This window comes from Marmota flaviventris, chromosome 8 (assembly GCF_047511675.1).
Source record: "Marmota flaviventris isolate mMarFla1 chromosome 8, mMarFla1.hap1, whole genome shotgun sequence".
Taxonomy (NCBI): domain Eukaryota; kingdom Metazoa; phylum Chordata; class Mammalia; order Rodentia; family Sciuridae; genus Marmota; species Marmota flaviventris.
In genome coordinates, this window is record NC_092505.1 from 66,077,501 (window position 1) to 66,149,589 (window position 72,089).

The 72,089-nt window shown below is 39.8% G+C and overlaps 2 protein-coding genes and 1 non-coding gene across 4 annotated transcripts in view; 1 reads left to right on the top strand and 2 right to left on the bottom strand.

Annotated features, from left to right (window-relative positions):
* Positions 1–4,736: 4,736 nt before the first annotated feature.
* Positions 4,737–39,014, bottom strand: Tmprss7 (transmembrane serine protease 7). Of its 2 annotated transcripts, XM_027936108.2 has the most exons (18): positions 38,967–39,014; positions 36,942–37,149; positions 32,878–33,008; positions 30,733–30,800; positions 29,453–29,646; positions 28,706–28,744; positions 27,726–27,954; positions 26,246–26,376; positions 25,461–25,573; positions 22,517–22,623; positions 19,136–19,272; positions 17,170–17,277; positions 14,551–14,661; positions 13,400–13,516; positions 12,323–12,494; positions 10,645–10,913; positions 8,989–9,125; positions 4,737–5,947 (listed from the first exon to the last, which is right to left on the bottom strand). In XM_027936108.2, exons 1-18 carry the CDS (start codon positions 39,012–39,014, stop codon positions 5,777–5,779), a joined length of 2,490 nt encoding a protein of 829 aa, XP_027791909.2. In that variant the 3' UTR covers positions 4,737–5,776. The 2 variants fall into 2 exon arrangements, with proteins under 2 accessions (XP_027791909.2, XP_027791910.2); XM_027936109.2 differs by lacking the exons at positions 28,706–28,744; positions 36,942–37,149; positions 38,967–39,014 and having other exon boundaries at positions 29,453–29,643; positions 32,878–32,970.
* LOC114093418 (U6 spliceosomal RNA) lies at positions 6,105–6,211 on the top strand. The gene has a single exon (XR_003582900.2). It is a non-coding gene; the product is annotated as a U6 spliceosomal RNA (small nuclear RNA).
* Positions 39,015–62,337: 23,323 nt separating the features above from the next.
* The window catches only part of Tagln3 (transgelin 3), a 13,466-nt gene continuing 3,714 nt past the window's right edge, over positions 62,338–72,089 (bottom strand). Inside the window, exons 3-4 of the mRNA XM_027936089.2 lie at positions 64,225–64,327; positions 62,338–62,765 (exon numbers count right to left, since the gene is read on the bottom strand). Coding sequence (XP_027791890.1) covers positions 62,624–62,765; positions 64,225–64,327 — 245 coding nt within the window. The 3' untranslated portion in view covers positions 62,338–62,623. The remainder of the gene's footprint in view (positions 62,766–64,224; positions 64,328–72,089) is intronic.

Genomic DNA, 72,089 nt, shown 5'->3' on the forward strand with positions numbered 1-72,089 from the left:
ATAGGTTTGAGAGGAGTACAGGTCTATATATATATATATATATATATATATATATATATATATATATATATAATCTCTCCATTATTAACATCTTTTTAAAAGTTTGTTCTAATTAGTTATTCTAATGACATTAGAATGCATTTTGACACATCATACCTTAATGGAGTATAACTTCTCATTCTTTTGGTTGTACATGATGTAGAACCAGTCGTGTAATCATATATGCACATAGGATAATAGTGTCCAATTCATTATACTATCCTTCCTACCTTCATGCCCCATCCCCTTCTTTTACTCCCCTCAGTCTAATTCAAAGTACCTCTATTCTTCCTTAGTCCCCTCTCTTTATTGTGAATTAATATCTGCATATCAGAGAAAACATTTGGCCTTTGATTCTTTGGCATTGGCTTCTTTCACTTAGCATGATATTCTCTAGCTCCATCCATTTACTAGCAAATGCCATAATTTCATTCTTCATTCTTATTTAAGGTTGAGTAATATTTCCTTTTATATATATATACCACATTTTCTTTATTCATTCATCTGTTGAAGGGCACCCAGGTTAGTTTCATAGTTATGAATTGAGCTGCTATGAGCATTAATGTGGCTGCATCACTATAGTATAGTATGCTGACTTTAAGTCCTTTGGTGATTGGGTGAAGTCTGCATGTTCAGCCAGGTTTTTTTTCTTTTTTTAAATTTATTCTAGTTTGTTATATAAGACAGCAGAATGCATTTCAATTCATATTACACATATATAGTACAATTTTTCATATCTCTATTTGTACACAATGTAAAGTCACACCATTCGTGTCTTCATACACATACTTAGAGTAATAATGTCCATCTCATACCACTGCCTTTCCTACCCCCATGCCCCCTCCCTTCCCTTTCCTCCCCTTTCCCCTTTCTAGAGTTTGTCTATTCCTCTCAGGCTTCTCCCCATCCCCATTATGCATCAGCATCCTTATATCAGAGAAAACATTCGGCCTTTGGTGTTTTGGGATTGGCTTACTTCACTTAGCATTATATTCTCCAACTCCATCTATTTACCTGCAAATGCCATGATTTTATTCTCTTTTAATGCTGAGTAATACTCCATTGTTGGTTCCACAGTTTAGCTATTGTGAATTGAGCTGCTATGCACATTGATGTGGCTGCATCACTGTAGTATGCTGACAAGTCCTTTGGGTATAGACCAAGGAGTAGAATAGCTGGGTCAAATAGTGGTTCCATTCCAAGTTTTCTAAGGAGTCTCAATACTGCTTTCCATATTGGCTGTACCAATTTGGAGTCCCACCAGCAATGTGTGAGTGTACCTTTTCCCCCACATCCTCACCAACAATTATTGTTGTTTGTATTCTTAATAGCTGCCATTCTGACTGGATTAAGACAAAATCTTAGAGTAGTTTTGATTTGCATTTCTCTAATTGCTAGATTGTTGAACATTTTTTCATATATTTGTTGATAGATTGTATCTTCTTCTGAGAAGTGTTTGATCAGTTCCTTGGCCCATTTATTGATTTTTTTTTTTTTTTTTTGTGGGGGGAGAAGCTATTTAGTTAGAATCCATCCCATTTATTGATTCTTGATTTTAATTTTAGGAGTCTTATTAAGGAAGTAGGGGCCTAATCTGACATGATCGAGAATTGGGCCCACTTTTTCTTCTATTAGGCACAGATTCTCTGGTTAAATTCTTAGGTCCTTGATCCACTCTGAGTTGAGTTTTGTGCATGGTGAGAAATAGGGGTTTAATTTCATTTTGTTGCATATGGATTTCCAGTTTCCCCAGCACCGTTTGTTGAAGAGGCTATCTTTTCTCCAATATATGTTTTTGGCGCCTTTGTCTAATATAAGATAACTGTAATTATGTGGATTTGTCTCTGTGTCCTCTATTCTATACCATTGGTCTACAAGTCTATTTTGGTGCCAATACCATGCTGTTTTTTTTTTTTACTTTAAGTATAGTATATAGTTTAAGGTCTGGTATAGTGATGCCACCTGCTTGACTCTTCTTGCTAAGAATCACTTTAGCTATTCTGGGTCTCTTATTTTTCCAGATGAATTTCATGACTGCTTTTGATATTTCTATGAGGAATGTCACTGGGATTTTGATTGTCATTGCATTAAATCTGTATAGTTCAGTCAGGGTTTTTGAATAGGCTTTTTAGATGGAAAAGTTAAGTGGGAAACTGAGGTACCCAGGGACTAACAATAGTAGAATATATCTTTGGGTATAAACCAAGGAGTGGGATAACTGGGTCAAATGGTGGTTGATTCCATTCCAAGTTTCTGAGGAATCTCCATACTACGTTTTATAGTGGTTGCACCAATTTGCAAACCCCTGGCAATGTATGTGTGTACCTTTTTCTCCACATCTTCGCCAACATTTATTGTTGCTTGTATTCTGGGGTACAGGTTTTGAAGGCAAGCAAAACAAGGTTCAAATTACACTTCCACTATCTATGTGTACTTGGGCAGGTTGTTTAGTATCTATCAGCATCTTTCCTTATTGTAAAATGATCCTTACCTAGTGGAGTTTAGATGATTAAGTGAAATTATTAAAGTAAAGCATTTATTCTTGCACCTAAAAATAGCAGTCTCTATAAATTCTCTCTTACTTTTCATGACTTTAAGTATTTTTTAATTAATAATACCCACTAACAGCCAATCCTTAGCACCCAGCACTAACCCTTGATTCAATATATTTTCTTTCAATATTGATTTATCATCCTGTCCTGGATATTTTCCTGTCACCTAACACTTGCTGACACCTCCCAATATTACATGAACTACTTAAGCTATTATTTGAAACCAGATCCTGTTTCTGGTAAATGCCAATTTCTTAATCTCAGACAACTGACCTACAATGCAGATGAGTGTTACAACTCTCCCTAAGGATTTTTTTCCATCCTGCCAGCTTGACTCCAACTAAAGATTCAGAATGAGCTAGAAAGAAGATACAACTGGGTTTAGATTAAAGAATTCTTGGTGAAAGTTAAGCATTTGTTAATGAAGAACCAAGATTGTTTTCGCAATTTTTCCAGAATTTATTTCTATGGGCCAGATTTTTAAAATGTATTGTTACTTCACAAATATTTATCTTTAATATAGTTTGCAATTAATGTTGATTTAATTGCTTTAGGTATTCAAGTTTCAAATTTAAATGAAATTAAAAAGCATACTTGTCAAGATTTGATGACCAATGTAAGATTTTCAGTTTTGTTTTTCTTGTCATAGTACTCTGCCTTCTTTCTTTATCTCCTTTTGGAAGGAATAATTTCCCAGATAGTTAATATATATAACAAAAAATAAAATAACATCAAAATAATAATATCAATGCTCCAAGGCATCTCATTTCTTTTAAATAGATCTATACCTCCTGCAAACACAATAATCCACACCCATATATTGAAGATGGCAAATAGTATTACTCTGAACATGGACAATTGGATCAATCACTCAGACCAATCAAGCCAAAGACAACTGAGAAATAACTGGTTGTTTTATGATGGTGCATTTTATAATTTTCAAGGCACTGGAAAGGAGGGCTTTGGTACCTACATATTCTCCCCTATAATATGGCACAAAATGTTCCTGTCTTTGTTTATGGGGGCCATTCCACTCTGCAAACAAAATCAGTCTTGAGTTCTGCCTCAGTCCACATCTTTGCAAGAATGAAGTGGATAGTCCCATATCTTTCAGGTTCTAATGACACTTATTTTGGCATGAACTATTCAAGTAAATTAGGTTAGTGTTTCTCAACCTTCCCACCAACACACACACACACACACACACACACTGTGAGGAACACATACACTTACATTGCACCAGTAAGTGCCCATATTAGTAGTGCATATCCCTGATTTGAAAAACTCCCCTGATGAATCTGATAGATTATGATAGATCATGCTGGCCCTCCTCCACACCCTGATCGAGATCACAGATTTAGACAAGTTTTTGATTATTTTGTGAATAGCAATTCTGTACCTTAGAAATGATCATAAAGTAAAAAGTACAACTTGCCTTATGTGCAGGTAACAGCCATACCAGGAAAAATAAAACTACGGTATGGGAAATGTAAGCTTAATTGCTATCTATGCAGTGGATTCAATAGCTAAGTCCCCCACTGTGGATTCAGTGGCACACTTGAGCCTAGGAATTGCACTATCCCATAGCCAGTTTACTGAAGCCTTAGGGACTTATTCAGAGAGGTACCATTAAGATGCTTTATCCATAATCTCAGTAAAATAGTTCTTTGACAAATAAAAATATGTTATGTGAACTGGGAAATATTCATTGTTTCAGAGAAATCATACTCATATTTCAGTCTTTTACCTGATTTGGGGATGACACATTTTGCTCTCTCTCCTTTAGCTGTTGCATTAAGATTTTCTGAGGTTCTCAAACTCCCTTTCACTGTAGGATTGTTATTCCTCCTTTGAACTTATCCCAGGATAAACAAATCATATCATTCTTCTTTTTTTCTGCTGTTTCATCTGTTTGGTGCTACTATTAACTCTGGTCTCTATTAGTGGAAAGATTATTATGAGATAAAATATGGAACACTCTAGATCAAAATAAATCAAATCAAGAATGTATTGAGAGTGTACTATAGACTTAAGACTATACAAGGTATTATAAGGCTTTGAAAGTAAAAGAAAGAAAGTCTTTTTTATTGGTTATTCAAAACATTACAAAGCTCTTGACATATCATATTTCATACATTAGATTCAAGTTGGTTATGAACTCCCAATTTTACCCCAAATACAGATTGCAGAATCACATCGGTTACACATCCACATTTTTACATAATGCCATATTAGTAACTGTTGTATTCTGCTACCTTTCCTATCCTCTACTATCCCCCCTCCCCTCCCCTCCCATCTTCTCTCTCTACCCCATCTACTGTAATTCATTTCTCTCCTTGTTTATTTTCCCATTCCCCTCACAACCTCTTATATGTAATTTTGTATAACAATGAGGGTCTTGACCATTGAGTTTTATGAAATAACCACAAGCCAGATGATGATACTTTTGAAAACTTCCACATGTACAACCAACATCCAAAAATCCCTTTGGCTTTTCACTATTGACCAACATTCCCACAATCTCTTTGAATCTCATATAAGTACTTTCAACCCAACTACCACAATACTTTATTCCGTCATTTTGTAAAGTTTTCTAACCATCAGTTTTGTTTGTACACAACAATGCCATGTGCCATGGCTGGAATAGGTCTGTTATGATATGGTTAGACAAAACTGAATTGGATAGCAATAATATAGGTACTTATTCTGTCAATAACAGCTTTGTTTATATTTGTATTTATAAAGGATATATTTTTCTGTGCATTTATTTCATGGGATTGCTAATGATCAAGTGTGGAGTTTTTTACAGGAATTCCTTATTTCAGCAAATCATGTTTACCTCAATACTTGTAAACATTTGTACTTGAACAGGAACATAAAATAAAGTATAGACACCTAAAGATCTCCCTCATTTCTTACTTTATTTTAGAGACTTCGTATGTGACAATACTTTAGATTTCTCTCATCCTTGAATCAATGATGTCTTGATGCCTTAGGATGAATATTTTATATGCTTGGGGTAATTTTTATGGAACACATACTATATATCTCTCTTTCAGTAAATATCAGATGTGTGCAATCTAACATTTTCGGTTGAAAAATTGCATGACATTTTATTGATAATTATTTCATTGTTTTAAAAGAATCTATCACATAAATCACAGATAAAAATACAACTAGTACAATTATAAAAGAGAAGGGACATATTTATGAATCCAGGGAACAAAGTTCGACACTCTTGTATAAACTCCAGGAAAGTTTGCTCTTCCACATCCATGACCCCAGCTAACAATGCCAGTCAAAATCCATTTTCCATCACTTTGTCTTCGACAAGATAAAGGTCCACCGGAGTCTCCCTAAGTCAAAAATAATGTTAAGTATGAAGACATTTGTCTCATAATCATCAAGTTCATTGTTACTGTGTCTAATAGATTGTGTTCAGAAGTCCCATTCTGATACGTTTTGTTTGGCTAGTCACTATGCAGCCTAGGAACCATCAAGAAATAATGTGTAGTGCTCGCTTCAGCAGCACATACACTAAAACTGGAGTGATACAGAGAAGATTATTATGGCCCCTGCACAAGGATGACATGCAAATTAGTAAAGCGTTCCATATTTTGGGCTAAGGAGCTGAACAGACACTTCTCAGAGGGAGATATACAATCAACAAATATATGAAAAAATGCTCAACATCTCTAGTAATGAGAGAAATGAAATGAAAACTACTCTAAGATTTCATTACACCAGTCAGAATGACAGTTATCAAGAATACAAGCAACAATAGGTGTTGGCAAGGATGTGGGGGAAAAGGCACACTCATACATTGCTGGTGGGACTGCAAGTTGGTGCAACCAATCTGGAAAGCAGTATGGATATTCCTTAGAAAACCTGGAATGGAACCACCATTTGACCCAGCTATCCCACTCCTTGGTCTATACCTAAAGGACTTAAAATCAGCATACTACAGTGATGCAGTCACATCCATGTTTATAGCAGCTCAATTCACAGTAGCTAAACTGTGGAAACAACCTAGATGCCCTTCAACAGATGAATGGATAAAGAAACTGTGATTTATCACACAATGGAATATTACTCAGCATTAAAAGGGAATAAAATTATGGCATTTCAGGTAAATGGATGGAGTTGGAAAATATCATGCTAAGCGAAGTAAGCCAATCCCCCCAAACCAAAGGCTGAATGTTCTCCCTAATAAGTGGATGCTGATGCATAATGGGGGAGGGGGAGGGGGGAAATGTAGGTACTGTGATTAGGCAAAAGGAAGGGAGGGGAAGGGAGGGAGTATAAGAGTAGGAAAGGGAGTGGAATGAGATGGACATCATTATCCTAGGTACATGTATGACTGTGCATATGTTGGGATGGTACATCATGTACAACCAGAGAAATGAAAAATTATGTTGCAATTGTATACAATAAATCAAAATACATTCTGCTATCATATATACCTAATTAGAATAATTTTTTTTCTTTCTTTATTTTACATACATGACAATAGTGGAATGCATTACACTCATTATTACCCATTTACAGCACAATTTTACAGCACAGTAAAGTATGTTCACACCAAATTATGCCATTGTACATGTACTCTCTCTTTTTTGTGCATTATAATTCTTAATACACATATATACCACAATTTATCATATCTCTGTTTGTATATAATATATGTTGACACCTGAAACTGCTAATGTCATTGAATAAGTTTAGATATCTTCTTATAATAAAAAAAACACTACATTCATTTTTAAAAAACTTAATTTTAAATCTGAGAATAACATTAGAAGATTCTTGCACATGTCCCATACAAAGAATAGGTGGCAGTAGCATTAAGGGCTAACATTTATTTAGTGTTCTCTATATGCCAGGCACTGTTTTGGGTCATTTAATCCTCACAACCACCTTATGGTTATCTTGGAAGGGTGACTTCTATCTCTGGGCCATGCGACTTCAGCAGTTGGATCATGGCCACAGAAGAAACACAAAGCATGTTTTGTTCGGCAGATCCAATGCAGCAACCCTAAGAGCCACTGTCAGACAGTTTTCATAGACAAAATACGTCCTTTTGAGAGTCCCTTCTGATATCTCAACTTTATAAAGTCAGGACTCAAATAATTAAAGATTTAAAAGTAATTCCTACAGTATAATTCCTTTAGTATAATGTCTGAGTTTTATTTTTCTATTTTAGGGAGGGTTGGAAAGTTACAACTTGCTTAGATAGCAATCTAAATGTGCCCCTACATCCCACCTCCACAATTTTACACCTGATTAGGTAAATTCTGACAGGTTAAGAAACTGGGATCTTTATTTTAATTGATGCAAAACCAGATCTACTAATACAAATTTAGTGCATAAGCTTGATGACTGTGTGGAACAGGACTTTGTAACTGACCAGCTACAGGAAACCCTAAAACAGCAACTTTAGCATTAGAGAGCCATGGGTTCAAATCCCAGCCCAGATATCTGTACTTGCTAGCTATATGACCTTGGGTCATCTATTTATCCTCTCTATCTCCAGTTTCCTCCTCTGTAAAATGGAAATAAAAGAATGAATTGAATGAATTGAAGTAAAAGATGTACCATGGTTGCTTGTCACAAAGTAGAATCTCAAAAGATAGAAGTCAGTATTATAATGAATTTTGTGGCATCATGGCTGAAGTTGTGGAAAGATATGGGAACGGATCCTGCTGTCATCCTTACTCTCTTAATCGTCTTTGGTGATCATGGACATAGATTTGAAATCATAGGCTCAGAGAAATATCCCCTCCCTTGAAAGATGACTTCCAGCTGAACCACTGCTAGAGACAGCTACCCGGAGGGCTGCATATGAGTGTTCTTGTCACCTCTCCTATTCCTCTTCTCTTCTCACCGCCATCTGCCTATGCTTTAGATGAAATCGAAAGAAAGAAAGAGAGAGAGAGAGAGAGAGAGAGAGAGAGAGAGAGAGAGAGAGAGAGAAAGGAAGGAAGGAAGGAAGGAAGGAAGGAAGGAAGGAAGGAAGGAAGGAAGGAAGGAAGAAAGTTTGTTTCAGAAGTTGAACAGCTCCTGCTCCTAAGGAAATAGGTAGCAATTCTGAAACATAGTCTGCATGTGTGTGTCATTTTTTGCTTTGCTTTTTAGTTATAAGGAAATTGTGGCAGACATATGAAGGCTGACCTCACCAAGTGAATGCTGGAAGAAGATATGCAGGGATTACAAACTGATTCTATAAAACCAGTTCTTTCGGCACCTTTCCCTGATCTTAGGCAACAAGGTCATAATTAATACCTCAGATGAGGTAAGGGGAATATCTGCCCTAGTTATTCCCCAGGGTTGCATGGATTAAATGTGAAAGCATTTATGGAAAACACATGCTGGGCAAGAGAAAGGTAGGAGGACTTACTTTGCAGGCATCTCTTTTGCCAGACATCACTCCTGCACAGAGCATCCGCGAAGTGATGATCCCGTAGGTGGAAACACAGAGGGTTTGATCAATGAGCTCTACCTCTGCTTGCTGCAAAACAGGGGAGCCTTTACTATCTGGAAAACACATTGGAGTTGGAAATCACGGTAATGGTAATGACTACATCTCTTCAAGGTTTCATTTGAATGATAACTCAGATTATCTCCTTTAACCCTCAGAGCTATTCTTGGAGATGAACTCTATTATTATCCCTATTTTGCTGATGAGGAAAAGGAATCTAGGGAGATAAAAGGACTTGCCCAGTGGCATATAGCTAGCAAATACCAACAGGATTTAGACCCAAGATCTGCCTCCCCCACCTAAACCACCGTCCCATACTCCTTCATCTCATACCTCCTGCATTTAGAATGACCGTGAGTCAACAAAGCTTAGTACCAATATTTACTGTTCAAGAGAGCTCCTTAAGTAAAGGAGCACAACTGACATATAGAAGTCTCTGAAGATCCATAAAAACAACTGTTTCTATATAGCTCTTTCACTTCCCTTTAAACCTGTTTGGCTAAGATGATTCACACACACACACACACACACACACAAGCACACGTTTATAAAATAATGGGTAGACAATTCCCTTTGTGATATTGAAACTAAAGCATGGAGCACAGTAGCCTATCAGAGTTGTAAGTGTTCGAACACCTAGCTGCCTTCTCTCTCAGGACTCTGAGACCTCAGCAAATAAAACGAAGGTGAATCTTACTACTTCAATAACTAACTGAGGACAGTGAGCATTTGAGAAGCTGCTCACAGTGAATCTTTAGATAGTGTCAAAGCAAGCATTCAGGGAAAGTTCAGGAATCACAGACACTGTCCTAAACCCTTGGATAGGCTGCAAGGGAATCCCAGATGACTGGGAGGTCAAAGGAAAGTTCTAGCAGTAACCTCTGGGGACATGTACATGAAGCTTTGTATTTTTCTCCTCATAATATATTCAGAATCAACCATGAATCCTAGTTCATGGAAAAATCATGGCAGGATGAACATACAGCCTTCCCTAGCATACTCCCTGATTTGGGTACATATTGGAAAATGATGCTTTTTTTCTGGGTGGAGAGGCAAAAAAAGGTATCCCCTCTGAGTGGACCAATTATAGGTTGGTGTAATGCCCAAGCCTGGATTAGCTAAGGGAAGCTTAGCTTGGCCAAGAATCCTGGTGCAGGACATACCTGCATAATCTTCTACATAGCTGTCGGAGTTGACAGTGGAGTGTGCATACATAAAAGTTCTCTCCTTTATAAAAATGAATCACATCTTGGAATAAAAGAGAAGCCAAGGAGGAACTATTCTTGTCTAGTGGAAATCCCAGCACCTCTTCAGAGTTTGAAAAGAGCCCATGCTATCTAGTCAATTCTGCTTTTGTTTAAAGGTTCCCTCCGTCTCCCTGCTTCTTCTGGAGCAGATGGAAAGAATCATAAGACAGGGATGAAAATAGTCTCCTCCAATCCAAACTTTCAGAGTTGTCAGGAGGCCCAAAGAAGATGATATATACAAATCCTCTCTGGGAACCCCAAAGCACAGCATCAGCACAAGTTACTCTCATCCATGTGGAAGGCCAAGCCCATTCATTCACACACAGACCTGCCTCATGCCTTCGCCCCCAGCCGGTAACCCAGCACTTCTCCCCACTGCGCACTTTCTGGCCAACAGGAGGAATACAGATTGGCTGAATGAGCTGTTTCAGGGTCTCAGGCCAGGCGACACTGAGCTGTAGCAAAGCAATATCATAGTCGAAGGTCTGACTGTTGTAGTACTCGTGGACCACGATCCTTCTCAATGGGGAAATAAACTTGGCATTCCCCTGCACATACATCCCAAGGTGAGCTGTCCACGGTGTGGGGTCTGACAACCTGGTAGAGAAGGAATGAACAACCAAGTTAGCAGTCTGAAGAGTCCTACACAGTTTAGAAACAAGCACTCTACAGAGAGATGAGGCTGAGGAAAGGAGGTCCTGAAGGAAATTTTCTTGCCACTAGTATTTCACAAGTCACACACAGGTCAAGAACATTTATAACTAGAGTTAATTGGTTAAATTCTTCCTATTCATGCTAACAATGGCATCTGATGGAGACAAACAGGGCCAGTAAATATGGTGATCTGGGGACCCTTCTACCAATTCAAATAATATTAATTCCAAGGCAGATTAGAAAATGAAGTGTTTACCAGTGTAACTCCATATCATGTACAACGAGAAGAATGGGAAGTTATATTCCATGTATGTATAATATATCAAACTACAGTCTACTGTCATTTATAACTAAAAAGAACAAATAAAAAGTCAATGTAAAAAATTGTTTTAAGCAGAAATTTAATGAAATTCCTTCTTGCTGCAAGCTACCAAAAGCCTCATAGCTGCTGTAGCTGCTTAAGTATGACAGTCAAAGGGATACCAAACTCCACCATGATCAGTCCTTCCAGAATTCTAATGTTGACCCTGCCCCCCCACCCTGCACAGAGTCACAAAGGGGACTGTATCTCCATGTGTGGCTTTGATCTCACCCTGAGGCAGCCAAAGAGAAGTTCAAAGTGAAAAGAATATGAAAACTCTTGGAAAAAAATAAGGACACAGCAGTTTCACAGCATTTAAGATTAATGATCAGAGGTGAAGCTATTTCAGTAATTAACATGATTCCTGTAATTTATTGGAAGAGTAAATACTCAAATTGTATAACTTAGTTGAAATCTCTTAAAATTCAGTATATGAAATTAGTTTTGAACCTAAGGTCTAGTAGATTTAAATAAGTTTAAATTTCAAGTTAGATCACATTTTAAGCTTCTCTTTCACCCTTAGCTGGAAGATCTTCTGTCTCATAATAATCCCACTGGCAAAGGTAGACAGAGCCCCTCCAATGCCAACCCTAACAGACCTTCCCAGGATCACCCCCAATGCAAACAGGGATCCCCATACTCCAGCCACTCCTCCACATTCTCCACACAGCCTATTAGGTCTGCCCATCTGACTTGAAAGCCCTCTCTTTATTTCCTCAGTCTAGTAAAAACTATTCATTCTTGATGTTTCCTTTGTGTTCTTTCTTTATCTCAATGATACCTAAAATAAATAAAAACTATTTGACACATAACCAGTGCCCCCATCCCACCAAAACAAACAAAAAGGTAGCCTGATTGAATTGATTGTTTTTTTTTTGTTTGTTTGTTTTGTTTTGTTTTCCCCTGTAGGGGCTTCTTCTCACAATTCAGGGCAGATGTATGATTTGTTGTCAGAATGTGCCACTCAAGAGTAAGGTTTGGGATACCCTACCTGTTTCCATGGAAACAGTGGGCCGCAGAGAGAAGCCACTCCCTGGAGATGACAGAGGCACCACAGTAGGCAGATCCAACAAAGTGGAGGCTGACCTGCCATGGCCAAGCCCCCTCCTGGGAGTCAGTGCCCCCGACGACTCGGTGGACAGTGGACGAACGCCTGCTACAGCCTTTGGTAGAGAGGAAGGGTCATGTGATTTAAGGCAGACTTGAAGAAAAACTGGAAATTAGGTCAGGTTCAGTGCTGGGTTGGGAACTGAGTCACCAAGTAAGCAATTTAAAATCACCTGCTTATCTAGAAAGGAATTTTATGGGTCTGTCTGAAACCAGCACCAGCCGACTACTCCTTCCTTCCAGAAAACAAGCCCTAACAGGAAGTCTCCATACAGTAATGCATGCGGAGGCAGAGGGATCCATAGTAACAGCTGTACTGATACAAACAACAGCCCTGGTGTTAGGTGGCTAGATGGAGACGAAAAAGGTAAGTTCTGATATAACAGAATTGATAATGTGTTTGAAGCTGTGCTAATCTAAAAGAAAAATTTGTAAAACAAAGATAAATTAAAGCCTAAGACAAACTAGTTATCAGAGCAATTACTTTTAGTGTAATTTACTTTTTGTGTAAATAGTATCGATAATGATATATAATTAACCTGTTGCCACATGGCCAATTAGAAGCCACATGACTAAAAAGAACATATGGCACGGAAAAGTTAGTAGGTTTTGAATAAACAAAGAACCAACAATTGATATTGTTCACAAAGTAAGATATAAGCAAAAATCCTCCAGAAGCCCACTTTTTCATTTGTCATAGGCTATTTTACTTAAGACCTTCTTCCTTCATTAGTGTTACTAGAAATTGAAAGCTCTCTTTGGAAACATCTAGTATATTGATGCTTAGTATCAAGAAAGAAGATGGAGAAATAATTTCAGACTCAGCTCACCAAGATTTACTATTATTTCCTGGTCTGTGGTAACATCTGCCAGGGGAATTCCATGAGGAAGAGAATAAAAATGGAAAATGGGCAAACCAGGTGGGAAGATAGGAATCAAAAGGAACAGCTTTTCTACTCACTGCAACCGACTTCATCACTTCCATCTGAACAATCCACGATCCCATCACATTTTGCATTCTGTTTCCTAAAGCAAATATTATTGCCACACTTAAAAGTTCTGTTGGTGCACGGAATGCCTAAAAACGAATGAAAGAAAAAGCAGTTTTTTTCTAGCCAGAAACATCTGAGTAAATGACACTGATCTTTGCAAAGGATGGATTAGCCACAAAATCGCTATTTGCTGCTCTGGGAAAAACTAGCAGAGAAATGGAACAAACCCACAGTGACCTTTCAGAGCCACTGAAGAAGGCAGGCAGGCAAGCACTTCAGCTGAGAGTCAATCCAATTACCTGGCCTTCTTCCCCTGTAGGTGAGTGAGATGCAAAGGAGTTGGCCATATAAGTGGCTTTTTTAGGCCACAGCCTCTTTGTTATTGTGTCTTATTCTCCAAGGAAAGTCTTTGGGCATAAATCACTACCACACTCGTCTTTTTATGTCATCCAGGAAAAGAAAAATAGACAGATGGTGTGAATTCCCACACATTTGTTCACAACTCAGGAGGTTTGCATTTCTGTAGTAATTACAATTTGCATTTCTGTCCCTTCATGGTCTCTGGCAAGTTCCTCTACATCAGATCCTCGGTATCCTGCAACTTAAGTAGCATTAAAAGCAAGGAAGTAACTGAGTACAGTGGTGTGCACCTGTAATCCCAGTGGTTTGGTAGGCTGAGGCAGGAGGATCACAAGTTTAAAGCCAGACTTAGCAACTTAGTGAGGCCCTAAGCAACTTAGTGAGACCCTGCCTCAAAATAAAAATATTTTTAAAAAAGAGCTGGAGATGTGGCTGGTTGGTTAAGCGTCTCTAGGTTCAATCACTGGTACCAAAAAAAAAAAAAAAAAAAAATCAGGTAAGCAATGAAAATCTGCCAGTATTCACACAGTAACACACACACACACACACACACACACACACAGCACAAGTCCACTCCTGTTAAAGTCACCAACTTTAGTCACTCATTTTTTTCTAGGACTGAGGAGCTTCCCCAGACAAGGGATTTTCAGTGCCAAATCTGGGAAAGTTTGGGGGACACTGGGACTAGATCGCCCTGACTCAGCAAAGGCATTTTGGTTCTGATTTAGGAAGCACAACAGAGCACGGGGACCCTTCTCACTCCGAGTGCAGTTCTGCTCATCCTGGCCATTCTCACAGTCCTTGAAGCCATCGCAGACCAGAGGGCCGTGCTGCCTGGAGGAGCTGGTGTTGCAGGCAGGTTTAACAGGCACTGGAATAAGAAAAGACACAAGGCTTATGAGCCTGGGACATCATCTGCCTTCTCCCATGACCAGGAGTGCCCTTCTACAGGGACAAAATATTAAGATGACAAACTAGAGAGTGATTTTTCCTCAACAGCAGCACCTTCATGAGGAAAAGCTGATGTTTAAACTTTGGAGCAAATCCTAGCACTTGAGTTTGTCAGATCTGATTTTTGCAATTGTGTAGATGTGTTGAACTCTGATGGTTTGTTTATTTAATTACAATTAAATGTATCTGAAGTAATCTATTTTCAGAAAAATGAATATTGGAAGCTGTTATCTAAATTGAACTTGTCTCCCCTCCTAATGGAAGTGGAAGTGTACTGAGATTATCTTATTCATATCTGTACCCCAGGCCCCTGATCACATAGGAGGAGTTCAATGAGGTTTTGTTGAATGAATTCATGAATGTGAGATCTTAGAGAAAAATAGACTTGTGGTCTGTGTGTAAGGAAAATCTTCTTAAGATGATTTTTATCCTTAGAGATCAATTTCCTCAATTAGGAAATGCAGAAAAAAATCTGAAAATAGGAAAAAAAATATTTTCCCTTTTTGGAATATTTTCTTTAGATCGAAGGCAGGCATGGTATATTAGCAAGCACTTTCAGAAATTGTGGTTCCTTAGACATTTCTGACTATAGACCACACATCTCCCCTTGAGTTGTGGAAGAAGCCCTGCTGGGAAAAGTCATTCCTTTTAATCGGGCTTCTGTTTGATTGTATGTTTAAGGGACGGGGCACCAGTTATGTATCAAATACTTTTTTAAACATATTATTGATTCTAAAAAGAAAGAATATAAAGGCAACCTCAAGAATGAATAGCTTTTAGAAGACACAGGAAATAAAGAAAAGGTAAACCTAAGGATCTGTATGGAGAACGTGGAGGGGGGCATTGGAGAGTTAGGGTGGTTGGAGTATGGGGATCCCTATTTGGATCGGGGAGAGCCTAGGAAGGTCTATCAGGATTGGCATTGGAGGGTTTGCCTGTCTTTGCCAATGGAATTATTATGGGACAGATTACCCTCCCTTAGTTATTACCAATGTAATATCAATAGAAACTGTGTAGGTTAAAGACAACAACAACAAAAAAACTATCATTCATAAACAAACCCTGTGCTCCATAAAGAGGAATTCTGAGTTTACTTTTTTGCAGATTCTGAGCTGCTCTCAAGATAAAAGATCTGTGACTTCAAACAGGATTGTTGTATGAAGAAGAAGAAGAAGATGGAGAAGGAGAAGGAGAAGGAGATGGAGAAGAAGAATAAGAAGAAGTTGTTTGAGAGTTTTAGGTAACCCTAAATTCTACCTAAAATTAAACTGAATAAATGATTCCAGAAAAATAGATTTGGAAGAGATTCTGAATAATTTTGTTTTGAAATCTTTCAGAGGAGTTTTCATGATTGTTTGGTAGTAGTTTAGTCTCTACTGCTGAAATTATGTTTACTGGATTTATTGAACCAGTTTCCTCTAATGCACTTTCACAGAAAATGTTGTTTTCTAAGACTTTAAGGTTAACCTTGAAAATGTATTGTCTAAATGCAGAATAAAAATCCTAATAATTTACCTTTCCATATACCATAACAGACATTCAAATATTTTTGGAGTCATTTTTATATACTAAGAATTATGTAATTTGTTTTATAAAAATTCAGAATGTATCAGGTGCTATTAACTGTCAAGTACCAGTGGAAAATAACGTTTTTTTTTTTTTAAATAATGTACAAAACAAACAAACAAAAAACGATTGTGGTGAATTAAGCTATTAATCACAGATCTTTACTCCCTGTGGTCATATTAATGCAAATCCATCCTTGCCATGACCCCAAAATGTGCACAGGAAATTCCGTGAGCCTTGACTTTGATCTCAGCTATGTGACCGGATTTGAGCCATGAACTATGATACTAGTGATGGGGTGCCAATCCCAAGGCCAAGCCTTCAGAGAAACTATATGTTTCTGCTTGCTCCTTCTTTGCTTTTGTCACTATCAATGCTATCCATGGCTCAATGAAAGAAAGAGTCAGAAAGAACAGACCTGATCCTGACCTGTGAAGAACCAAGCTCAGGATGACCCAGTGCTTGAAGCAAAGCCACCCAACTGAGCTCAGCCTAGATCAGGCATATCCAAGACAACATATGGGTATATGATGAGGAATACATGATGGGGGCTGGGGATGTGGCTCAGTGGTAGAATCTTGCCCAGCTTGCATGAGGCCCTGGATTTGATCCCCAACACTGTAAAATGGGGGGCAAAAAGAAAAAGAAAACAACAGAAAAGAAGAAGGAGGAGGAGGTGAAGGAAAAAAAGAAGGAGGAGGACAAGGAATTACTGTTTTAAGTCACTGAGTTTTGGCATAGTTTGTTAGGTAGTGATAGATAACACTATCTACACTACAAAGACTGTAGGTGGACACTAGCAGCAACAATGGCCCTGACAAGCTACGTCTAAGAAAGTCATATTCAAAGCCTGAATACCCACCACAGAAAAGTTCATCACTTTCATCAAAGCAGTCATTTACTCCATCACAGCGCTGGGCCTGAGGGACACACAAACCAGAGGAGCATCTAAAAGATCCAACAGGACAAGCTATAAGCAATAAAAAAAAAAAAAAAAGAAAGAAAAAAGAAAATGTCATGTGGGTCCTGAAAAACACCCAGACCACATTAGCAAAGAAACATGAAGCTTTAAGTGATTAGGGATTTGACAAGGTAGCAGGAGCAATTATATAATATGTCCATCTAAATAAGGATGTGGGTAATGACAAGCTAAAAAGCAGAACCCAAGTGAACAAAAAAAGAAAATTAATTAAACAGGAGGTCTGAGTAACCACTGCATCCAAGTCACCTTCAAAATCAAACCTCGGGCTGGGGAGATAGCTCAGTCTTTTTCCTTGCATGCAAAAAGGCCTGGGTTCAATCTCCAGCACCACAAAACAAAACAAAACAAAAAAAAACCCTTTGCCTTGACTCAGCTCCACAGCATTAATACAGACTTGAAGCATGGGAAAGCTGGAAGACATATTAGAGGCCAGCATTCTTAATGTGCAGGCTTTAGACTTTCTGGGGGATTACAAATGGGATGCTGCTTTCTCCAAATTGTCTGTGATCAAAAGCATTATTCTGCCTCTTTAATTGCATTTTCAGGTGATCTCTGTTCCAAAATACAAGAGTAACCACTGATCTACTCAAGTTGACCTAGAGAGATTAGTGCCAGGCCTCAAAGCCAAGACTCCTGCCTCCTACTTCACTATCCACTATTCTTTCCTTTTCAATCAGGCTGCTCATCAAAGATCCACTCCCTCTGTTGGCTTAAATCACATCCTTAGCTAATATATGAATATTGCTGAAATAATAAATCCTTCCTCCTTTGTGCAAAAGAACAGTGGGAGAGTGTATTATAGGTCCACCTATGTCTCAATGGCATGTGGTGGAGCGGGTGAGTCAGGGGGAATAGTCATGGTTTGAAAAGACAGTTAGAAATGAAATGACTGGCTCTTCTTGAGACCCTGCTGGAGATTGTAGTATTCTGAGCATAATATTCCAAATGCAAAAGCAGGATATTGGGGATTGTCAGAGAACAACAAGGTCTAAGTTCCTTTCGCTTATGTCATATCTTCATAAGTTCCTCAAAGAATAACTTTTATACTTCCCCATTTTAAATGGGTCTAGAATTTCTTGAACATGTCCTTATCTACACTCCAGCTCCAATACTTCTCTCGAATGTTTTCTTTTCTATTAGCCACTTCCTGATCACTGTTCCAGCAGTTCTACCTTCTGAGTGCTGTTATTTGAATCCTTTCAATCAAACAGCTACCCTTGTGCACCATAGACCAAACTGAATCAAAACTGCTGGTCTCAGATCCTCTATATGTTGATATGAACACAAAAATCAGAAAAATAACAAGCCAAAAAAGGACTTGTCCTATATTTCAGGAATAATGTAAGAAGTTATATTTCAGCTATAAATCAGTAATGTCAAAAATATTAAATGATTTCTCTACAACTTAAAATAAAGGCAGTAAAACATAATTTATGTGTGTATATATATATATATGTATATATATACATATAATTTGTTTTTTAAAATACATATATAAAAGGAAATAACAAAAAGAAGCTATACTCATTCCTGAAATATTTGAGGTTATAAGTTATAAAGCATTTGTGACCATACAATAACTTTTTTCCCCTTTTTTTATTTGGGTACTGGGGATTGAACCCAGGGGCACTTACCCACTGAGCCACATCCAGCCCTTTTATTTGAGACAGGGTCTCACTGAGCTCCTTAGGACCTCTCTGATTACTGAAGCTGGACTTGAACTTATAATCCTCCTGCCTTAGCCTCGTAAGTTGCTGGAATCACAGGCATGTGCCACCATGCCCACAGCTCACCATGTGATGACTTATTGAGGTTTTCTAAGGATCTTGTTGATAACCAGGCTTACGTTGACTGATGTTGTAACTGCCGTATTCTACCAACAGTGGCTTGTCCGAAAGCCTTGAACTGCACTGGAACTGAATGTGAACCAGAGGGCTGGACACTCGGAAAATCGTGTGGTGATCCATGTAGGTGCCACAGTACCTGAGGAGACAGGAGTTGGAGAGGACACACAGCTTGAGGTTTCATCAACTGCCTTCCTGTTGACAGTAAATTCATCTGTACTGTGGTCATTTGGATTTTGTAAGCAGAAATGCACTAATGGTAGCATCGAATCCATCCTATGCTATGTGGCCACAATCTAGTAACTTCTCCCCAATTTTATCTTCTGCTAAATAGAGCAGTAAGAGTACTACCAATCTGTTCCTTTCCTCACCAACACTCACAAACAAACTATGGATTTAATTCTTCTAGGCCCATCTCCTTTCAGTGAAAAACAAAAATAAAGCATGAAACAGGAAGGTCTTGCCCACAGACCTCTGGACAGAGCAGAGTAGAATCTCTGAGTTCAGGCTGAAAATATGCAATGAACTTCATCAACACTTGAAGCAAACGACTATGTTATTTCCATCTAAATCAAAATGTGATATGCACCTCTGGGTTTGTCCTTGGTAGAATTTCCAAGAAGTAATGTCTCTACACAATATTTCCCTCACTTGATTTTTTTCTTACCTCTCATTACTTAATGCCACCAGGGTTCCCAAAATTCTTTTGGGAAAATATCCCTCTGGTTAGTAATTCTTGCTGCATGAGCTCTGTGAGCAATGGAGTAGGAGCATTATTATACAGAAGGCCTGTGAGAAGTCCACTGCCCTGTTCGGGCAAGGCTTTTTCCAGTGTGAAACCTCTAGGGTCTCCATGGGAGACAGGGAGCAGCCTCAAGATTTGGAGGTGGCACTGTCCCCTGGAACTTGTGAATGCCAATCACTCTAGGCCCTCAAATCACTTGGGAACCTCGAAAGCTCTTTGAATCAGACACTGGCATTCTAAAGCACAGATAATCTGTGATTTTAGGGAGGAAAGCATTCTCATGTCATTCAGGAAGAGCCTCTTGCAGTTGGCTGAAGTTCAGGAACCGATGGACCGATAAGCCAGTTCCTGTTACATAAGGAAGAGATAGCAGGTGAGGTGGCCACCTGGTCAAGTAGGAGCCAGGTCTGAGAGGTTCCTGAAAGCCAAGCCAAGCTTTGGGGACCAGAATCTACTCTAATTGATCATCTTGAGATTGGCACACTCTAAATGTCTAAAGACATGATGTGTTTTGTGTGTGTTCTCCACTAACATCTAGGGTTTTCTTCCAAAGATGAGTCCTACTCAGGCATCTTAAAAGGGAATTAAGATGAAGGATGTTGGCCTCAATATTTGGGCTAGAGCTTAAAGGGAGATCCTATGCAATGGATCATGATGAAGGCTTAGAGACTTAGAGCTCAAAAAGTGAGAGATTGGAGAAACCCAACAAGAGTCAATTTATGTATCCAGACATATAACAAGTCAGGAACAGACATAAGTGAAATAATTTGTTAAAGTTCAAAAGCAAGTAAGTAGAACCAGGATTTGAACACAGTTGGCCTGAGGTTATACTCTGGCACTTTCTAGAACATCCAGTGGCCTTCTCCTTGGGCTTAGCTCTGCTTTTCCTCTCTAATGGCATCCAACTTGTAGGGTGACCATTATTTCTTTGAGGTTAGGTTCTCTGAACTATTTGAGGAAATCCTTAGTCTTTCCCCATTCCTTATAGCTCTTTCCACCTTTCTCTTTACAGCCCCAATTCCCTTAGGCTAACTTCTCAGCAAGGGGTCTCATTAGTTCAATTAGAGCCTTCCCTTTCCAGTGAGAAGAAAGGATAAGGAAAGGGCTGGCATTTTAAATCCTGAGGGTACAACTAACATGAAATGAATCTGATAGGATTTCAGCCAGCCTACAGACTACAGGAAGAACTGGCCTTTCAGGAGAAGCATTGGGGCAGAGTGCTTTCCTGGTATTGCTTGGGAGAAGACCCTGCTCCTACCTGCAGTCACACATCCTGGACTGTTTCTGCTGTGACTTGGGAGAAAAAAAAAAATAATATTTCTTATGCAAAGCACAGTTTAGTCACAGGTTTATCATACAAAAGATGTGTAAAGATTTCTATATTTATTAAGCACCAAAAAGCAGTACCTGTGAAGCCTTGGGGCACATTCTATAGTGCTTATTCATTAACATAATTTCCAAAGAAATCTCGTTATTTATATTAACATAAATCATATTTTTGGTCTGTTGTATGCAGTATGTCCTTGAATGCTTGCCCAAACACAAACCCTTATTGAGAATTATCATCTTATTTACAAACTGAAAATCAAAGATGTTAAGTAATTTGCCCTACTTAATATAGCTACTAAATGACAGGGCTGGAATTTGAAGCCAGGTCTCCTGTCTTCTACAGAACAAACCCTTGATTCAGTTACACTCCCAAAAAGAATACTGGCTACATTTTAAGAATGGATACAAGAACAATTTTTAATCTGCTAAGGCCTACTCCTCTGAAGACAGGATAGATGACTATTTCACAGTTTGTCTAAAGGAAATGAAAGAAGGTTATTAAGGAAAGGCACTTAGGGAAGGTTTCATTTATGAAATAATAATGAGCAAAAAAATAGCAGGCAAAGCCTTCAACCTCACAGGATGCTTCTCTGAAAAGTGAAATGAGAAGCCTTTCTACTGCCAAAGCAGGGTGTCCTGTATTTTGAATGCTAATTCAATTAAATGGCTATTAAATACCTATTATAGTTTCAGAAGCAAATAAACAACACTAACAAGCAAGGAATAAATCAGAGCGAGAGTAAGGAGCCAGGCATGTACCTCAGGGAGAGCATCTGCTTAGCTTGAACAGGCCCTGGGTTCAATCTCCAGCCCAAGGGAAGGGGACAGTGACAGTGGGGACTACTAGGTTGGTTCAGGAAGCCAAACCACTTACATTTCTCTGAGATTTTTTTCTGGTTAGCCTCAACCCATTTGCTAGCCTTCAGACCAAGCCAGGTCAATCAGGCCTCTATGAACAAAAGGAATTGGCTAACTTTTGTACCACCAGAACCCCTATTTATTATTTTCCCCAGTAGCTCTAGAATTTGAATATTTTATCTGCCAAATACTTTTGTCAAGCATGCACTATACACATGGAAAATCCACAGAGTGGAGGTGAGGCAGAAGCCATGTCTTTAGATCAACTTTGCCCTGTATCCTGATTCAGTCACTCAGGAATGAGAGTCCTTATGCAAGTTTCTTGATTTCTCTGTCTCTCAGTTGCCCTCTGTCAACAGTAAAGTGGAAACTCTTTAGAGACAGACAAATCCTCTCTAGGACAGAGGCCACCAAGGATTCATCAGATTCCTCACATACGAAAATCACTTACATGTGCTCGTTGATTTCCCACCATCCATGCTCGCAGCCTTTCATACTCTTCTTGGTGATTGAATAGTTATGGAATCTCAGGGCTATGCCGAGAGTTGACAGAGGGGTCTGTGAAAAACAACATCAAGTCAAAAAATGCTTTAGGCAAAGGACGAAATCTCAGGCTAACATTTCCTTGCTGGCTCGGTACTTATTGTTTCAGGGGTGTTCTATTCCTGTGCCCTGTGGCCCCTGGTGTGGTACACCAGCTCCCCTGAACAACCAGGATGGGAAGAAGTGCAGGTGGAGAACAAAGAGGATAGCCACCAGGTGCTCAAGACTCAGCTTCTAGGCCCATGAGGTGGGACACCATAGGCAGTGTCTCTGGGTTTCAGCCTGCTCCAGTTGGATGAGCTTAATTTTGCAGACATTCACCAGTTACTGAGTTTAAAGAATGTCCTCTGTTGATGAAAACAATGACGTGGCTTATTTAAAGTTTCATTCAGATCCTGTAGATAAAAGAGAGATGAATCAGCTTCCTCTTCATATTACCTGGGTATTCCTAAAGACTGTCACTGAATCATCTGGGTATTTTCTGAAAAAGTCAAGGGAGCCAGACAGCCTGCTTGTGAGCAAACATGCACATACTGTGCCACGACACAACTGGCCTTTTTATTGTACTGTGTGGTGTACATCCACCTTATGTCTGATATGCCAACGTTTTAGTTTTCACTTTCACTTTGACCCAGGAATTATGGAAGAGAGGATTTTTATATTTCTAGAGAGTTGAATTTTGGCTTACCCATTTTCAAGTTTTCTAATTCCATCTTAATTAGAAGAAAGATTACGGTTTATACTGTTTTTAAAATTTTTTAAAATTTCTTAAGGATTTGATTGTGATCAAATTATGAATGTTCCGTGGTCCCTCTGCTTATTTTTATTTCCAAACTCACTGGTATGACTTAATAGCCTTCCTGGCCCTGTTTACTGTTGTACACTATGTCTGAATCATGCAAGGAAAGTGAATTAAAATCTCTTACTTAAGCCTTGCCCACTTCTCTTTGTCTTTCCTATTCTTCTTGGCTTGTGTGTATTAATGCTATATCATTCACTGCATAAATAATCATCATAATTAGATTTTGTGGATCACCTTTTTATCTTATAAGTTGCCCTTCTCCTTACTTGCAAACCAGGAAATGTTGTGGCCCTGGTTTCAGTGTTGCCAGGTACTGAGAATGAAAACTGTTTTCTTTTTACTTATGCATACCTGGTACAATCTTGCCCATCCTTTCTGATCAGCTTTTTTGAGTCATTTTTTTTTTTTTAATCTTTTGAAAATGATGAAGTTAAGTTTTTAGGTAGTACTTTGCAATTCAATCCTACTGTCTTTTTCTTTACCCATTGACATTTATTACCGTGACAGAGTTTTTAGTCATGCCATTATTTTGTGTTGCTCTTTCATGTGTGTGTATGCATGTCTGTGCATGTGCATGTGTGTCTCTTTGTTTCTGAAGTACATTTAAATGCAGGAAGCCGCCCTTCACCTCCCACATTTGAGAGGGAGTGAATCAGGCACTTTGTTGATCTCAATTGAACACCACAACGACTCTGTTAGGCAAAGAAGGTTGATTTCCATTTTAAAGAAAAAGAAAAAATAAATAAACCGACATAACTAATCAAAGATAAGTAATTTTCCCAAGGTGAGAAAAAGCAGACCAGAGATCCAAACTAGCCCAGCATTCTTTGAGGGTCACTCTATTCACAGTCTCTCAAGCTCTAGGAAACCAATGTGGGGGACACACAAGGAATAGGACTGTCTCATGTTCACCAAAAGCCCAGGGCTCATGAGAACACAACTCAAATTTTTTTCCAGCCTTATCATTTGTTTGTTTATTCACACACATAAAAATGCAAATTGACAGGTAATAAGCATTTTAAGTAACAGGTATAGTATCTGCATATAACCTAGCCAAATCCTCCAATGTACTTTAAATCATCTCCAGATTACTTATAATATCTAATACTATGTAAACACTATATAAATAACTATTATACTATTCTATAATAGTAGAGAATAATGACAAAGATAAAGTCTGTCCATGGTCAATAAAGATGTGGATTCTCTCTGCCGCTGGTTGAATCCACAGATCTGAACCCAGACATGGCTGCTCACCGTGTATATGACTAGTTTGTTGTTTACCTATCTTCCCTAACTGAAAGGTAGTTTCCATAAGAGCAGAACTTTTTAAAAATTTTTTATCCAGTTTCATAGGTCCTCAAAGTTTAAAGTAGCCTGAGAACTTGACCCAGAGAAGTCATTCAATAATATATTGACAAATGCAAACCACATATATTTACCACTTACATCTAATTGCTGTGCTATATAATAATGATTTTATATACACTGACTGAGCAAAGGTAACAACACTTTGCCCTGTCTCCATGATACTACAAAAATAAAAAAGAAAAATAGTTTTTTTTTAAGATTTAAAAAATATTGTGGGGGTGGGGGGAAGAAATGCCCCACCTAGCACAAGAGGGGAGTTATATATACTTCATATAAATTTGCTGTTTGTTTTGCTTACACAAGTGAACTATATATTGCCTAATCTAATTTTTTATTTTTATTAATTACTATTCTGATGAAGTAATTAATAATTGCTCCACAATCTCTGTTGTAATAAAATAATTGTTTGATTCTACAAGCAGGTCTGTACATTTTTAATGAAAATAAAAACAAAATAAATTGGAAAAATAGCCCACATTTGTTAATAGTATGTACTTTGTATAAAAAGTGGGCTGAAATTACAGGAAAATTTAGTTTTCTAGATAATATATTTCAGTGCAGTTAAATTTTATAAAATTAAGTGATATTATTCTGTAATTTAAAAAGAAAATAAAGGAAATGAAATTCTACTAAAAATAGGATAGGGATATTTTTATAATATACAGGCAAACTAGGATACCTGAAATTTCCAGGTACACTTGCATTTTGGAGGATAGTAGCTCGGGTAGTATGGACTTGAAATTTTCCCTTCAAAGCCAGTGGTTTCTCTGACCAACACTGTGTTTTCACACTCTGAAAAAGATGTCCACACACAGTGATTTGCAGCTGTGAGACAATGGGAAAACATACTACATTAATTTATCTAATTACAAATGCACAATTCTTTGATTAAAACTATGGTATATTTTTTGAACTTTTTTTTTTTTTTAAAGAAATAGCACCCCACAGATTTAGTTAAAACACTTGTTGTCAAATTCCAAATTCCATGTTGGTTGCCAAATCCTACATTTTGACTACAGATCTGTAGGATGCTATTACTTTCTTTAAGAACATACTTCTGGAATTGGAGGTAGCAGCAGCACCAGCAGCTGCAGCAGCTATCCCTCCTAAGAAAACCAGAGTTTCATTCCACACTCGGGCTTTTTCCAAGCTCTAAATGGTAATACTTTCAACATCTTTCCTTTGCTATTTCAGCCATAGAGGAGGTGATTGCTTCCTGAGTGTGTTACCTCTATGATATCTTTCAGTTTTCTTGTGTCCTTTTTGCCTTTTTTGAGTTGCCTAATTAACACCTTAATGCTAAGCTGACAGTTCACTCTGTCCTCTTCTGACTGGGCCCCAATTCAGGGTTCCTGACTAATTCAACCAGCATTATAACAGCCTCAGGAAGGATAAGACAGCATCATAACAAATGTTCCCAAAAGCAACTTTTTTTTTCTTTTTTTTTAATTAGAAAACACTTACTTTGTTCTGGAATGACCTCAAAATATGCCCGGATTCCTGATAGCCTCCGTATATAAGGAGACTTCAGGGTCACCAACATGAGATTGTTTGTAGAAACAAATGACATCAGTGTTTTTGTGGGTTCACAAATTCTGAAACCAGATAACAAAACAAAAACACATGAATAGCAGGCTATTGGAAGTGTGGGACTCCACCCAACAGTAACTGCACACATTTCCAGAGTCATTCACAAGGTTTTTGTGAATTAGTCCACCAGGCGGGTCTTCATTAACCAGTGGCCACAGGACACTACAGATGGAACCAAGCTGAAAAAGATACAGAAATGTTTGTCTACAAACTACTACCAAAGAACTCTCCTAGATGGCCCTCCCTGAGCTGTCTTGAGAACAACTTAGTATAGAGGCCATATATATAATGGCTATGGTCATGGGCTCTGCGCCAGGGAAAATGGATTCAAAACAGCTCCATCAACTAGCTGGATGAAAGATGCCAGGAAATCAAGCAACTAGATCCATGTGTGTACCATTTTTCCTTCCATGAAATAGTAGTAGCAATAATAATAGTATATTCCCCATAGCACTGTGCTGAGGAGTGGAAGAGATAACAACCAAAAATATTTGGAAGGTGAAAAGAAACTAACAATGATTGAGGAATGAGAACCAGTGGCAAACTTATTCTTGCATAGAGTTTGAACTTCTAGTGCAAACATTCATTACCAAATATAAATACTAATACATACATAAAGCACTGTGACATATATTTTTTAAAATAATGATAATCATGTACCCAGTGAGTAATGAATAATAATTTGTTAATAAAGCTTGTCATTATTAGTCTTTCAAATATTAAGTACCCTTAAGCAGGTATCTACTATTAAGTGAAAAATATTAGGATACGGGTAAGTACATGGATATATAATTATAAACATATATTAACTAAAGGATTTATGCTAAAATGTAACAGAAATTTGATCTGGGTAATGAGATCATGGAGTACTTGATATTATTTTCTCTGATCTCATTTTTCTACAATGAACATCTGGAATAAGAAAAAAATTTGTTTAGCTATGTAATCATAGAATATTTATTGTCATACTTGACTGAAACAATAGACTTCACTGTTATTATAATAAAAATAAAATTAAACAAATATCTTATATTTCAGATATTGACTGAAGTTCTTGCTGTACTGATTTTGAGAGTCTCGTGTGCTACAAGTAAAAAACATTGAGTCTGATAGACTCTAGCAAGGATACTACTAAAGTATCAGGAATACTAAACAGATAGTCTTTGACTTCATGAGTCTTCACAAAAATATTCTTTGTAAAATTTCCAGGGGAGCCCATAGAAACCAAGATTGTGGAAACTCTTTTTGGCTGCCAACAAGAGTACCTGCATTAAAGAGGCGGGGGTGAGAGGGAGAGGAAGGGAGGAGTTGGAGGGAGAGAGAGAGAGAGGGATAGAGACAGCCTGCGTGATACCTGTACAAGATGGTGCTCCGAATTGGCAAGAGAGAGTCATAAATGGTCAGGGAGTCGGTGACACAGTTGTCAGCTTCGAGTTGGATAGACTCAATCGAGAGACGAATCAGACAGCCCACTATGGCCACCAGTTTGAAATGACACATGAGCCTCCCTGAGGTGGCAGAAATCTCCAGAGGGTAGCGGAGAGACAGATGATCTGCATACAAGTCCTGAGAGCAGCCTTTGTCTGTGGAGACAGTACTTTCCTTCTTTCTTTTCCTTTTCTGTCTCTCTCTCTTTCTTTCTTTTCACTTGTTTTTTTAGGAATGACTTTTCTAGAAATCTTTATAGAAGAGCAGAGAGCAAAAGAGGTCATGTGGAGGACATCTGCTGTCCTTATCAGCAGAGTCCACTCTCCTCTCTTCTGGTAACACCACCCAGATTTTGCTCTGAGAAACTGTCTCTGCATTGCCTGTACAGTTTGGTTGGGGTTAAACTCACCCCTAGCTCCAGAGATGGGTACGGGACCCAGACTGGCCAATCAAAGAAATTGCTTCAGGAATGGGCATGTCAGCCAATCTAGATAATGAGCTTCAACCCCAGGACTTCTTGCAGGAACTGCAAGACAATAAGTGTGAAGGAATTTTCCACCACCATTGAGAAAATGATAAATTATAAGCTTGATCTACTGGTGATCTCATTTTTGCTACTACAATGAAGAACATGCTTATTAAAGAAGCCTCCACAGAGGAAGGCAGAGATGGAGTCCTGGTGTTTTATTGTAATCGGGACCAAACCATGCCTAAAGTCAATATATTCCACATTTGTCCCAGTTACGTAAGCCAGTCAAGTTACTTTTCTGTTTAATCCAGTTGAAATATACTTCTGTCACTTGCAATTTAAAAAGTACTAACAAACACCATCATTTGAAAAGGAAAATTATGGTCAAAAAAGATACTAATCCGGGGGGCAAGGGGATACCACATGAAAAAATTTACCAGATCCTATGGTTGAAGAATAATCTGACCGAAGCCCAGCTGCATTGAAAAAGAGAATAGAAAGAGACTATTAGTCCCAGAACTTTGTTTTACTAGAATTTTGTTCAGGAAAATTTATTTTCAGTACTTCTTGATAACATTCAAGCCCATTTAGGATTGTGCTTGAAAATAATCTAGTAGGCGATGGATAAATTGTAAATACATATTTTAGATTAAATAGGGTAGCCAAGAATTGATAGTTGTTGAAGCTAAGGATGTATGAGAATTCATTTTTCTATTCTCTTTACTTCTGTATATTTGGACTAATTTAGTATAAGTCTTAAACATTTTTTAAAGGTAAGAAAGCAACCAAATAATAATTAATCTTATGACTGAAATAGTAAATGCAGTGCAGAATTATCCGCTAGAGATTTTTTATGTAACAAACTTTTCATTTATCAGCCACTTATCATATGCCTAGCATACATATATTTGTATATGTGTGTATACATGTGTGTGTGTGTGTGTGTATGAAGTATACTTTGGAAACTCAATTGCTATATGTTTTGTTCCCAGTTCTATTGTTGAATTGTTGTACTATACATAATATTTGGCAACTTCTTTAACCAACATAGCTCTGATGCCTTTGGCTAATCCTGTGCCACTGGGATTGTGGAAGTGACTACTTCATTACATCTCTGGCTATGATAATGGTCCTAAGGAATGCTATGGGAAGCAATGCTTAAACACAAATTACCCAACAATCACCATTTAGTACCACAGAGTCCATGTCCACAGCCAGCCCCTGCAAGCTCCCCACAGAAGTTCGGTTTATAATGCTCGTCTGGATGGAGTCCTTCAAGATGGCTGCCACACAGTCCTCACAGAAGATGTGGCCCTTGGCATGTGGCATGACAAACACAACCCAAAAGTGGACAAGGAGGCCACCTTTGTTGTTGCTGCTACAGGGGAAAAAGAGAGATGTTCAAGGATATCTCTTAGGAAGTAGACTTTCTTAGGAAAGAGACCCAACTGACAGATTCAAAGACAATAAGCACATCCTTCAACTGAACCTAACTCCCTTCTTTAGGTAGTCATTGGCTCCTATTATGGGGATTGGAAAGAGAAAGCATCACATTATGTATTCTAATTATTATGTTAGAATTCAAATCTAGAACCATTACTATACTATTTCCGTGGATATGAATCAGTATTTGCTGTCATTAAAAATAACAGTTTTAACATGTTTGGTACCTGGCCACGTTTGATACAGTGCCAAATCGGCTTTATCTCATTTAATCTTATGAAAAAAGTCTTAGTGTTTTTCCAGTTTGACAGATGAGGAAATTGAAGCCAAATACAATTCACAACCACACAGCTAGTTAGTAGTAGTAGAGAAATTAAGCCCAATTTGATTTTCAAACTGACCCCAGAGCTTAAGTTTCTAATTGGATAAAGAGTGGATATTTTATAAAATAAACATAAGAGAATTTAAATAACTTGGTAAATGAAAATTTAAGGAAAATGAGCTGCTTCACTCCAAGATTCCTCAGTTCCTTTGTGTGTCAGAGTGGACTGTGAATCCCTGTAGATATTTTGTAAGTGGTGGGAGATGGGATATAGTATATGTCTCACAATTACTCCTAAAAATTATTGCACATAAAATCTTTTAAAATTTTTTTCTCAGGGCCCTGAGTTCAATCCCTGGTACAAAAAAAAAATCTCTAATAATCATGTTTTCACTGAAAATATTTTCAGAAATAGGGCCCATGCTTTATTCTTGCCCCCACCATCCACTTAATATTGTAGCCATGTTCACGGCTATTTTGCCCGGAGACACTGACATAGGGATTCCAGCTCTGAGGGAATGTGAAATTTGGTAGATAAGGAGCAGGGCAGAGGCTGGGTCCTTAGTTGTGATCATGGTAAGAACATACAATTGCCCCTGAGAAGTTGCTTGAGAACAGTAAAATCCCAATCCTTCCACAGAGTTGAGGGGAACTTAAAACATTGAAGGTAGAAATCCCCAAACAGAAGACATAAATTACCTGACATCTGCAACCACAGACTGCTTATAAAATTTGGAGAAGGCAGATGTTGTGTAAACAAAGTTTACCTGAAAAATAAAATGAAAGTATCCTAATTCTTTCAAGCTTGGCTTCCTATCACAGTACTCTGTGTGTTGCAGGGCCACACTCTGACAGCCAGCAAAGAGAAAAGCAAGCCTCAAACTAGTGGTCTCTAATTCCAAACTCAGACATTATCAAAATTAATCAAGATAAATCCCTACGTCCTGCAGCAATCCTTGGATTACCTACTTTTATTCTGCTGTTTAAGAATAATCGGTTATGCCCATTTATTTCTCTCTTTAAAGAATCTAGTCAAGTTTAACATCCATGCTTTGCCCACTCCAATTATTGTCTCCAGAGTTAACAAACCAAACTCATTTAAGCACATTTTTCATAGATTTGATGAAACCTCTTTTCAGTATTTGATTATTTTTCAAGGACACATTTTCATATTAGCCACTAGAGGGCGAAGCACACCATTCCCCTTCAAAACAGTCTCTCTTTTGGAAATATGCAGCCCCTTTAAAACACTGTGCCTTTTTTGCTCTCTTAGCATTTCTAAAACCAAGCTCATTCTCTTCTCCCAAGTTTTCTCCTCTGTTGCCTCTCCTACATAATAGCAAAACCATCTACTTAGTCGCCCAAGGTTGGAAAAAAGTACCTCAAAAAATTATATGGCACAATGGTAAAAATAAGAGCTCTGAAGTTTAAAGTCACTATGCAACATATTACCTAAATCTGCTGGGCCACCGTTGCTCTTTGTTTTGTTTGTTTTTTCCTCTGTAAAGGAGCGATCAAAATGCCTGCCTCCTTGGGATAATTTGAGGAATAATTGGTGCACAAGTATCAGAGATGAAGCAATTGGTAAAGTACCTAGTGTCCAGAAGGCAGTCAGTAAATAAGGGCCACTGTGACTGCTTGCTGTCTCTCTCTCTCCCTTCCTCATCCTACACTACACGGTGGCTGTGCATTGCCTCTGCTGGGCAACCCCCTCCATTTTGTAGAAATAAAATTGGCAGAAACTTTCTACTTGGCAATGTGTGCCATAAGCCCTGAATAGATATATTTCTATTGAACAAGGAATTACACTTTAAAGAAATCACCTAAGAAAGTAATTAGAGATGCACACAATTTATGTGTCATAAAAAATACTGTATTTTCCGTTGTTGCAAAAAATGGAAACAGCTTAAACACCCAATAAAAAAGGATTTGGTAACTCAGAGGCAATTAGAATTTGTGTTTTAAAAAGAATATTTAATAACACAGAAACATGCAAAGTAATGTTAAGAGAAAAAAAGTCAAATTGTAAAACTGAATTGTCACTAAAATTCCAGTATGCATTATCCTCTATGTCTATGTAGTCCAGAATAAAAAGGGGCTTTATCTCTAGTGATGACATTAAAGGTTTTAATGTTCTTTTTTATACTTTTCTGGATCTTTCAGGTTTTTACAATAAATATTTATTAATTCTATAATGAGAAAGTTTTTTTTTGTTTGTTTGTTTGTTTGGTTTAGTTTGGTTTGGGTACCAGGGATTGAACCCATCAGGGGCTTAACCACTGAACCACATACCCAGTCTTTTTTAAAAAAATATTTTTTAGAAATAAGATCTTGTTGAGTTGCTTAGGGCTTTGCTAAGTTGCTGAGGCTGGCTTGAACTTGCGATCCTCCTGCTTCAGCCTCCTAAGCCACTGGGATTCCAAGCCTGCACCACTGTCTCTGGCAGTTTTGTTTTTGTTTTTGGTTTTTTGTCTGTTTGTTTGTTTGTTGTTTTTTTAAAGTGAAGGGATTACTAATGCACCATGGTGGCATAAATGTGTAAATGATAGCATTAATTAGTACATGCATAACCTCAGGTATGGAAGGCATTTTAAAAATTTACCTGATCCAATTTCTTTATTTTGCAGATGAGAAAAATAAAAATTGAAAGAGCCACTTCTTTTTATATTAAGCAGGGGGAAATGATTCTATTTTATAGAAAAAAATGCCCATGTTTCCCTCTGACAGCTTCCTTCACCCCCTGTCCTCTACTTCCCTAAACCCAGCTCACCTATGACACTGATGACCCCTCCCCTATCCCTCAACCCACCCACTCCACTGCCTTCCCCACCCCTAGCACCTCACCACTTGCTGGACGGTCCCCGCCACAGAAAGAAATTCCCTGGACTCCTTCTGCCGGTACTCAGGAAGAAACTCAATGTTGGTGATACGAAACATCCCAACAAAATAAAAAGGATCTTTGCTTTCTGTCTTACCTGGGAGAGGAGAGAAGGCAATTAGGAGGCTTTCCAATCAGTGTGGCCACAGGCATCATTTGATGGATGTCAGTATGAGGCTTCGAAATGACCTCATTTTAGGAAGCTGCATACATTACTGGCTCATTGCCTGTGATGCTCTAAATGTACTTAATGACACCTCTTCTATCAGCAGCAAATCAACATACCTCTTAGAATGCTCCATTTTTAGAATCTGCTTCTGGAAAATACTTAATGACTTAAAGATTGAAATCTATACATCTTGGAGTCTCTAAAGTATTGAAAAGAACATAGAAAATTTTCATGTACCCCAAGTCTGGGGAATGTAGGGAGGTAAAAAGTTGACACCATTAAGCTCTTCGGTGAAAAGAAGGGAAAGAACTCCAGTCACTGAGCTCTGGAGCTCTCTCGTTAGTCCCTCAAGTGACTTGTGTGGCCTGACATTCTAGGTGCTGGGCCAGTCTTCAGCTCTATCCAATACATGGGAATTCATCCTTCCCACAAGCCACCCAGTGTGGCCTTCAGCCCAGTGTGGCAGGTCACTCCTGCTCCAATCTTCTGCCCAGTGAGGACTGTGGAACCTGGTATTCTGCCAGGCCAGAAACTGCAGGCAGGAGGGGCAAAGGCAAGGCTGTTGCCTCTGTGTTGCTTTAGGGCAGCTAATAAAGAGCAGAGGCTGGGGGCCATGAGCGCCTCTCCTTTTTTCCTTTCCTCTTTGCTTCCCAGGTTTTGCTCCTCTTGGTCAACCTTGCAGGCTCCCGGGCCCTGGCACTTTTCTTTCCTATGGCATAATTCACACTGCAGCAGAGCTGCTGCCTGCTTGCCTGCCTCCCTTTGTGAGCTCTGAGGGAATGCACAGTAACCTATGTATTTTCCTCTGCCCCTGTCATGCAGTCAGTGCCTGGCTTGGCCTTGGTGTCCAACAAAAGTTTGCTTTTGGAAGGGTGGTGGGGAGGGAGGTGCTGGGTAGAAGAAGAGAGAAAGAGAACATCCTTGTTAGCACAAGGCCCACCACACCACAATGCTAAGCAAATGATGGCTGAATTAAAAAGAAGATGAAATCTACAGAGTGGCAGCGAGCAACCTTCCTTGTAGGACCCACCCGGGGTCACTTTGGACCCAAGCAGAGTAGTGAGGCTGTGGAGGGGTATTTAAGCACAGGGCAAGGGCAGGAAACCTGAAATCCTGCCTCAGATTTGTTCTTTTGGGTTATTGACCTTGGGCGATCATCTTGTTTCAGTTGGTGTCCCACAAAAAGCAAAAAAATGTTTTTGGGTTCATTTTATTTTTATCAAGAACATGCTTCTTAGAAGTTTTTTTTTTTCTTTTTTCTAGTTGCAGATTCTTTAAATTTGAATGAAACCTATGAATTCTTTCTAGAAGCTCACATGTCCTTCTCATGTCAATAAATACTCAAGGGTCAGAACAGCAAAATTGCAAGAGAAATCATATTAGCATTGAACACAATTACATGTACCTAACTCTAGCTCAGCACAACTTCTAAATCCTTCCACATTCTTCCTGATGAGCTATCCACCTCACTTCTCAAGGCTGCCGTCTACGCCCAACTTTCATGTCTCAAAACTAACCTGTTTCATATTGAAGAGTCCTTACTTTTCCATATTTGTTTCCCTTTGTTCATGCTGATCTCTCTCCATGAAATGCCCTTCTCTGATTTTCACACAATCAATAAACTACTACTGCACAAGGATGTTCCAAAATTTTATACAAAAATTCTAGGATAATGCAAATGTATCAGTTGAGGCATGGCAGGCAAATGATTAGAAATAAGTTGGCTTGTTCTCAGTTGGGGTTTTTTGGCTTTGTCTTGATGGCCCATTGACTTGACTTCCCCCACAATCTGTAAACCCCTTGAGGATAGAAATTGTATCTTGTTTACCAGTCTGTCCTGCATGCCTACCAAAAGGGCCAAGACAGTGGGCATTTAAAAGATGTATCAAATGAGTTTTTAGGAACCTGGACTCCACCCCTAGGCAAGCTGGGTGCCTCTCTTCTATGATCACAAAATTATCAATTAAAAAAATCAATTCATACCTTCTCTCCAGTACTGAACTGTGAGTTGTTTTTTTGTTTTTGTTTTTGTTTTGTTGTTGTTTGGTTTGGTACTAGGCATTGAACTCAGGGGCACTCGACCACTGAGCTACATCCCCAGCCTTATTTTCTATTTTATTTAGAAATAGGGTCTCATAGAGTAGCTTAGGACCTCACTAAGTTGCTGAGGCTTGCTTTGAACTTGAGATCCTCTTGCCTCAGCCTCCTGAGCCACCAGGATTACAGGCGCGCACCACCACACCTGCCCTGAACTGTGAGATTTTTGAAAGTAGGAAAAAAATGCATCTAGGAACTTTCTGAAGCTTATTTGAGTGCATCTGTGCCAAGCAAATTGTAGGTGATCGATTTATAAGTGACCTAAACAATTCAAGAAACTATTTACTAATTTTTTGCCTATAAATTTTGCCACCCAGATTTTAGAATCCTTGAAAGTACAAGTAAGAAATCTGTTTGTTTGTTTTTTATTCACATTATCACTTTCCAACTCCAAATATGGTGTTGTTTCCTCCACACACACACACACCTATCAATGCTCCAGTTCTGTGCAAACATCAACTGGGCATCCAATAATTCATTTAATTCCTACACTAGCTATCCAACAAGAGTGTCAGAGCCCCACAGGTTATGGGCTCATTCCCACAAGACTGACATCACTTTAGGTGCCAACACAGCTTCTACAAGTTAGGGTTTCCCATGACCCTCTCAGTTGTGATAATTTGCTATAATGACTCTCAGAAATCAGGGGAGGAAACTCTATTTACTATTGTTGGTTTGTTATACAGGATATTATTTTTAAAATGTAAATAAGTGGTCAGGTCAACAGGTACAGCATAGGTGCTTCTGTCTCTGTGGAACTGGGGCATGCCTCTCTCCCAGCAAGAGGACTTTTACCAATCCAGCTGCTCTCTGCACTGCCTGGTGTTGTTATGGAGGTTGCATGCTGTAGTCATGATTGAGTAAATCATTGACCATTAGTGACTCCATCTCCAGTCCCTCTCCCTGTCCCATCTTTGAGGGGACAGAAAACTATAGCCCCCTACTCACACTTTTGGTTCCTCTGGCTTTCTAAGGGCTTTTCAGCCATGAGTCATCTCATCAACACAATAAAGACCCTTAGAAGCTCTGTGTTAGGAAGTGGGGACTAAGATCAAATATTATATATATGTAAAAAAGATGCTCTGATCCTACCTAACACTCAGAAAATTACAAGAGTGTTAGAAACTCAGAGCCAGATACCAGGGGCAGAGGTCAAATACATGCATTTCATTTTATGTCATTATGCATATTCATTTTATGAATCTTCTATCAACTATAGAATGAGAACTTTAAGACAAGTCAATACATGCTATAATCACTGAGTTACATGAGTAAATAGAAGAAAGAGCTGTTGCCACATCTGTCCAAAAGGATCAGATTGACAAAAACACAATAGGGAGAAAAAGATGTGTGTATAAAATGGAGCTCAGGGAGCTGCAAATTTAAGGTTGCCTAGAAACAGACAGTGGGTGGAACAAGGAAATGAAACAGCTTGCATTCCATTCGTTTTTTAAAAGCAATAAATGCATTGTATTTTTTAACTACTCGAAATCTCCTGAGCTTCCTCCTCAGCCTTTCCCATCCTATCTCCCATCTCTCCTCTTGCTTGTCCATGGGAGGAAAGAGGTGGTGGTAAAAGAAGAAATGGGTTTCAGTTCTGGTTCCTTTCTCCTTAAAAATTCTCCACATCAGCTTTGGAAATAGTGTGTCAGTTTAGGAAAGAGGAAAATTCCATCAGAAACCCCGAGGGCAGGTTAGGCCTGCTTGGCTGAGCAGAACTCATACCACAAGCTTAATCCTAGAGGAATACAGACTTTCACTTACTGATGTACAGCCACAGAAGTGTCCAGGCTATGACTGCTAGGACGAATAAAAATACTGTGAAGAGAATGATTTTATTTTGGACATTCCAAAAAGGCGCTGTCTTCTTGGCTTGCTTGTTGGGTTTGGCTTTGCCAACCGGCTTTCTTGGTGGGCGTCTCCCTGGCAGCTTCCCTGAGACACTGATCACCTGAACTGATATATTGGATATCTAAAAAAGAAAAGAACAAGAAAGATATATTTTCAGTTAGAGGTAGTCAAGAGCGTAAATGGAATTCCCCAGTCAGGAGATCTAGGTGCTAAGAGGCCTAACTGTATTCAGGCAAATTATTCCTGTAAGCGTAATAAGTCGATTTGTACCTAGTCACAGGATGAAGATGAGAAAAACTAGATCTGGGTGTGGCAACCCACACCTGCAATCCCTGCTATTTGGGAGGCTGATGCAGGAGAATGGCAGATTTCTCAAAAAAGAAAAGGGACTGGAGACATATAGCTCAGTGGCAGAGAGACCCTGAGTTCCATTCTCAGTATCATACCTCAAAAAAGAAAAAAAAATTAGAAAAACTAGGCATTATACAACCCTGATACAATGGCTTCCAGATCCTCTCCCCAGCTCTCCAGCTCCATTGAACAGCTGCTGTGGAACAGAAGCCTGAATTTCATGGAGCAAAGCAACTGAGGGATCTAAAGTTCAGGGGTGAAGGTAAAGATTCTGTGTGGGTAGATTCATGTGCATGCACAGCTCTCTGTAAGACCTTTAAATGTCTATATTATATTGCTTTTCTCTCATAACTAGTTCTTTCTGGATGGAGGCAGGATTGAAAATAGTAATATAAGTGAGATCCTCACAGAAATAAACGGATTTCCTGTCTATGGCTTCGTGACTGAGAGGTAGGCATGAAAAGTAGAGATGATGCCATGGTTGGGTAGGGTTGTGGAAGAATATGCGTGTCTTACTGTCACCAGGGCTGAACTGGTTGGTGACTCAGTGTCTCAGTCATAAACAGAAGAATAATTTTAAAATACAGCAAAGAATGAAACAAAGAACTTGTTAGAAATAAAAATTATTGGTTTAGATGTACTGAAGTGCATGAGGGACAAAATGCATCATTTAACTGTCCTCTCCTCCTCCTCTTTAATTTTCTCCTCTACCTTCTGTCATCTGATGCTGTGAATTTGTTAATAATGTAGAAGAAAGTTTAGCTTCTTTGACAAAGAGATTTATACATGTCAGGGTAACTAAATGCCAGCGATGAAATAACTTTTAACCACACATTCTTTTAGAGGCAACAATCTAGAACATCAATGCTGAAGAAATAACCCCTCTTTGGCACTGCCCTTAGTTCTCTCCTTTTTTTTTTTTACTCTTCCTCACTTTTCCCTTCAGAACTTATGTCTTCCAGTCTTATTCCTGCCAATTAATGGGATAATATGTGGCCAAGTACACTCTGAATTATTCATGGCTCCCTCATTCTATTTGCCAAACACTCTTGTCAACCCTTGCAGTGAAAATGTTGCTTGAATCCCTCCTGGAGAAATTGAGCTAGACCAAACTTGCTTCACTGTGCTGCAGGAGTGAGGTGGAATTTCCACAGAGAAAAATATTCCCTTGAAAGATGAGTTGACTCTGGTATCAAACTACTTTCAATCATTCCTCCAAAGAAGTAAAAGACAGAGGTGCACAGAAATGCCGATGCACATAGAACTCTCAAGGCTGAAGTTGGATCATTAAGTGCAAGAACACATTATAGATAGTCTCAGTTAGCCCTGATTAAATTTTAAAGTGGAATTTGTATAGAGATCAGTACCATTTCCCTGGAGTTTTAGAAAAACAGCTGCTAATCGATTGCTGAGTACAGTACTTTAAAACAAGCTCACATTTGTAAAATCCATTACGTACCATAAAGAGATAAAGGATTGCCTTTTTGCCCCCTTTATCTTTAGAAAGTCACACAACCTCATTTCACTAACAGGGTCAACAGTAAAGGGCATTTAAGGCTGAGGGAAAGCTTCCCACACTCTACTTACTTTCAGGTCAGCTGGTTTGGATGAAGCATCACCGTTTTCTTTGTCCATTTTTTTGGTGCATGAATGTGACCATCTAGCAGGGGTGTCTGCAAGCCAGTTTTTACCCTTTCCTGTGCTCACTAAGAAGAACGGACAGGAACTGTCACCTCAGTCAAGCTAGCTTTCAGAGGAAAGGAATCAACTTACCTCCACCAGGTCTAGTTCAGAAACTGAAGCAGCTTCAAGGCCACATTGTGAATGTTAAAGGGACCTAGCACTCATCTTTCCACCCCAAACCAAACATGTTAATGTAACTCCAGTATGAGTAAGGACTCTCGGAGGCCAGCCCCAAGGCAAAGTTTCCTTACTAGAAACCCAGTCCAACAATGGCAAAATATTGAAAGATCATTAAAATTATTGCTGGTACCTCCTACAATCTGCCAAGAGGTCTAATTTGTGATCCTCAGCACCTGATAGTTCTTGCCTGCTCCAGAGGCTGCCCTCTCCCACCTGTTCTCCACGCTCCAGCCACTTTCTTGGAAAACTATCTTAGCAGGCTTTTCCTCCATTTTTCTCACTTTGGTTATGCAGTCCTCAGTAGACCCAGAGGCCCTTTCTTATACAAATCCCCTATTCCCATCTCTCCCATTCTTCCCATTATCAGTCTGAATTACATCCAAAGATAGGAAAAGTAATCCTCAGGGGCAATGTGGGATTTTCCCTTATTGCTAGTACATTAACACATCATTCCCTGTGGGCACTGGGCATCAGTGGAAAGCCGATCAGTCGCCCTTTAAAGTGCACACACTGGTCTGCTAATCAGGGCACCAATTTGAGTATCAAGAGCTGTGTATAAGGAAGCAAGGAAGAAACTGGCTTAAAATGGTAAAGACTAGGTGAGCTGCCTGAAATTGGATCTAACTTAGAGGAGAAAAGAATAACATAAGAATTATGACATGTAGTAACGTAATTTTTCTTCTTGGGTTTTGTTATTTATTAGTGACATTTGACAAAATGACTAAGAATGTTTCAGAAAATTAGAAAATATAAAAGTAAAGTTTCTTTAATGGCTCACCATTTCAGTATTATTTCCCTGCTACTTCAAAAACAAACTCACCTTCTATTAATTTAGCAAAATATGTGTACTAAGCAGTGGTTCTTAGCAAAGACTCTCCTTAATCCAAGTTTAGTCAGGAACCTCTGAGCCCTCTTTTCAACTAGACTTCATCCTTGGGCCTCCTCCTCAGCCAGCTTATCCAGGTATTAGCAAGAATCCTGTAAAGTCAATTTAGCAAGAATCCCCCTCCCTTGATATCTCCTCTTAGACTTTCCATTTCTGATCCCCTCACTCTGCTTATTGGCACTAAGTCTCCAGCTGTCTTTGTTGTATTTGCAAATGAGCTCAGCTCTATACTGAAGTCTTTTTCCTGTATTGCAATCATACTGAATATAATTTATCTTTATAGCCTGTAACTGGTGTTCTGTTCTGTTTCTTTTTGACACAACCAAGAGTGGGACGTGGCAACAAATAATAGGAAACTGTACTATATGTACTAAAGGTAAAAACAATTATAAAACTAACAGAAGCCTCCTTTTTATTGTCATGCCAGCAATTCTAAATAATGTGAACAACAAAATACTCCTCCATAGAGGGGAAAAGGCTTTGATTAGTGTAAGTAAGTTCTAAACAACACTGCCATTATAACTGGGGGCTTTTTGGTTGGTTTGTTTGCTTTGTAGTACTGGCGATTGAACACACAAAGCCTCAAGCATGTTAGAGAACTGTTCTATCTCTAAGCTAGAGCCCCAGCATTTTCTTAATACATATATAAGCTTCAAATGAGCACATTCTTATACTACTGTTATTTTAATAAATAATGAATGTCATATAGAAGTTAATTTGGAGAACTCCCAGTTGTGCAGTTGTTCTCCAATGAAAGAAGACTCTATAATACTTGTTCATTTCAAGAGCAAGGTTCTAACAGTCTAGAATCATTGAAATCATTTGAACTTACTTAAGGCTGAGTCCTTGCCTCCATCAGTCCCCAAAGGATTCCATATTCCTGCATTTCAACAGAAGACTCGAAATAAACAATAACAGCACAACCATTGTGAAGACAAACAGAATTTTGACCTTCCTTTTCTGTCTTCCATGTGCCCATTCAGTGTTAATTTGTATTTAAAATTTAATACAGTTTTACAGAGCATGAAGTGCAAGGCTTAATGGTTTTATATGTAATATTTATTTTGCTAATTTTACTTTTAACAGCATAACTATATATACAAAGTTGAGTAAAAAAATCATTGTTTCTTTCTACCTATTATAATCATTCATTTTATTTTGTGATTCTTGTTGAACATAATTTTACTATATAGAGGAAGAGGTTGTTGAAAAGTTAAACCAGTAGAAAGGAATGGCTCTATAACAAAGCAAGTATAACATATAATGGTAGAATTTAAGTGTTGGGAGAAGCATTTATACGAGAAAATTCTTTCAACAGTATGTTTGATTTTCTTCATAATATGTTGGTGGAAAACTGATCACCTCTGAAAGTCAAATATTCTAGATAAGTCATTGATTTTAAGAGATGATGGTAAAGAAAGCTGGGATGTGAGATAAGAAAGCTTGTAAAAGCTTGTTGGGCAAGCATGCCTTGACCTCCTTGTTGATTTTACTGGTATGGAAGTTTTTGTACAGATCCCTTTAATCCCAGAACAGATGACCAAAGACAATCACAATAGCCAGAAATATAGGTTGGTGTTTCCCATCATAAGCAGCTCAAACATCAGTGGAGAGCTTTTTATTCCTTTTTCAGGAGCAAAGGCCCCTGTGTTCAAGGAAGTGGGGCAGGTGTCTGCCAGTGGGCTGGTTAAGCAGATTGTGTGCAGTGACCTGGATCAAAGGAGAAATCTTTCTCCACTGGATTCAGCAGTGGTCACTGAATCAAGACATTTAATTCAACCTATGAAAACATTGAAAATACTTAACCTTCTGTACTGAGGCTAGTAAAATGTGAAGACCTGGAGGTGAGATCCAAGTTTGCATCTAATATAAGCTCTTGCACAGAAGGCACTTAGCAGTGGGGAGTGACATACCCTGCCTCGCTGCAAGAGAGGCCAGCTCTACAGACACTGGTAGGTGCATCTCTGCTACTCAGGATTTGCTTCTCCCTATGATGATAAATAACCGCATGAAAAGTTGCCATCTGGTCACTACTCAGCAAAGCTCTCTATAGAACAAATCCTGAGGAATCACAAGATTCTGCGGGTCATCCTTGGTGTTCTACAATAAATGGCACACAACTATCCTAGCTTCTCTTTCCCTATTGACTCACAGGAGCATGATGTTAATCTTTTGTGTCAAAATACATGGATCTTTTTAAAAAGCAAAATTACAATAGGGCATCTTGGATCTGGACAATTGTAATATGGCCTTACAAAGCTTTCCTCCTCTGTATCTGACCCACATGCCCATTGCTGCTAAATAACTCTTTCTGGAATGACTCTAATGTCACCTCTGTCCTTTACTAACAATTCCCCTATCCTGGCATTTGAGATCTTTCCCCAGTATGGCACAAGGCCACCTACCTGACTATGTTCTGTTGTCACATAGGTAAAATGTTCCATCGAATTATGAACTTATGATCTTCATTCCTCCATGTATTCATCAATCTGTTTACACACTTACTACGTGCTTACTATGTGACAGATGTCAAAGATCTTTTTAAGTAAATAAAATATATCACTCCCCTTAAAAAGCTCTCCAAGACAGGGGCAGACATGTAAGCTGCTGACTTTAACCTTATGTAATGAATACTATCATACAGATGTGAACAAATATCCTGGAATCATAAAGGAATGTGATAACAACAGCCCTTTCTCCTGAATCCTGTGCCTCCTATCAATGCTACTGTCTAAATTGAAGCCACGTTCCACACCTTAATTGTAGCTCTCCTGCAAGGTTTTGAACCCCAGCCCACAGCACTCTGTTTTCCCTGCTAACTCACAACCTTTATGGTATATCCTTGAACTTGGGATTTGAATAATATTGTAATAATGTTATAATAATTCTTCAACTACTATTTGCAGCATCTTATTTGGCTTATCCTGTGTATATGCAATCTCCAAACATAGTCCAGAGCTCCTTGATAACAGATCCCTGTAAAATCCTTTCACTAAAACACCCTTGGGAAGTGGGTCAGGGATGAGATTCTTTTCAAGAATTTGTTGGGCCTAGGATTTGATTTTACTTTATTTACAAGCAAATAAGTTAGTCCTTTACTATTTCGTAGGTGGTAGCTAAAGATAACCATCACAGGGAATGAGGATATGGATCAGTGGTAGAATACTTTCCTGGCATTTGTGATGCCCTAAATTTGAGCCCCAGCACTAAAAAAAAAAAAAAAAAAAAATATGACAAGAGTCATGAGTCTCAGCTTGTGTTGGCTCCCTTCTCACCTTAAGTCCCATGGAGGCAGCCTGATATAATCCAAATACTGCTGCACATACAGTGGGTTCACTTCACAGCTGAGGAACTCTGAACTTAGGAAATCCACCATTTTTATAATGAACAATAAGCAAGCGTGCCCATTGTCCAGGATGGAGATACTAGCTCATCCCCAAATGATGTTCCCTACTAACACATCCTGAGAAACAAACAGGAAGGAGAAGCCAGGGTACCACATTCTTGGCATGCACAGTGTATTAATTTCTCAGGGATGCCATAACAATGTACCACAAACTGGGGACTTAAAGCAGCAAAAGGGGACTGTTCCACAGTCTTAGAGGCTAGAGGTCTATGACCAAAGATGTTGGCAGGGCCGTGGTCCCTCTGAAACCTCTGAATCCTTCCTTCCTCTTCCTTGCTTCTGGTAGTTTGTAGCAATCCACAGAGTTCCTGGGCTTGCAGCTGCTGCACTTCCATCTCTGCCTGTGTCCCCACAGGCTATCATCACTTGGTGTCTGGTTTCTTCTTATAAGAACATCAGCCACATTGGAGCAAAGGCCCCTCTTCTCTAGTATGACCTCACCTTAACCAGTTACATCCGCAATGACCCTATTTGCAAATAAGATCACATTCAGAGGTAGTAGCAATTAGGTTTTTAATGTATCCTTTTTGGAAAACACAATTTTAAACCCATACTCCCTGCCCACAGCCAGCCCCCTGGGAGTGTGAGAGACCATTGCAGGATTGTCTTTCTCGTCTTTCTGGACAGAGTGAACTTGCTTCCAATGGATTGCACTGCAGACATTGTAAAACCTGGTCACAGACTGGGGTGACTACAGTAGCATTGTAACTATTTTATCCAGATGTTAACCTGAAACCCCACTCTATCTTTCTGACTCTTTCTCTCTGTGATGGGGAGGGGAGAGGATGTTGCAGTATGCCTTAGTCATGGTCCAGGAGGAGTCATGAATCCATGGTCAATCATATTAAAGGACAGGACAAGTTAGTCCTGTTAGACCAGTAAAGGCAGAGTAACAAGTTTGATAGCTAAGTGCCGTTTTCTTTCTGATTCACTTGACCTCCTAAGAAGCCCTCTTTTTCCTTTTTAATTGTTTGATATGGGAAGTGTATAAATAGTTGGCTGGGTTAAGGGACATTGGGGCAAACTATCCCAGAGCAATTCTACCTCATATCCATAACCAGACAAACCCTAGGAAGCCCAGATTGACCCTAAGTACACAGTAGTCTCACGGAAAGCCATCAGCGCACTGGACCCCTACAGCCTCTGGCATGCAGCAGGAGCTGAGCTGGATCAGTGCTCCATGAAGGAGTATCTGATGCATGGACTGCACTGACTGCAAAGGCCACAAGATTACAAAGGCATATTTTTTGAAAATCAGACTAATAAGAAAGGCAGAATAGCACTGGGAAAGCAACATAATGAACGTAATTATGACAGAAAGGGTAAAATAAAATTGATGAATGAAAATGAACCTAGCATAGAGAAATGTGGAGAAAACTCAGGAAGAAAAATGAGAGGAGGAGAAAACAAAGGGGCAGGACTCAGTCAATCATTGTCAATGTGCATTCTGTAGCTTGCATTGTTCTGGAGAGCCAGCCACTTCTCGGCAGTGGGGAGTCCAGGGCTGCTGTGCTTGGCAGGTACATCTCCAGCAAGCCCAGCTCAGTCCTGCTCTCACAGCTCTGAGCTTCTTTGGAGGTCAGTGCCTCGTCATACCAACTTTTCCACAGACTACGTGCATGTTTTAGAATCTGAAATAAATACTATTCAACTGCTTGCTCATGATCCCAAATCACCCCAATTAGAGATCTCAACAGCCTTGATGGAATTCACAAACAGCAAATCAGAGAAACCCCTGAATATGTCTTCATCATTTCTATCAAAAACTCAAATGCTTGAGATTAAAATCCAGATAAGAACTTCAGTGGTGAGGAAATGGTATTCTGACTCTATCCTTCCCCTCCCTATAAGATCAAAGTATTTCAGAATTGAATTAGACTTTTTCTACTAACAATGGTTTTGGCTTTGCTACCTTACCCACCTTGATTGGAGAGTTATATAGTGCTAAGAGTTATTGGGGGGGGGTTGTTGTTGTTTGTTTCACTTTGTAACCATAGACTCATTTTTGTTCCAGCCAACACATATAGTGTCTGTGTGCAGTTTGTGTAACATTAGCTACTAATTTATTTTTTATCTCTTTCCATGCACATCTTTATTTAATCAGGCTTACTTAAAACCTTCAGGTATCTGAGAGAGGTACTGATCTGAAGAGGGTCTCCTGACTGTCTCCTTGTTACTGACATCATGAAAATGATAAAATGTGATCGGTTAAGTTCACAGACCTAGTGCCAAGAAAAAGGTTCCTCTCCTGGAATTTTACTGCTTGTCCAATAGGCTGAGTAACTGACTTTTGGAATGTGCCTGCTGCCATCCTCTCACTTTCTTCTCAAGCATAAAGGGCATATGAGTAGATGTCTCTGCTAAGTGATCACTCAGTGCATCAATTTGCTCCAATGAACTGGAAAAAGTTTTATCTTAAAAGGTGTTTTTGCAATTCCATCAGTTGAATCTCACTAAAAAGTCTGCGATAGCATCTGCCCACAGTTAGCCACAGCTGCTAAATCCCCTTATTCAGAAATGAAGGCTTTTTAGACTCACCCATAAAATGCCTTAGTGTTCCAGCAAAACAGTAGAACTTGGAATTGGTCCACAGCACTGGTATCAGACTGTGAGAGTCATATGCCAAAGCCAGGCAGCATGAATGCAAAGTTAGTGGGGTTTTGCTTCCTGACTCCTCTTATGACAAACCTACACCAGCTGAGGGAATCTCTGTTTCTTCTAGTAACCTAAGGGAAGGACAATGCCTAGATTATAGTGGGTGTTCAGTAAATCTTAGTTGGGGTCTATTAATTAGGTTATTAAGTAATAATAACCATCCATTTTACTATGAATTAATGAATGAAACATTGCCAAAGACCTAGTGTCACCATCCTTCTTCCTTTTAATATAAAAGGGAGAATTACAGACTGATTTGCTTCTCACAATTAAATGTTGTGCCCAAGGAGAATGCTTTGCTTATCCTACCCTAATCTTGGTCCTAGTTAAAAGATCTCAAAGACAGAAAGATTTCTGTAATATCTACACAGCAATGCAGAGATAATTTTGATCCAGAACCATATGCTAAACATTCAAATCTAAATAAACTATATTAAATATTGATTTATATCTATCTATCTATAGACACACACCACATACACACACACACACACACACAGGGGTGCTCTGAATCCAGAAAAGAATTAAATTCATTCTTTGAGCTGGGTCTAGAGAAACACACACATCTGTATTCTCCTGAATGATAGACAAGCAAACTCTTCACCATAAGTTCTTACTGGGAAAGATACAGTTCTAGGTGTCTTTACCTGTGTATCTCCCAGAACCCTACAGTTTGTCTAAGGTGCAGAAGGCAGCATTGCGTAGAATTCATAACGTCTTGGGATGATGATGTTCAGAGCTCAAATCCTAGTTCTCCCTCTTACTAGCTATGAGACCTCAAACAATCCTTTAACCTCTTTGATCCTTACTTTTCTTACCTGGAAAATTATGTAAATACTCATCTTGCAGGAGTGCTATAAACATTTAATGATAAGTATTAGTCATGAGGGTCCCATTTTTAAGGGAACTAATATCCTTTAAAAGAAATTTCAGACAGTTGTCTAGTCCCTCCTTTTCTTCCACCCTGTGAGCACAAAACATTGGTTGCCTTTAAAGGACATAGCAACAGGGCAGCTTCTTGGGGGAAAAGAGCCGCTCATCAGACACAGAGTCTTCTGGTGCCTTGACCTTGGACTCCTCAGCCTCCACATCTGTGGGAAATAAATGTCTTTTATTTACAAATTACCCAGATGAAGGTATTTTGTTATAGCGGTCCAAAGTGAAATTCCCAAGTCATTGTTTTTCCCTTTAGTTTGTTATGAAACAGGATTTCTTCACAGGGAGATTATTATTTTGCAGTCTAAGTGAGCGAAGATCATGCCATTATAAGACTGTTCAAATGTTCTCTCAATGAATTATTGATCCAAGACTGTGAGGCCAGAATGGATCTTTAACTTTATCTTACAGAAGGCCATCCAATATCTGTTTCATTAAAATAAAGGTCAGTAGGACAATATTTGCTCTAAACCTATTTGAATCATAGAGAGATTTATCCTTGCCCTTCAAAATAGCTTTACCTTCTTAGCTCAGGGCTATAAAAGTTGTCATATTTATTTTGATAATATATTGTAAGCTCAGAACCCCATTAGAGCTTTGATTTCTGTGATACATCAATTAACCATGTTACCCTTCAGCTTTCTTACCTAAAATATTTAAGTTGAATTCTGGAAACAATATCTCTGTTCTGGTGCCATGACTTACAATCTTTGTTTTTCTTTACTAGTCAACCCTTCTGTCTTTACCAACCCTATTGACTTCATAGACTTGTTAATGAGCATGAGTTGCTCACAGATTTAACGTATGCTGTGGTAGACATAAAAAGTACTAGAATTTGTGGCAACCATCATAAAATTCTTTTGAAGTGACACCAAATTCCATTAACATCCCAATATGCACAGTGTCTTTCAAAATATTCACAAATTTTTTTAGAGTGATAATTCTGATGAGAGTATAGAGAAATGGCCACACTTATACTTTGCAGGAGAAACTGTAAATTAGTAGTGTGAATGACAATTTGATAATATTAATAAAAAATGTATGTTCAGAAACTATGAAACTATCCTGAGGTGATTATTACAGATACACATCTGTAAGAATAATTCTCAGGGCCTTAATTTTAGAGGTAAAACTTGGAAACATTCTAACACACAACAATAAGGGATTAATTACATGAAAGATGATACAACCATTCAATGGATTTTTCAAGGAAAAAACATTCAATCCCTTCCACAACATAGAATTTTCCCTGTAGAAGGGATCAGCTTCTCTTTTGATCTTGTCAGAATATCCCCACAAATCATCTCTCATTTCCTGAGAAGATGTATGCCCTTCCCTTTCCTAGGAAGCTTTAATGGTAGACAGGTTGTGGCTGAGAGAAACTATCACACTTCCAAGAGATCATAACAATGAAGATGTTCTAAATAGGTCATGCTGATAACATACACATTCTAATATGCTAGGATGATACACACTAAATGGTGGAAAGTGGTTATCCTGGAGGATGGAGTTTAAAAGGGTCTTTCATATTTCCGGAACTGTTAGAATATTTTTAAAAGTTATCAAGGGGCAAAACATCTATTTGCAAAATTTTTTAAAGGGAAGAAATTACCACTGTCCCATTATACAAATACCTGAAACTAGAGTTACCGTTCATACATTAAGCATGCTAAGTATCAGATCTGTGTTATTAATAAAGTGGCAGGAAGATAATGGGTACAAACCAACATCTATAATCATCATTTGCATTCCAAAGGAGAATTGCCTCAGAGACCAACCTACTGTAGACTATGTCACAGCTATTTATTGCAATACAAGGAGATTTCAAGTTGATCATATACCAAGAAAGAATTGATGTTAAGAAATACTCAGTTATCTTTCTTTTGTTTGTTGGGTGCCCATGTTAGCAAAGAACTGTTCTGACATGAAAATTTCAATTTCTGAGAAAGACTGACCACTGGAGGCATAAGAGAATCTACTCAGTTGGCCTCTAGTCTGTGGCTTTATTGGCCACCAGAGGTGCATTACTGAGGACATTCAGGAATTACATGATGGCTGTTCAAGGTTTGCTCTCCTGTAATCACCACCATTTGCAATTAGAAAGGACACATAGCATGCTAAGTAGGTCTGTAATTTGAGGAGAAAGATTGCTGTTCTTTAAAAAAAAAAAAGGACTTGGCTATAGTTTGAAATCCAATGAAACCATTATTTTGGGGGGACTGAAATAGGTAAATAACCTATCAAGGACTGGCACCTACCATTTGAAGTGGTCCAAATGCTAAAATGCTTGGGGTCAGAGAATTTTATGTAAGGGGTCATGATGTAATTGATCTCATTCATCATGTGCACACTGTGAGCCAAACCCATTTGAAAGACGGCCCAGGATCTACGTTATTCTAGAGGCTGACCTTGACCTGTTTGAATATGGAAAATTAAGCTTAAAAATGTTTGAGGGAAGTAAGCACAAAAAAACTCTCAAAAGAATGATGTGCTTATTTCTGGCAATAATGCTACCATAATTCAAAGCTTTCTTTGTGCTTTACAGTTACTGTAGCAATGAACAATTCACAGTCAATGGGATTATTTCAATTTTAATGACTAATTGAATTAAGTTTTGCTAATTTGAGGCCATTCAATTAAATGTACTATCAACAATAGAGCTGTGATCTATTATGCCACTAAAACTTTCTGCAAATGGTAACTAAAGAGACAGAAGGCCTGCAAATAGAAAACAAGACCTTCTGAAAAGTGAGCTCTTTGTTCCCCTTAATATAAGACTCATTTCAGTGGCAGTAGTTGGTGGGAGGGATGAGATGCAAAGTGGAGAATTCTAGCTACCTTCTCAGCCTAGTGTTTGATGGTCTCTTCATCTTTCTGCCTGACTTATCAAAGAACCAGAAATGGGACATACATTCCCACTGCAGCCTGGTACAACCCTACAGATGTTGCTAGCTATAAACAAGTATTTCTGGTTCTATGATGTACAGGAGCCTTGATCTTGATCCCTGGGTTGAGAAGTCGATGTATAAAGCTGAGAGCTTGGTTTCATGATGTGATGGCAGACCTACAACCATCACCATGAAAGCTTTTGTGTGTCTACGTCAAGGTGAGCTCTAACCAAGCTTTTGGCACAAATGCTGATAGAATTTGGTCTTTAAAAAGGAAGTAACAAATAATTTTTTGCTTTCTGTTAAGATCCTGACATTTAAGCCTCCCTTCTAGAGATTCAGGATGCAACAAGACCTCCAGGCATGAAAGCCAATGTTCCTTGCTCAACTCTACCCAGGAAGAATTTATCTTGAAATGATAGTACTTTTTTTCATTAGTTCAAAGGTCCAGGCAGCTTGGGAAAACATGGTACAGAAACCCAGATACATTTTCATGATGACCCAGGGTTCCTGAGTCCAGTATATTCCACCAGACATTCCCTGACCATCCCATGCCAGAGAACTTTGCCTTTGGAAGGTTCAAGTGAATGTTGCTTTCATTTGGCCCTTAAACTTAAACAAGCAATTAATGATACATGAAACCATCAAGGATATTCTTTCTATTCAACTAGACTATACATTCATTCAATGAAGAACCATGTCAGGTATTTTTTTGTGTCTCCCAGTTTATCATATAATTCCCTAAACATAGTAGGAACTCAATAAATTCTTACTGATTGATTGATAGGGATGATTTTATAGTCAGTTTCATATCTTTAACTTATAGATGGTTTTTGATGATACCAAAAGAGTTTTTAAATAACTAAATAACTAATAATGCCTTAGGAAGAACTGATGTGAGGATTTGCAGAAAGGCCACACACATAAAAAGAAATAAGCACCGCTCCGCAAGTCTGAAAACAACTGAATTTAAATCCTGTTCCAAAAATTAATTAGCTAAATATTGTTGGGTATGTCATTTCACTTTTGGTCACTAGCATATTATAAATAAAGCTCAGGACTTGGAATTGGCAGTCTCTCCATGTCTTTAAAATAGGAAAGATTCTCATTCCCCAGCAACTTCCCTCTCCCTCCCACTTTTCTCTCCCAATACACTTGCTGTACTCTATACTGATCTTCCTTCTGTTATTACTATTACTATTTTAGTTTGTGCATTATAATTATGTGTGTGTGTGTGTGTGTATGTGTATAAGTGGGAGTCATTGTAGTATATTTATACATGGACATAGCATAATTTGGTAGATTTTGTCAAATTATGTTAAATGTACATACAAATATGGCATAATATGTATATGTAATATGTATAATTATAATGCACCAATAACAATAATAATAAATAATAAAATAAAAGAGGAAAAGATAAATGGGATACAGTTTTCAGTTTTAATAAGGGCTTACTTTGTTAAAAAAAAAAAAAATGAGTTCCCAAAGAGCTCATTCAGTTCAAAGCAGCAAAATAAGAGAAAAATTCTTCATTTGAACTGATTTTCAAAATATATCATTGGAGTTGGTTAGCTGCTATTTTATTTAGATTTTTTTCCATCTATAGTCCCAAATGAAATAGATCTATACTTTTCTTGTCCTTATTGGGTTTTCTAATCAATGCCAAATTATCCCCATAAAGTGAGATGTATTTAATACAACCTCTATTTTCTAAACAGTTACTTGAACTTATAGTATCTCTTCTTCCAAATAAGATAATTTGCTTAACATACCCTCACTTTTTCTTTAGATTATTTCACATGTGACACATATACCATATTGTTATTTTCTAGAATTTTAGTTTTGTGTTCCTACAGATATGATTTTTATCTTTATTTTTTTAGTCCTTATGTATTTAAACAAGAATGAAATTTTTGACTCATTTTCTTACCCTCACTTCCTACATCAAATAACATCTTCCTGATCATAAGTTTTCTTATAGGAATACTTAATCTAATTGTGTTTTAAAGAAGGTCATTGTTAATATTTCTGCTTCATTTTTGAGCTTAAAGAATTAATTAGGAAAAACGAAGATGGCGGCGAGGGGAGTGCATTGCCCCCGTGTGCTGCTTCACTGTGTGGGAGTATGACAAGTCAGGACGGCTAAAGGATATCTTGTTAGGAATTTCCAGCAATAGTGGGGTGCTCCGGAACCTGGAGGAAGGATTTCCATCGCACGAGGATCGGCTACGGGGACTCAAACGCGAGAGGTTTGTCGCACGGAGGGTAACACTGCTTATTCAGCAAATCGCCCCGCGGCTAGAGTCTGCAGCGTGCGCTGGGATAGAGACGCAGGGTTACAGCGCTGCAGTTTCTGCCAGCCGCGCAAGCACCGTACTCAGGGCTGAATTCTGGGTTCGAGACGGGGGAAGGAAGCGGTCCATCTCGGTTCTCCACACCGGTCAGACCACAGAGGAGGCCAGCAGCCACCACGTTGGTAAACTGACGTCACCACCCCTGTTTTCAACTGACCGCAGCTCATTCAGCCATAGAACAGGTAATTTCAGGCTGCAATTCGCCTGCGGCTTGCAGACAGATTGCTAGGGTTCAGCGCCTGGGTGCTTCTTAGAACCTGATCTTATCGGAGTGAACACCGAGCGCGGGGCGGCCGAGTTCAGGCTCCCGGAACCGTCCCGGAACCGCCCCGGAACCGCCCTGGCCCAGGGCTGCGGAGCCTGCGGAGGCTGCTTCTTGGACCCTGCTCCTATCAGAGCACACCAAGCACTAAGCAGCCGAATTCCGGCTCCCGGAACTGAGCCCGCGGGAACTGCTTCTTGGAGCTTACACTTATAGGAGCTTACACCGAGCACGGAGCGGCCAAGTTCCAGCTCCCGGAACTTCCCTGGCCTGGGGCTAGGAGCCCGCGGAAACTGCTTCTCGGTCCGGGTCCTGCTGAGGGCCGGTCAGGTCTCACCCGCTGCTTGGTTGCCCGGCAAGGGGAACGAAATGCTGCCATTCGCATAGGATACCAACATGGCAGAGATCTGATGTCTGCAGAAAGCGGCGGAGGAGAGAACTTCATCAATACCAGCGGTGACATAAGCAGTTGGTCTCCTGGTAGGGGGGGTGAGGCACAGTCACCCGAGTCTCCTCAATTTGTCGTCGAGCCAGAGGGGAGGAGCCGGGCCACCGCCAGCACCTGGAGCAGGCCCAGTGGCTCGCCAGCGCGGTGACCGCGTGACCCCAATTGGAGAGGGGGCGGAGCGGAGCCACCACCCGCACCCGCAAGGTGGGCAGACCCGCGACCCAGTGGTACATGGGCGTGGTAGGAGGGGCAGGGCAGAGCCGCCGTTCGCGCTTGCAAGGTAAACAGACCTGTGACAGCCTGGCGGGTCAGGCCCAGTGGCCTGCCAGTGTGGTACACACGTCACCCCAACTGGAGTAGGGGCAGAGCAGATCCTTCTCCCACGCCCGGATCAGGCCCTGCCGGTGTGGTGGTCACGTGACCCCAATTGGAGTGGGGGCGGAGCGGAACCGCCACCCGTGCCCGCAGGGTGAGCAGACCAGTGATCAACCTGCAGATCAGGCCCAGGGGTCCGCAGGCGTGGTAGGAGGGGCAGGGCAGATCCGCCGCCCGTGCCTCCAAGGTAGGCAGACCTACAACAGACTGGCGGATCAGGCCCAGGAGCCTGCCGGCGGGGTACAAACACCACCCTAATTGGAGTAGTGGCAGAGCAGAGTCGCCGCCCGTGCCAGGAACAGGCCCAGCGTCCTGCAGGCGGGGTAGTCACGACACCCCAATTGGAGTAGGGGCAGAGCAGAGCCTCCACCCGTGCCCGAAAGGTGGGCAGATCTGCGACTGACCAGCGGGACAGGCCCAGTGGCCTGCCGGTATGACAGACACGTCACCCCATTTGGAGTAGGGGCAGAGTAGAGCCGCCGCCCGCGCCTGCAGGGTAGGCAAACCTGCAACCGACCGGCGGATCAGGCCCGGTGGCCTGCCGGCGTGGTACACTCGTCACCCCAATTGGAGTAGGGGCAGAACAGAGCCACCGCCAGCTCCCAGAACAGGCCCAGTGACCTGCCGGCGTGGTAGCCACGACACCCCAATTGGAATAAGGAGAGAGCAGAGCCGCCACCCGCACCTGCAGGAAAGATACGCAAGCAGTATGAAAAGACAAGGAAAGAAAGGACCACAAGCAATGCAGGTCAACGCAACTTTAGAAGAGGTAACAGCTGCATCAGATGGAATGTCAGATAAAGAATTCAGGATATACATGCTTCAGATGATCTGGAGTATCAAGGAAGACATTAAACAGCAAAATCAGACAATGAAAGATCACTTCGACAATGAATTACGCAAACAAATCCAGGAAGCAAAGGATCAACTATACAGGGAGATAGAGGTTATAAAAAACAAACAATCAGAAATCCTAGAAATGCAGGAAGCAATAAACCAACTTAAAAACTCAATGGAGAATACTACCAGCAGAGTAGAACACTTAGAAGATAGAACATCAGACAATGAAGACAAAGTATTTCAACTGGAAAAGAACATAGACAGCTCAGAAAGACTGTTAAGAAACGATGAGCAGAACATCCAAGAAATATGGGATAACATTAAGAGACCAAACTTAAGAGTCATTGGGATACAGGAAGGTACAGAGCTCCAAACCAAAGGAATGAGCAGTCTATTCAATGAAATAATACAAGAAAACTTCCCAGACTTGAAGAATGAGACAGAATCCCAAATCCTAGAAGCCTACAGGACGCCGAATGTGCAAAATCATAAGAGATCCACACCTAGACACATTATAATGAAGATGCCCAACATACAGAATAAGGAGAGAATTTTAAAAGCTACAAGAGAAAGGAAGCAGATTACATTTAGGGGTAAGCCAATCAGGATAACAGCTGATCTTTCAACACAGACTCTGAAAGCTAGAAGATCCTGGAATAACATATTTCAAACACTGAAAGAAAATGGGTTCCAACCAAGAATTGTGTATCCAGCGAAATTAAGCTTCAGGATGGAGGATGAAATTAAAACCTTCCACGATAAACAAAAGTTTAAAGAATTCGCAGCTAGAAAACCATCTCTTCAAAACATCCTCGCCAAAGCATTACAGGAAGAGGAAATGGAAAATAACAATGAAAACCAACAGTGGGAGGTAGGACAGTAAAGGGGGGTGGAAATAATCAAAGAGGAAAACAAACCATGTTTAGTAACAAAAATAAACAAAAATGGCTGGAAGAACAACCCATATCTCAATAATAACCCTAAATGTTAATGGCTTAAACTCACCAATTAAGAGACACAGGCTAGTAGAATGGATCACAAAACAAGACCCAACAATATGCTGCCTACAGGAGACGCATTTGATAGGAAAAGACATACGTAGGCTGAAGGTGAAAGGTTGGGAAAAATCATATCACTCATATGGACTTCAGAAACAAGCAGGAGTGTCCATACTCATATCAAATAAAATAGATTTCAAGTCAAAGTTAATCAAAAGAGATAAAGAGGGACACTACATACTGCTTAAGGGAACCATACACCAACAAGACATAACAATCATAAATATTTATGCCCCAAACAATGGTGCAGCTATGTTCGTCAAACAAACTCTTCTCAAGTTCAAGAGTCTAATAGACCACCATACCATAATCATGGGAGACTTCAACACACCTCTCTCGCCACTGGACAGATCTTCCAAACAAAAGTTGAATAAGGAAACTATAGAACTCAATAACACTATTAATAACCTAGACCTAATTGACATATATAGAGTATACCACCCAACATCAAGCAGTTACACTTTTTTCTCAGCAGCACATGGATCCTTCTCAAAAATAGATCATATATTATGTCACAGGGCAACTCTTAGACAATATAAAGGAGTAGAGATAATACCATGCATCTTATCTGATCATAATGGAATGAAACTGAAAATCAACGATAAAAGAAGGAAGGAAAAAGCATACATCACTTGGAGAATAAACAATAGGTTACTGAATGATCAATGGGTTATAGAAGACATCAAGAAGGAAATTAAAAAATTCTTAGAGATAAATGAAAACACAGACACAACATATCAGAATCTATGGGACACATTGAAAGCAGTTCTAAGAGGAAAATTCATTGCTTGGAGTTCATTCCTTAAAAAAAGAAAAAACCAACAAATAAATGATCTCATACTTCATCTCAAAATCCTTGAAAAAGAAGAGCAAAACAACAGCAAAAGAAGTAGAAGGCAAGAAATAATTAAAATCAGAACTGAAATTAATGAAATCGAAACAAAAGAAACAATTGAAAAAATTGACAAAACTAAAAGTTGGTTCTTTGAAAAAATAAACAAAATCGACAGACCCTTAGCGATGCTAGCGAAGAGAAGAAGAGAGAGAACTCAAATTACCAGCATACAGGATGAAAAAGGCAATATCACAACAGACACTTCAGAAATACAGAAGATAATCAAAAACTATTTTGAATCCTTATACTCCAATAAATTAGAAGATAGTGAAGGCATAGATAAATTTCTTAAGTCATATGATCTGCCCAGATTGAGTCAGGAGGATATAGAAAACCTAAACAGACCAATATCAATTGAGGAAATAGAAGAAACCATAAAAAGACTACCAACTAAGAAAAGCCGAGGTCCGGATGGGTTTACAGCAGAATTTTACAAAACCTTTAAAGAAGAACTAATACCAATACTTTTCAAGCTACTTCAGGAAATAGAAAAGGAGGGAGAACTTCTAAATTCATTCTATGAGGCCAACATCACCCTGATACCTAAACCCGACAAAGACACTTCAAAGAAAGAAAACTACAGACCAATATCTCTAATGAACCTAGATGCAAAAATCCTCAATAAAATTCTGGCAAATCGGATACAAAAACATATCAAAAAAATTGTACACCATGATCAAGTAGGATTCATCCCTGGGATGCAAGGCTGGTTCAATATACGGAAATCAATAAATGTTATTCACCACATCAATAGACTTAAAAATAAGAACCATATGATCATCTCGATAGATGCGGAAAAAGCATTCGACAAAGTACAGCATCCCTTTATGTTCAAAACTCTAGAAAAACTAGGGATAACAGGAACATACCTCAATATTGTAAAAGCAATCTATGCTAAGCCTCAGGCTAGCATCATTCTGAATGGAGAAAAACTGAGGGCATTCCCTCTAAAATCTGGAACAAGACAGGGATGCCCTCTCTCTCCACTTCTGTTCAACATAGTTCTCGAAACACTGGCCAGAGCAATTAGACAGACGAAAGAAATTAAAGGCATCAAAATAGGAAAAGAAGAACTTAAATTATCACTATTTGCAGATGATATGATTCTATACCTAGCAGACCCAAAAGGCTCTACAAAGAAACTATTAGAGCTAATAAATGAATTCAGCAAAGTGGCAGGATATAAAATCAACACGCATAAATCAAAGGCATTCCTCTATATCAGCGACAAATCCTCTGAAATGGAAATGAGGACAACCACTCCATTCAAAATATCTTCAAAAAAAATAAAATACTTGGGAATCAACCTAACAAAAGAGGTGAAAGACTTATACAATGAAAACTACAGAACCCTAAAGAGAGAAATAGAAGAAGATCTTAGAAGATGGAAAAATATACCCTGTTCATGGATAGGCAGAACTAACATCATCAAAATGGCGATATTACCAAAAGTTCTCTATAGGTTTAATGCAATGCCAATCAAAATCCCAACAGCATTTCTTGTAGAAATAGAGAAAGCAATCATGAAATTCATATGGAAAAATAAAAGACCCAGAATAGCAAAAACAATGCTAAGCAGGAAGTGTGAATCAGGTGGTATAGCGATACCAGACTTCAAACTATACTACAGAGCAACAGTAACAAAAACAGCATGGTACTGGTACCAAAACAGGCGGGTGGACCAATGGTACAGAATAGAGGACACAGAAACCAATCCACAAAACTACAACTATCTTATATTTGATAAAGGGGCTAAAAGCATGCAATGGAGGAAGGATAGCATCTTCAACAAATGGTGCTGGGAAAACTGGAAATCCATATGCAACAAAATGAAACTGAATCCCTTTCTCTCGCCATGCACAAAAGTGAATTCAAAATGGATCAAGGAGCTTGATATCAAATCAGAGACGCGCCGTCTGATAGAAGAAAAAGTTGGCTACGATCTACAGTCGGTGGGGTCGGGCTCCAAATTCCTCAATAGGACACCCATAGCACAAAAGTTAATAACTAGAATCAACAAATGGGACTTACTCAAACTAAAAAGTTTTTTTTCAGCAAAAGAAACAATAAGAGAGGTAAATAGGGAGCCTATACCCTGGGAACAAATCTTTACTCCTCACACTTCAGATAGAGCCCTAATATCCAGAGTATACAAAGAACTCAAAAAATTAGACAATAAGAGAACAAACAACCCAATCAACAAATGGGCCAAGGACCTGAACAGACACTTCTCAGAGGAGGACATACAGTCAATCAACAAGTACATGAAAAAATGCTCAACATCTCTAGCTGTCAGAGAAATGCAAATCAAAACCACCCTAAGATACCATCTCATTCCAGTAAGATTGGCAGCCATTAGGAAGTCAAACAACAACAAGTGCTGGCGAGGATGTGGGGAAAAGGGTACACTTGTACATTGCTGGTGGGACTGCAGATTGGTGCAGCCAATTTGGAAAGCAGTATGGAGATTTCTTGGAAAGCTGGGAATGGAGCCACCATTTGACCCAGCTATTCCCCTTCTTGGTCTATTCCCTAAAGACCTAAAAAGAGCATGCTACAGGGACACTGCTACATCGATGTTCATAGCAGCACAGTTCACAATAGCAAGACTGTGGAACCAACCTAAATGCCCTTCAATAGACGAATGGATAAAAAAATGTGGCATTTATACACAATGGAGTATTACTCTGCATTAAAAAATGACAAAATCATAGAATTTACAGGAAATGGATGGCATTAGAGCAGATTATGCTAAGTGAAGCTAGCCAATCCCTAAAAAACAAATGCCAAATGTCTTCTTTGATATAAGGAGAGTAACTAAGAACAGAGTAGGGACGAAGAGCAGGAGAAGAAGATTAACATTTAACAGGGATGAGAGGTGGGAGGGAAAGGGAGAGAGAAGGGAAATTGCATGGTAATGGAAGGAGACCCTCAGGGTTATACAGTGGAGGGGGTAGAGAGAGAGGAGGGGAGGGGAGGGGAGAGGTGGGGAGGGGGGAGGGTGGAGGATGGGAAAGGCAGTGGAGCACAACAGACACTAGTATGGCAATTTGTAAATCAATGGATGTGTAACTGATGTGATTCTGCAATCTGTGTATGAGGTGAAGGTGGGAGTTCATAACCCACTTGAATCAAAGTGTGGAATATGATATGTCAAGAAATTTGTAATGTTTTGAACAACCCACAATAAAAAAATAAAAAATAGGAAAATTTAAAAAAAAAAAAAAGAATTAATTAAACAGAAAATCCTGTGTTTTTTTTTTTTTTTTTCACCTTTAACACCTTGAAAATATTACTCCACAAGCCCAGGGTTACTGTTGAGAATTCCAAAGTCAATCTGATTCTTTTATCTTATATGTGGTAGGCTTTACTTTTTAAAAGCTTTGGGAGTTTTCTATTCACTTTTGTTTTTTAAATATTTGTTCTTTTTTTGATATACATGGCCGTAGGGTATATTTTGAGATACTTTACTTACATGGCATATAACCTATTCTAATTAGGATCCCATTGTGGTTGTACATGATGTGGAGTTTCATTGGTCGTATACTCATATATGAACACAGGAAAGTTATATCAGATTCATTCCACTGTCTTTTCTATTCCCATCCTCCCTCCTTTCCCTTCATTCCCCTTTGTCTAATCCGCTGAACTTCTATTCTTCCCTTCTCCCCACCTTGTTGTGTGTTAGCATCTGCATATCAGAAAGAACATCTAAACTTTGTTTTTTTGGGATTGGCTATTTCCCTCAGCATGAGGGTCTCCAGATCCATCCATTTGCTGGCAAAAGTCATTCTCTTTTATGGCTGAGTAATATAGTCCATTTTTTTTGTGTGTGTGTGTGTATATAATAAAGATAAAAATCGTATCTATATATAGTTTTTAAAAACTGTTCTTGCCTCTCTCTTTTTTATTCTAGGAAAGTCTCAAAATTATTTCTTTAAATTTTTCCTCTCCTTCCTAGATCCTAATTATATGAATTATTAACTCCTATTTCTAATATTTCTTTTTTGTTTACTCTTTGTGCCTGTTATCATCATTATTAATATTTTTGGCTGCTGGGGATCAAACCCAACCTCATGCATGATAGGCAAGCACTATATCACTTGGCTACACCCCTATCCCTGTGCCTATTATCTTTTATAACATGTTTTGTTTGGGTACTTCAATTTACTAACTTATTCTTTGCATCTTTCTGCTACCAATCCTAACTATTCGTTTTATTTTTGTTGAAGTTCCTCATCTCTGGTTGACTTTTTCTTTGTAATGGATTGTTTCATGTTTCTAATATTTTCCCTTATCATTATTTGAATGTTATTAGGTTTATTAGGTTGACTCTAAGTGATTCTTTCATCTGATCATGACAGTGCTTTCACTCTTCAAGGGTCTTCAGTTGCTACCCGTGAACCCGTATTTCCCTGAGGTCATCTTCAAGCGCAAAGTGAAGAGAAAGGAGAAGAATCTCAGGCCCAAGTTCAGATCAATTATGGTGATCTGAGAGAGCTGAAAAAATATTGAGGCAGGGATTCTTTGAAATTACAAACTGGGCTCTTTATTCTCTGTTTATCGCCTGTCCACCAATCACAGTAGTAAGCCTTTGCCCTGGGGCTTCAAATTTGTCCAAAGCCCATCTCTAGGATGCAGTTTTCAAATAGGAATGAAGGGGTGGGAACTGGAGTGGCAGGTGGGATCATGTTGGGAGGAGAAAGTGTCCAAGTGCTGGCAAGTCTACTAATGTTCTATTACCTGCTCCTCACTCCAGCTGGGCTCCAGCTCTGCCCTGGATTTGGCAGGCTGCTTCCTACTGGGTCTGAGCTGATTTGGCTGTTTCCCTGACTCTCAGTGTCTCTGGTATACCAATGGTGGAGCCAGGGCAGTGTGGAAGATAGGACAAAGGATAGCTGGAATGCCCCCCTAAAACCTGTCTCCTCCTTAATGGTGGCTCTCCCAGACCTCCTACCCTCATCCCAAACCTTAGCACCTTCTCTCTCTCTAGGAATGTCCTCCCAGTGTTATTTCATTTTGGTATCCATCAACCTCATTTTCTTACTTTTTGGCAACACCAAGGTAAGGTTTGAGGAAAGAATTTGGCAACCATGTTGGGGTGATGTGTTGGACCACTCACCAGCAGCTATCAAAGGGTCTCAGGGACTCCTCGAGGGTACATTAAGAGGCATCTCATGGAAGCCTAAGGAAACTTAGGACTGTGAAGAACAGTCTGAAAAACTACTGCCCAAACATTTAAAGAGTAACAATGTCTCTAGTCTTATTTATATGCTAACTCATGACTCATTATATGAATAAAATTATAAATTATTGCATTAGTTTCTAATAAGTTTATTTTGTAGGAAAGGATAATATAAATCAAAAGTCCCCAGCTTATTTGCCCTCTTAATTTTCCTATTAATGAACAAAAAAAAAATCTTGAAAACTTTCCCATCATAAGCAGATCTCAATATTAGGCAATATTCAAGAGTGTTAGGGGTTTAGACCCTATAGATGACTTTAGGAGAGCAAACTACGTAGCCCACAACTCTTAGATGATGAAAAAACTATAAATGTCAGCTCAGACCCAAGATATTACCTGTAGCAGGAATATTAATGAAGTGAAAACTGCTCATCCATTTCACCATTTATCCACTCATCATTCAGTAAAAATCATCCATACATCTGTCCATCAGCCACCCAGCAGGGGTTTCCTGGCACCTGTATAAGAGTTCCTTAAGAACTGGGGCTTTGCCATGTTCATTCCTGCATCCTCTACAAGGTCTAGCATAATAAGCACGGAGCAGGTACTCAAAAAATATGTGGGGGCCAAAGACCTTGTTCTTGAACTCACAGCTTTAAGCTCTGTGGTGGGCAAAACTATTTCTAAATTTTCTGCTGCAATTGCCAATATAAACATTATACTGGAGAACTTCTTCATAGCTAACCATATTTCTACAGCTAAAGCTTAATTCCATCCTATGGGTCTCTTGAATTTAAGAGAAATCAACCCAGTCTGCAAAGTCCCAAAGACACAGAGTGAACCGAACACGTTAAGACACAAGACTAATTTGTTTATTAGGTGTGTTCTATAAGTTGACCAGGGAGATTTTTGGGAAATAAATAAATAAATAATCAAATGGGGGACTTCAGGGCACAGAAAGAGCTCAGTAAGAGGAAGGAAGCGAAGTCCTTGCATAGTTCTAAAAGAACAGAAGGTGGCAGCAGTAGGCAACGTGGATTCTCAGCAGAAATGCAGCACTTGCAGAAACCAGGGAGAGGAGGCTTTGAGAAAGAGGAGAAGGTCAGAAGGTGACTGACTACCTATTTCTTTTTCATAGAGACTGTGGGGTGGAACATTGGTCCTCTCTACGGGGGGCAGGATGCGGCACCTTACATGATCTGCCTGGGCATCCCATACCCAGTCATGCCTGCCTGGGAGGCTCCCTTGTTGCTACCCATCTGCAGGCCAATTACGTTCTGCCCCTGGCGAAGCTGCTCCTCTGAAAATCCTCTTCGATTCTGCTGAGCTTTCCTGGATGGGGAGAGTGAGATGGAATAATGTCATGTGACAGATTTCAAAGCCTTGTCAAGATGTACAGTTAGATGGGCTCTATCCAAGATCATCCAATAGACCAGCAGGCCCACCCTGAGCCAGGACCTACCCCAATCCTTGCCCTTCCCTGAGGCTTGGGCCCCTATCCTTAGAAGCCCAGATGTTTCTCAGAATTTCCAGCAAAGAGAAAAGGAGAATCTGTGGCTGCCTCCCTGGGGAACTGACTTTCATCTTTCCTTCTTTTTTTTCCCCTTCTCCCCACTCTCATTTATTTCTTCTCCACCATTTTCAGCCATCTCATTCTGCATCTTCTCACAGTTATCTCCGCTCTTCTGAAACAAAGTCAATGCTTCTTACAAACCATGCCATTAACCCCCTTCCACCCTTCCTGCACAGGACCAAGGATTCATGTTCCATTTTAAAGCTGAGGGACCTAGGAGTTAACAAGGGCAAATGTCTTACTCTAGGTCAGAGGTCTGAAGACTTTGCTAAAGAGCCAGGTAGCAAATAGTTTTGGATTTGCAGCCACATACTAATAATGTTGGATCAATATTCAATGGATCAATATTGAGGAGATTTTTCAAACCAAGGTCATTTAAAATGACACAAGCTAGGGGGTTGGGGATATAGCTCAGTCAGTGGAGCACTTGCTTCCCATGCACTAAGGCCCCGGGTTCAATCCCCAGCACCACCAAAAATTAAAAAATAAATAAACAAACAGTCAATTCATCTTTAAAAATACGTTAAAAAGTGACTTTAAAAAGTGACATAAGCTGGTACATTTTTATAACTCTCAATGACAAGAAAAGGGCATCAGGGAAATTATTTACCAATTATTTGCTATGAATAAAGCTATGCAATTTAACTTCCCACCTTCCCTGTCCTTACCCTACCTCCAAAAGAAAAATCCCCCCAAAAATCCTTTTAGTAACCTGAGATGTCCATATGATTTATCATCCAGACTGGGAAAATTTTGGGAAGAGGGTGTTATTATTAATGCATTGGAATAGCAGATATTAACCAGGACAGTATTTGGCAAACAGGATATATTTAATCTTCATTAAGTACACAAAGAAAAATAAAAAGAGGGAGGAAAGAAGGAAGGGAGGGAGGAAGTAGGTGAGTGAGTGAGTTGGGGGTGGAATACTCAGGGCTGCTCAGGTCTTAATAAACCAAGTACAGACATCAAACTGCTTCTAAAAACGACCATCCATTCCCACTGATCCTCAGGAGAGGCACCTGGCCGAACAGGAGGATCCAGGTATCTAATAAGAAAGGCCCTACTCTCTCTGCCCTGGGTAGAATGCTGGGGGGACTCAGTTGTGGGCCAGGAGCGCTTACTCCTGGGGGCTCTGTATACAAATGGCCCTGGGGAGCTCCTAGGCTTCTGATCCTCTCTTTAACTGTCTGCTGCAGGAGGCAGAGAAGGAACTTTTACCTGTGGAACCAGGATGGCTCTCCCCGGTAGCAGCCATCATCCTTGGTGACTGCAACACTGCCTAGAGCCATCAGGGTCCTCTGCACAGCTGCCATGTCCTTCCCTGGAAGCCAATGAAGAGATTAAAGCCAAGTGTGTGTCAGGGCCAAGGAATTCTGGAAGGATGTAGCTGCACACCCAGGACAGAAATTCTGATAGGGGGCTGTGGATGACCACATTCAAGGGGGAAGTACTTGGAAGTACACTTGGAAGTACACTTACCAAAGTGATCCTAAGGTGACCAGTCCCAAATTACTCAGAAAGGAACAAAAACAAGCCTGATTAATTATTCTCCACTCATATCAGTTACCTTTCCAATCCACTCGTACTGGCTATAGGAATAAACACTCTGAACACCTGCAGCTCACATCTAGAAAGGTCCCTGTCCTAAGCAGAGGACCTTGCCTTGGTGGGTTCTACAAGCCGCGGGAAGGAAAGTCCTCTGGAGGGGCTGGCAACCTGGTCTGCAGAAGAGCACTTTCCTCAGGTTAGAAAGAGAAAAGAAAACCACAGAGCAAGGGATTGGATGGAATGATTCTGCACCAGGCACCAACTGGACTCCTCTCTTGCGCTTTATCTGGGTTAAAAGCATCTAAAAGCATCCATGTTCATCAAATTGAGCATTCACTTGGCTCAGTGGGCCAGAGGTCTGGCAAATGGAGAACAGCAAATCCACACAGAAAGCACTCCATGTGACACAAATGAAAGGCCCTCTATTTTGTGATGGGTGAAAGGAAGAAAATGGAGACAATAAATCACTCACTTGTGTGAGAGAGGAGAGCAAAGAGACACGGGAGGTGTGGCCTGCATGGGAAGGGCAGCGCGGCCACCAGAGGAGCCTGTGGAGGAGGCAGTTGGGCCCTGCAAGTCAGCCTGCTCCTCCCATCCTTTTTCCTTTCCTCCTTTCCAGGTGACATGCCCTGGGCTGAGAGAGATGCTGCTGTGCAGGTCACCTGCTATTTAGAAAGCAGATCAAAGGTCTGTGCAAGACACCAGTGTGGAATACAAGAGCTTGAAAGGCACTTGGTTAAAAAGGAAAGGAGCTTTCAGCCTGGCAGGGAGCTGGGAAAGTTAAGGGCAAATATGAAAAGTCCTTCTTTGGACAGAGTGAGCCATCTGTGGTCTCTGGCCCGGCTGCTGCAGCTCAGTCACTGGGGAATACAGAATTACAGGGCAAAGGCAGATGGAAAGTGAGAATGGAGTATGAACTGTAATAAAATAAACAATTAAGGCTCTCACCGGAAGTTCAGTCCAGGATGTGCATTCACACAAAGAGAGAGCAAATCCTCCTTCTCTGGCCTCTCTTCCTCCACCCCCACCTCCCGCATTAACCACAGGGTGATTGTCTGGATCCTGGAGAGGCCTGTGGGACTGGCTGATGGATACAGGATGAAATGCTGTCAGTGGAGAATCCCCAGATTCAAGGAACAGCTGGGGTGGTGAATGGAGTATCTGGGCGGCAGATGGAAGGGGAAGGGCAGAAAGAATACAAGGAATTAAGAGAGAGGAAATGCAGAGATGGTTGTTCATTTTCTTCCACAGATGAAAAGCATTTCTGTAATTGTCACTGTATGAAAGAATGCTTTTTTTTTTCTTTAATAGAACTGTAGTAATGACGTTTTAAAGACTCATTCTGGGAAACGATATGGAGTAGGTTTGGTCTTAAGCACAGCATTCTAAAAGAGAATGACAGAGCCTAGGAAGGCTCAGGTTAGGTTATACCAATCTTCTCCACTCTGTTCAAAGAGCATACAAGAAGTCTGTTTCTGATAGTTGGAAAGACCTGTCCTGAAATGTCCAGTCTGAGGAAATGTGAAGCCTGAGCAACTCAGCCTTAGCTGCCACCCAGCAGCAATGAGGGAAATGCAAGCTTCGTTCAGCCACAGGAGTCTCCTTCACCAGGGGCGAGCTAATTAATGTATGCAAAACATGAACCCAGAAGGGACAGGAAAAGCTGTTCCAGGCTAAGGAGAGATGACCAGGAACCTAGAATTATACCACCCCCACCCTCATTCCAGTAGAGTTAAAAAGGAAGTGATTACCTGATGGAGGCTGTAATGTACAGGTTTCTGAAACCAGGAGGGGGAAACATTATTACACAAGAACAAATCAGAAAGATATGCCCTTAAGAAACGTCCCAAGGCAGGAGATTTAATATCAGTTATAGGGTAGATGCTTTATTCTGATCATAATTAACCCCATGGAGTTGGGATTATTTCTCCCCATCTACAGATGGGAAAACTGACTCATAGAGGTTAATTAGTATGCCTAGAGTCACCTGACAGGTCAATTGGAGCCAAGCTGTAGCTTGGATCAGCCTGAATGCAAAGTCCACTTGACCATATGCCCTCTCTTGAAGGGCCCCCTTGCATGCTAGATGGGGAAGCATGTTCCTTAGCAGGAGCCAGTGATCAGGGATGATGGGAGGGGTCACAGTGTCTGCTTCAGTGCCAGGCCACAGGGAATGCAAGGGAGATAAAACCAGGACACAGGTTTTGGGCTTCACAGGATCAAATGCATCAACCCCAAATAGCCATAAGTTTTGGAATGCTTTCATCTGGAATAACTTTTTTTGTATGTTTACCCAAATAACATTAAAGCAAAGAAAAGCTGTTAGAATCAGTGTGCTGACCAAGTGAATTATTGTCAAGATTTTAACTAATATTATGACTAGAAATCTGCCATCTGTGACCAGTTCATGTCTAGCTTATTGTCTCGTCAGGATAGCATACTTTCTACTAGAGGCTCCTTGTGGAGACTTTCACCACTCCTGGGCTGATGAGACAGTAAGAGGGCCTTTTTGCAGCCTGACCTCTCTTGCCAGTTCAGAAGTCCTGTCAAGTACACAGTCCAGACTGCGGCATGTACTGTTAGATGAGAGGGGCATGAAGAAGGAGTTGGGGCCACTTGTGGAGGCCGATTTCTGTAACCAGGTAACAAAAACTGAAATGTATGAAGAATCAATGACGTTTAAGAAGACCTGTGAACAGTGCTGGGAATAAAACAACAAAAGCTAAACTGCTTGTATCAAAGTATAACATCTGCCTTGTTGTGAAGCCTTCAAAACCACGCAAGTATAAAAAATGGCCATACACAGTTGATTCAGAGTAGATTCCCAAGCTTCTTGGCTTCTTGGGATATGGGTGGGGGTCATCTTTTTAAAAATATGAATTTTGAGGTTATTCTCTTGAGAGACTAATTTGGCCAGTAGTGGGAGTCTACATTTTTAATAAACTCCTCAGGTGATTTAAATCATCAGGCAAGCTGGAAAAAAAATCTGTTCTTTCTTTATCTTTTTTTTTAACCTGGTGACTTAACAAAGCATCAGAATTACCTAAGCATCTTAAATATTCAGGTTCTGGGGCAATCTTTTGAGATGATTCTGAGACAGCCAAATGGACAGGCAAGCATTGCTCTAATACTTTAGTTTCCAATTTCATTAAATATCACAATGTCCGGCATGTCATGAATACTAAATAATATTTGCTAAGCAATGACTTCTTTCACAAAGTCAAAAAGCAAAACCTATCATTAGAAGGGCTTTGACCCAAGTTGGGAGCCATCCCAGAGCTCTGGCAACTTAGTATCATGTTGCTCCCTGAGAGTGTCCCTGGATGTTTTGCTGGATGCTTGTGGTTCCTCAAGTCAGCTTGAACACCACTATTCAAGGCCATTCTTCCAAGAAAATAAAGGAGAAAAATAGTCTAAAAAAGGACAAACCAGAGGTTGAGAATTTTCTAGATGCAGCAGAAATGAGATTGAGTCTTGATGGTGATCTAAGAATAGACCACTAACCATAAGAAGAAAAGTGACATAGGGAAGAGGAGAGGCCATATTAACACTGACATCTTGGGATTTTGATCAGTCTCTGTGTTTATTTCCAGACCTCTGTCATAGGAGGAAGTTAACATTAGACTTGAAATTTTTTTAAAATGCTGGGAGAATTGGAAAGGGCTATGCACTGTATCATTCCAACTACATGACACTCCGGACAAGGCAAAACTAGGGAGAATATAAAAATATCAGTGATTGCCAGGGTTGGGGTTGGGGATGGATAAAATATGTACCACAAAGGATTTTTAAAACAGTGAAAATATGCTGTATAAGACTACAGTGGTGGATACACATTTATCCAAACCCACAGAATGCACAACAGCAAGGGTGAACCCTAGTGTAAACTGTGGGCTTTGTGTGATAATGTAGTGTCAATATAGGTTTATCAATTAATTACCACTCTGATAGGGAACACTGATAATGAGAGGCTAGGCATTTGACGGGCAGTGGGCATATGGGAAATACGAGTCTCTTAATTTTGTTGTGAACTTAAACCTTAATGAAAGAAATAACCTTTAAAAAACTTAAAAAGGTTGGTAGGGTGGATGGTAGCTCTCTCTCTCACCTGGAAAATCTAAAATAGAGTGTCAGGTAGCAACGGACACTTATTTGACAATGGAGAATTCCTCACTTCACATTTTATCACAAAGTAATGTTACTCCAAATACAGTCATGTACCCCAGACTATTAAATTATAATCTCTGGAGAGTGGGGCCAGAGGTTCTGCATCATAATGATCCAACCCAAGGATTCTTAATGCTGGTAAAGTTTGAGAGACATTACCACACAGATAGTTTAACAAGAATTTTGTTCTCTGAATTTTTTTTACTTATAAGGTATCTTATGCATATCTTTGGAAAGAAAAAATGAGAAGGATTAAGAGAGAAAAAAGGCAATAGAGAAATCACTTGGGTAGGAAAGTTGGGTGGGCCATGCTCTACTTTCTATTTCTACTTTTAACACTGAAAACCAGTCTTAAGTCAAATTTGTATTTTTCAGAGTTACTTCTATTTTATATCAATCTCAACCCAGCCTTTTGCCTCTTGGAAACTGGATTCCTAAAATAATATTTCTTGCACTTACAGAGAAAGCAATAAGTGGAATAAAAATAATTTCTTATTTCCCTGAATAATAATAACTTAGGCATAGCTCTCGGTTTTACACTCAAGGTAGAGAAAATACTGCTGTTGTCAAAGGAAAAATGCCAAGGGTAGGTTGGATTTGTTCTGTAGGTTTTATAAATTTCTGTTGCTTTCCTCCCCAGGATGGTGAAATAGGGTAGGATAGTGGTTCTCAAAGTGGGGTTCCCAGGCCAGCAGAAGGTGCATCACCTGCAAATTGGTAAGAAATGCAAGTTCTTGGACCTCACCCCACAGTCAATACCTCAGAAACTGGAATTGTGACCTACCAATCTGTATTTTCCCAAGATTACCAAGTGATTCTGATGCAGGCCAGAGGCTGAGAAAAATTAAATACGATTGTCAGCAGCCACTTAGAACAAAAGCAATGAAAGCTATGCTGATAGAAAAGGAAGCGTCAAGTAGCAGGCATTTGTGATGCCTTAAGTACCTCGCAGCATCCCAAAATATCTCACACTGGGTGGAATGTCTCTTCTGCTCTTGCTGTTGAGGAATGGCACATATAGTGACACCTCGCCGAAGAATATATTTGAACCTTCCAGGCTCTCCACTTCCAGTGTAAACCACAACCCTCAACTCTGAGTCATCAACGGAAGGGAGCAGGAATGACAAAACCACGTAAGCCAGGGTCCTCATCAGTGAGTTCACTGAGAAGAATAATTGGATTGGTTGATCTTTAAGCCTTGCCTGCTCTGACATTCGAGAATTCCTTATGTTTAACACCTGCCAAGTGGTTATACAAATAAACAAGAAAGGTCAGTTACAGATGGGCTAATGGTAGGGGAAGAGAAGCCAATGTTTATTAGGTGTCTAGGAGCCAGGCACAGTGCTAAGCTTTTTACACTTGATCCTTATAATAAATCTACGTGGGAGACACTAGACTTGTTTACACAGAAGAGAGCAGAGGCCAAGCAACCTCAACAAGGTCATGCTGCTGGTATTCAGCAGAAGAAGGGTTTCTATCCCTTCTTACTCCCAAACTCATGCTGTTCCATTTCTGGGTCTGAAATTGGCCAAGCTCCAAGTCCTGGGGAAAGATACCAAAAAAGCAACGACCTCTGAGAGACAAGTCAATCAAATGACTTGTGGAGCATTCACCCTCCTGTTTAGAGGATGACCTAAGAAGGATCCGCAGATGGGAGAGAGGGCAAAGGTCAAACAGGCCACCCTATCAGCTCCTGTGTGTGGCCATTAATTTAGTCTAAGAAGAGCGCCTTTCCAGCTTCATTCCTTCATCTCTTACTTGCTATTAGTCTTAGAAAGGACAGGACAATGACATGAATAATTCTATGCTGCCAACACTTCATATACCCTACTTTTTCCAGACAATATTCTAAACATTTCTAATGTATCCCTCATTTATTCTCCATATCAACCCTGAGAAGTAGGTACTATTAGCCCCATTTTACACTTGAGAAAACTGAGGCATAGAGGTTAATTAAAAAGCAGTGAGGCACAGATTTGAACCAGGAAGTCTAATTTCTGACTCGGGGTCTGTACTCTCTTCTACCTTCCAGGGTAAGCTTTAACTGCAGTCTTTCTAATCAGATCCTGTATTAGCATACTCACTCTCATGTGTTCTCTAACACACACACACACACACACACACACCCCTCCCTTTCTTGCTCCTCTTTTTCTCTTTTCTCCTTTCTGTTCTCAGAAAAGATGGTACAGTCTTACCTACAGCACACTCTCCTCTGTGTCATAGACAGCTCAGCTGACTCCACCCCATCTCACCCAGCATCCACAGCAAATTGGAAAATAATCTGCCAGGATACTTATCTTCTTTAATCCTAGAGAAAAACACCCCCAGCCTCCTTCCATTCTTCAAAACTGTCCTCCCTTCTTCTCTATCACCAGAAGGAGTTGGTCACCCCAGTTTCCTTTAGAGGGGACTTTAGTAGCTTTTGTCTACAATGCCCCTGTGACCAGGTGTTTTCCTGGACCACAGAGCCTCGGGTTCCTTTTGGAAGAATCTTGTATTCTGATTGTTCCCAAGTCAATTCCAAATATTTCACCTCAAAAGGGCTTAAGGATGATAGATGTATCTGGGGCCCCTGCTTCTATAAATAATTGAAGTCTAAACAAGAAAGCATTTGGCAATATTGGACTTCTGCAGTTTTACTGGTTTGCAAGAGAGGCAGCCTGGAAAGTCACCAGGCATCTCTGGGCAAGCAGATCTTTGCGTAGGAAGAAAAGGTCAAGCCAGGAAAATGGGGGATTGAGAGCAGTTGAGTATAAAATGCCTGCAGAGGAGGAAGAGAAATGCCCAGGAAAAGAGGGCTGGGGCCACAGCAGCCATAACCACCACGCCATGGCTACCACAGCCATGGTGCAGGGAATTGGGAACAGTAAACTGACATGTGAGGATGGAATTAAAGCCTCCGTCAGAGGGTAGAATTGTAAGTTGAGTGTGGGACTGAACAAAACAGCTAGTCCAATAGCTGTGTATACAACTTGTACACCTTCACGTGAATGCAGACACACAAAAAACATGCCAACTCTGTTCTGCAACAGCCCTTTGATTTCAGCTTAGTCATTGCAAAAGTCGTGAGTAGCATCCAACTCTTGAGCAAGAACTCTGGCCTTGCTTGCTAGATCCATGATTCCCCACCCTCCCTGCTTCTCTGTTCAAATAAACCAGCTTTTCCACCTGTGATCAAATATAGAGTAACCAGCTCTGGCCAGAGCTTCAAACAGAGGTACTGGGAAATATCAAGAGTGCTGACCAAATCATAACCTATCTCCCTGAACCTCTGACCCCCACAGAGGCGGGGGCGTCATTAAGAAACTCCTAAGCATCTACCTCCCTGTTGTCTACACTCTCAACTCTCCCCAGCCTTCTGGAGAGTC

Coding starts and splice junctions, on each gene's coding strand:
- Tmprss7 (XM_027936108.2), bottom strand. CDS start 39,014: ATGGACAAAGAAAACGGTGATGCTTCATCCAAACCAGCTGACCTGAAA. Junction 14,662..17,169: donor AAGTGATGAACTTTTCTGTG/GTGGGTATTCAG, acceptor TTCTTATTCCAG/TGCCTGTTAAACCTGCCTGC. Junction 10,914..12,322: donor CACTGTTTCCATGGAAACAG/GTAGGGTATCCC, acceptor CTTCTCTACCAG/GTTGTCAGACCCCACACCGT.